The sequence below is a fragment of the Taudactylus pleione genome, unplaced genomic scaffold (assembly GCF_031769625.1).
Source record: "Taudactylus pleione unplaced genomic scaffold, aTauple2 ptg000198l, whole genome shotgun sequence".
NCBI classification, from domain to species: Eukaryota; Metazoa; Chordata; class Amphibia; order Anura; family Myobatrachidae; genus Taudactylus; species Taudactylus pleione.
This window is the reverse complement of record NW_028284600.1, coordinates 8,405,067-8,477,155: the sequence shown is the minus strand read 5'-3', so window position 1 is coordinate 8,477,155 and position 72,089 is coordinate 8,405,067.

The window sequence follows — 72,089 nt, the reverse complement described above, 5'->3', positions numbered from 1 at the left end:
TAGTACTAGTAGTCCCCTCCCTTGTAGTGCCCCCAGTAGTAGTCCCCAGTAGTGGTCTCCCCCTTGCAGTGCTGCCAGTAGTGGTCACCCCTTATAGTGGCCCCAGTAGTAGTCCTCCTCCCCTTGTAGTGCCCCCAGTAGTGGTCTCCCCTCTTGTAGGGCCCCCAGTAGTGGTCTCCCCTCTTGTAGGGCCCAAAGTAGTGGTATCTCCTCTTGTAGGGCCCCCAGTAGTGGTCTCCCCTCTTGTAGGGCCCCCAGTAGTGGTCTCCCCTCTTGTAGGGCCCCCAGTAGTGGTCTCCCCTCTTGTAGTGCCCCCAGTAGTGGTCTCCCCTCTTGTAGGGCCTCCAGTAGTGGTCTCCCCTCTTGTAGGGCCCCCAGTAGTGGTCTCCCCTCTTGTAGGGCCCCCAGTAGTGGTCTCCCCTCTTGTAGGGCCCCCAGTAGTGGTCTCCCACCTTGTAGTGCCCCTAATAGTCACACGTAATAAAAAAAAAAAAAATAAACACTTACCTGAATCCCCGCGCCCGCCGCTGCCATCCACTCCTCCGTCTGTCCTCCCAGGCCGGCCCGCTCTGCATTATGGGAGAGACGTCATGACGTCTCTCCCATTACCCACTGCAGGACCCGGAAGATGGAGCGGCTCCGGCAGTGGGCACAGCAGCAGTCAGTGAGAGTCTGACAGACTCTCATTGGCCGCTACTTAAAACAAACACACAGCTACCGGCGTCAGCAGCTGTGTGTTTGTCAGTCACTGTGTAGCGCTGACCGAACTCCGTCCGGTCAGTGCTACACGCGCGGTGCAGTCTGTGTCACAGAGACTATGTGAACACGTTATCAGAGACTGGAATAATGAATTGGCTAGATTTTTAACAATACATTGGAATTGGACCATCATAACCTAATGAATGAGCTGCGTCTTTGAGAATTGGACTTAATTATATTCAGCTGAGGTTAATTATATCATAGCCAATAACAACAGAGCATACTTATCCTTCCACTTCTGGTAAATTCCATTTACATAGCAACTTTCCTAATCAGTGCTTTACCCTCTGGGTAGTTACAGCTTGGTTAACGCGAAAGCCGAGACAGAAGCTCGTCTGCAAACAAACTAGGACTCATTAGCTTAAGAGTGGGACTCATTAGTGTAAGAGAGGGTTTTCGTCTGAGCATGTGAAAGTGTGGTGACTTTGAGAATTGGACTGATGTAGTTTAAAACTGTAACTGTTGTCATAATTTCACTGAGCTTGTACTTATTTGAAACAACTATATGGTCTATTCACTAACCTTTGGCGTGAGATAAAGTGGAGAGGGATAAAGTAGCAACTAATCAGCTCCTAACTGTCATTTTTCAAACATAGGGCTGTATATAATTAGCAGAGAAAATGGCTGTTTTTTGACACAAAAAAAAACAGCGACGTTTTCACCAAAAAATAGCCAGAAAACAGCAAACAGGTGAAAAAAAGCTGGAGAAAAGTTTTCTCCATCCCAGACCAGGAGAAAAAAAATGCAAAGTCCCTATTTTTGGCTAAAAATGTGGGGATTTCTTTCAGAACCCTTTGGACACCCTCCTAATGATAAATTACCGGAAAAAAAGTTTGCCAGTGGCGTACTGTGGCGAAAAAAGAGCATGCAAATTTTGGGCGACAAAAAAAATTTTTGAATATGGTTTTAACGTATTGGGTATGACTTTTTGGGGGGCGGTATGAACGCGTCAAGTGTTTTAAACATCACACAAGTGTTTTTTTTAACGGTTTTTAAATTGTGTTTTTACACCATGAAAATATACTTGCACCCATTTTAGCGTACCCCCAATTTACGTGGAACAGTAATTTCCTGGGAAAAAAATAGCTTTCTATCATTTTCAACTAATTTTTTCTTTTTCCACCCAAACATTGCGCGGTCGTTTTTCGCCAAAGTACACAACTTACGAAAAAAAATTGGGTAATTTATCATTAGGGAGATTGTCCAAAGGGTTCTGAAAGAAATCCCCACATTTTTAGCCAAAAATAGGGATTTAGCATGTTTTTTCTCCTGGTCTGGGATGGAGAAAACTTTTCTCCTGTTTTTTTTCTCCATTTTTGTTTTCGCCTGTTTTTTGGTGAAAATTTGGCCTTTTTTTTTGGGATGACAGGTAGGAGCTGATTGGATGGTACTTTATCTCCCCCTACTATCACTCTCTAATACCGCGTATCCACCAGACAATATAACGTTATCGTTCATTCGTTCATTATAGAGAGTTGACAGAATGCACTTGTGGGATTTTGTATTAGAAGAATAGTCTTGACTGCTTTCTCTAATTTCCATTCTTGTGGGACTTGTAATCTTATATGAGCATCAGTTTGTGTAGCTATGAACTGAAGTTTGTCAGCTATTATTGAAGCATGTCAATGTCTTTGTTACTGAACAAGGTTCTTAAGGTACCATGTGCATTAAAGGGATATTGGTGAACTCTTATTCCGCTAAGCCCAAAATAGATGTCTTGCTCCCAAATAGTTATTTAAATAGTCCCAACAAGAACACACACTTTAGAAAAAAAGGATCAACTATTAATTTCCCTTTTGGCTACAAGCTGCCTCTACACGTGTTCTCCCCTCTGGTTGGCTTCTCATGTGCACAGACACAATTGCTTCCTTGGGGAACATAGACAGGAACATATTTTCAGCCACTCAATTATTTACATACACAAATGTAGTGTTGCTCCTAGCTCTTTCATATAAAGCAGCTTGTGTTTTAGATTCAATGGTTCTTCAAAAGGAATATTTCATCCCGCACATTGAGGGCCTACTCTCCCAGACATCCCTGGAAACTCCAGAATCAGGTGGTCATCCTGGACTCCCAAGCAAGTAGGCAATGCTCCTGCAATCAGCCGCAGTGTCTAAAGAAGGCAGAGCAGGGTGCTGGATATCGCAAATTAAGTCACGCTTCCCCACACCTTTGCCACTTGGATGTCCCCTCTAGGAAGGTAGGTTTAAGATCGACCACTCACTTGCTTATACTCCTGTGACTTTTTGCCTGCTTTAGTCACTAAGATCAAGGCTCTGAAAGGGGCACTCATCTGATAAATTGCTATGATTTTTTTATTTTATTTACATAGCATCAACATATTTGCAGTGCTGTACAATCAGAACTTTCTACAGACACATCAGTCCCTGCCCTAGAGGAGTTTAGGGTTTCTAATTTCCCTTCTACCAGCATGGAAGCCAGGCAGGGAATATAGAAGGTTTCAGCATGTTTAAGTAGGATAGGAAAGGGGGAAAGATTAGTCTACATGTAAAATCTTCATCAAAACCAAATGTGCAGGTAGATATCGCTGAGAAAAGTGACAGTGCACAGACCTTATGGTTAGCTATATATGGCAACAAAGAGCCTGATTCAGCTTGGATCGCAGTTGCTAAATTGTGTGCAATTCTGCAGGCAGGTCTTAGGCGAATATATATGCAAATGCTGCATTCGCAATGCCGTCGCACGGCTAACATACACACGCCCCCTGCCTACGCTCACATTTATTATACCGCCCATACCAGGCCAAACATCGGACACATCGAAGGACATCGAACCCACACCCAGCATTGCGGCAAATCAGACCTTACTCACAAATTGCTAACTTTCCAGGTCACGTGGATAGCTCAGGCTAATTTATGCATGCCCATGCAACGGCGTTGAAATTCACAGGCACGCCTGCGTTTCCCTGGCCAACTCCCCCAAACGCGCTCTGCCTGTCAATCAATCTGCTAATGCCCTGCGTGGAGTCCGTGAGTTCGCAACGGCGAGTTTGTGTATGCGCACTACGATGCATACTTTTGCGCAGTATGCAAAAATCGACCGATTGCATACACATTACCAACTGCGGTCCGAGCTAAATCAGGCCCAAAGACAGAATGCTGATTTGTGCTTGTTGACTTGTAGGTCCCCAAACATAACAGGTAGTGACAAAATTCAATTCATAACGTAAATACCTTGGACAGCAAAGCAGAGTCCACCTCTGCATCGTGGCAAGCGGGTGAAGGACCAGTACATAAGCTGTATTACACTTAGTACTCTCTAATATAAGGGGCATTTTGGAAATATTAATCATAACATGATACTATTGTTTTAATAAAACAGACAACGTGGGGAAATTGATTAGAATAGATGAACAAATAGGTTATTTTCTTCTGTGGATGGCACCATGGATGTGGTCAACCCCTCCAATTGTCCTTTTTAGAAGTTTTGATAAATCTTCCAAAGGCTTGATAAAACATTCTGCCCAGATGTTCTCTTCCCATGTGTGTTGAGGTTCCGTTGATTAGTCAAAGTAAGTTTAGGCTTACTCAGATGGCCGATGGCGGCAATCATCACAACCGATGGTCGAAATGCTGTTCCGATGCTGCATCACTCAGATCTGCGATGCTGGCAGGAGGCATCTTTTGTCCTCAGATGTCTTATGCTGCATTAGTATAATTTAGCATCCAAAGACGCAGCAGCAATGCTATTAGCGTCCATCTCTAAATCTCCCCCTTATTTCACTAGTTTGGCTAAAGAGGAACAAAAAAATTATTTCTTAGATAGGACAAAGGGAAAATACAGCAAGACTGGCGAAAGGCAATTTTGAATAACGGTTTAAAATAAAACCCCCAAAAAATTACAAACCAGGCCTGACATTGGAGGTGGGCAAAATAATTAGTGAAATTCATATCACCTCCAGAAATATGCGTAATGCGTAATCTTTATGTTTCAGGGCAGTGACGTTATGTGCCAATTCACTACTGGCCCACCTACAGTTTTACACCTGGTAGTACAAAGCACTGTAGAGTTCTGTACATTCCAGCCTATGGTATAAAATAGAAACCTTATAATGTGTTAGGTTATGTCATGGGGAGATGTAGTTCATATTTCGGCTGTCAGGATGCCGGTGCTCAGAATGCCGGGGCCGTAGTCCCGACACCAGTCAGAATCCCGGCACCAGCATCCCGACCGCCGGCACTCTGATCGTAAGTATTGGGGTTAGGGGGAGAGTTAGGGTTAAGCACTAGGGGTAGGGTTAGGATTAGGCTGCTGGGAGGGAGGTTTGGGGTTAGGCTGCATACCCAACCCATACCATGCATACCCAGCCCATCTCATGGTACCATGCAGCATGACATAGGAATATAGCTCAAGCTGTGGGCTGGCATCACATATTTGGGACCTCCTTCTATATTGGATGGGTGGCTTATAACACAGCAGCCGGTGACATCACATCTACTAGTGTAGAAATTCCATGTATGCTCAAGATAGCGGAAGCCCCATTATGAAGGTGATAATACTCCTTAACATCCAACACATGTAATTCAATTTGAATACTACCTTTGATGAACTCATGGTCGTATTTGCATTATCTCACTTTTGAGGGGGAGGGTTGTATCAAGCCTTGGAGAGAGATAAAATGAAGAAGTTGCCTAAAGCAACCAATCAGCTTCTGTCATTTCAAAGACTGTGCTAGTTAAACGACAGCTAAAGCTGATTGGTTGCTTTGGTCAACATCTCCATTTTATCTCTCTCCAAGGCTTGATACATCTCCCCCAGTAGAATTTCCTCCATTTGTTTTCGCCCTCCTTAGTCTTCTGGCTGTGAAAACCAAAGTTGCTCATTGCTGTTGACTGCCCCACGGTGCTTTGGCAACAGAAACAGCCCTTTTCCATCATCCTGTCATATCCATCTGGATAAATAATGAAGAAGTCAGTGCAGGAGTTCACTTACTGTTAGTTAAATTCCAGCGGCATAATGAATGAATATTTGTTTATAATTTCTGTACACGGCCCCAGTGTCAGCTGCCTGCTCTTATTTGCATAGGTAGATTGAGCTGTTCTGAGGTTAATGAGCACGCACGGATAATAAATGAGTTTTATCAGCAGCTCTGCTGTTCTCTAAATGTTTGATAAATTCGGCATGGATTATGCCAGCATTATCAGGTTTTAGTGCTTACACTCGTCACGTTAAGTCTACCCCAAAAGCTTCCTGATCCTTCTCTGCCTGACAGGTTTTACAATTCATACCGTGATACCAGCGGCAGGGATCGGCATTCAGGGGAAGGTTGTCTCAGCAGCAGATGCTGGGTAATTAAACATACGGTTTGCTCCTTTTGAGCGGCTTTGCAGAGTGCCGCAGATGCAGTTTGTTTAGTTTTGGTTGGAAGCAGAGTCTCCAAACGAGGAGAAATAAACTAAATATAAACAGTATATGTTGAGGCGAGAGATTGGCCTGGATTTGTAAGATCGTGTTTTGGGCCGTATCAGAATAAAGAGTATAAAATGGTTGCGTTTTATTTTTTCTCTACACTTTTCTGTGCACTTTATCAAATTGAGGTGTAATCTATGTCTTGTTAATGTGGTGAAGCAAGAAGCTTTAAAAAAAAAAGGGAAATTCAGAATATACTTTATATATATATATATATATATATATATATATATATATATATATATATATATATATATTAGATATGTGCGTGGACCCCGTGTTTTGGTTTTGGATCTAGATTCATCTTCATGTTTTCATTTTGGTTTTGCAAAACCACCCTCAAGTGTTTTGGTTTTGGATTCGGATAAAAATCGATTAAAAATGAATAAAATCAGATTAAAAACAGCTAAAATGTCCAAATCCAAAATCTGAGTTTGTTTTTTAAATCCGAGTTCTGAATCGGCAATAGATCCAAACCGGGACTCGGTTCGAACTGGGACACAAAAGTGAATCCTAACCTTGACCCGGTTCTACTCGGAACCCCTAAATTCGGGTGTGTTCGAATTTCAGAAATCCAGACCCGCACATCTCTAAAATATATATATATATATATATATATATATATATTATTCATATGCATGTATTCTGGCACCACATGTCAATATTAATCAGTATCCTTGTCAGGATTGCATACATTGGGCTGTGAATCAGTAAGGATCGCAATTGCAAAGCTGTACACAGGCATATACTGTAGTGTGGTAGTGTGTAGTGCACGCAGGCATGTACTGTAGTTTGTAGTGCCCGCAGGCATGTACTGTAGTGTGTAGAGCACGCAGGCATATACTGTAGTGTGTAGAGCACGCAGGCATATACTGTAGTTTGTAGTGCACGCAGGCATATACTGTAGTGTGTAGTGCACGCAGGCATATACTGTAGTGTGTAGTGCACGCAGGCATGTACTGTAGTGTGTAGTGCACGCAGGCATGTACTGTAGTGTGTAGTGTACGCAGGCATGTACTGTAGTGTGTAGTGCACGCAGGCATGTACTGTAGTGTGTAGAGCACGCAGGCATGTACTGTAGTGTGTAGTGCACGCAGGCATGTACTGTAGTGTGTAGTGCACGCAGGCATGTACTGTAGTGTGTAGTGCACGCAGTCATGTACTGTAGTGTGTAGTGCACGCAGGCATGTACTGTAGTGTGTAGTGCACGCAGGCATGTACTGTAGTGTGTAGTGCACGCAGGCATGTACTGTAGTGTGTAGAGCACGCAGGCATGTACTGTAGTGTGTAGTGCACGCAGGCATGTACTGTAGTGTGTAGTGCACGCAGGCATGTACTGTAGTGTGTAGTGCACGCAGTCATGTACTGTAGTGTGTAGTGCACGCAGGCATGTACTGTAGTGTGTAGTGCACGCAGTCATGTACTGTAGTGTGTAGTGCACGCAGGCATATACTGTAGTGTGTAGTGCACGCAGGCATGTACTGTAGTGTGTAGTGCACGCAGGCATGTACTGTAGTGTGTAGGGCACGCAGGCATATACTGTAGTGTGTAGTGCACGCAGGCATGTACTGTAGTGTGTAGGGCACGCAGGCATGTACTGTAGTGTGTAGTGCACGCAGGCATGTACTGTAGTGTGTAGTGCACGCAGGCATATACTGTAGTTTGTAGTGCACGCAGGCATATACTGTAGTGTGTAGTGCACGCAGGCATATACTGTAGTGTGTAGTGCACGCAGGCATATACTGTAGTGTGTGTAGTGCACGCAGGCATATACTGTAGTGTGTGTAGTGCACGCAGGCATATACTGTAGTTTGTATGACACCCCTGCTGCATTTGTGATCCCAACACTGCGATGGAGGTCGCAGGCTGGGATCACCATCATGACCATCGACCACCGAAGGTCGCAATGGTGATCCCAGCCTGCGACCTCCGGACAGCTGAGTAAGCCTCAGCTCACTCAGGTTGGCCAGCTTGCGAGCCCAGAAGGCTGCATATGTCAAGTTAATGTTAGACCTGCTGTGTGTATATATATATTTTATATATATATATATATATATTTATATTAACGGGTATGTATATATGTCATTTGCTGTTATTTTATTTAACCTCTGTTACATTAGAGATGATCAACATCTAACAAATGTAATTTTCCTACAAGCTGCAGAACGAGTCGGCCTGTACTGGGGGCGCTAACAGTGGGAGCACAGGGCTCATCGTGTCAGACCAGAGCAGGATCTCCCTTGCAGAAGCTGCCTGCTCCTTCCAATCTGCAGTGGAAACTCCCGTCCGTTCCGGCAAATCATGTTAGTGATTATATGGGTAATGAAAAGCAAGCTCTTTTTGTCTGTGCAGCTGATTAATCTGCTCTCTATTTAGCCCTGATTTATGGGGCTCAGCAGTTGAGGTGAATGCTGCCCCATCAGTTGTGCAGCCTATTAGCAGCACTCTGACCGTGCAATGCCTAGGAGGCTCAAACACTGCCACAGCAAGCCTACAGCTTTCCCGCCTCACTCCCTCCAATCTGTTTTGCTTGCCGGAGTGACCTTTTATACAGTAAAACACATTAGTTGAATAGTAGCGTCTCATTAAAGGAGTGAATTAACCAGTGAGTCCCTTTAACGAAATGACAGCCAGAGGAACGAGTGCCAATGGCCACAGGCATTTGGAAATTTAACTCATGAATCAGATGTGTTAATACGCTCTGCAGCCTGAAGCTGTGAGAGCTCCTCTGTCCCTTTCTCTATTCCCGCTCTCTGCTAGAGAGTACAGCAGGAAAAAAGAAAAAAAAAAAAAGCGCATTACTTTCTTCCTGATGGGGGAGTAGGAGAGAACGCGGAATAATAAAGCTTGAATTTTTCAATGCAGTTAAAAATGAATCTGACAGATTACTGACAATAGCAGTTCGAGCTGAGACACAGGGAGCAGCAGCACTATTAACCATATCATATATCATACAATGTAATTAAATCAAGCCGCGGAGTGAAATGGGTTTTTTTCGCTGAGTGAAATGGCCTCTGAAAGAGCCCTATTAAATGAACTGGAGAGCTGAAATTAAATAATTCACAGTGAGGGATTTTGCATTTATACAAAAATTGTGTGCTTAATTGTCTGTGCTACATTACGAACTTGGCCCTGTGTTAACAATACACCCTGAACATATTACTCGGAGCCGAACGGAACTGCTTAACACAAATGTAGCACAGAAAAAGCTTATTTTAAAGGGAATTGAAGCCAAAGAGAACTGCGCAAGTGTCCGTGGCCCCTTTCGTGACGCCTCGACCTATAAACGTAGCCAAACAATAAACAGGCAGACGTGCTATCCGCATTCATCGGGGATAGGGTTGGATTGGACGCCCAATATATCCAGCTAAGTTACTATATATATATATATATATATATAAACAATAATCTCAGAGGGCTCTAGATCAGTATTGAATATTATATTTTTGGTTGCACACAATGTTTAGTCCATAACATCACAGTGTGGGTTTGCTTAATTCTCTTGATACCGTCAATCAACTCCAGAAGGATGAGGTTGATTGCTTCATCTGTAATTATACCCACTCACCAAAAAATAATTCACCCAGATAATGAGGCCAAATGGCCAAATATTATAAAACTTCCAGTGTAACAATAATTGTTCTTACATAAAATGATGTCAAGCTTAATGTCACTTTGCAGATTATTGAAATTTGTGATTCTTTGGACTTGACACTTGTTTAAAACGTAGCCATTAGCTTCAGAATAAAACCCTACGCGTTTCATCCCCTTGGGGACTTCACCAGGGGTAATCAAATAGGATCACAATCACTTCATATGTGGTCACACTGGATCTTGTAAAAATGCCTCACAGATCAATGGAGAATAGATCCTTTATACAGGCCTTAGCCAATAAAATCACAACTGATTCATATGCAAAGTAAAAGTCTCAGAAAATAATGAAGGGCCTCCAATTCAGTGTAGATTAGATCTTATGTGCAAGCTTTAGCATATAGCTGGTCCAGTTCACTAGTACACCATGGGGAAATTACACAGCTCAGCTCTTGCAGATATATATATATATATATATATATATATATAAATATATATATACAGTGTATATATATATATATATATATATACATTTTTTCTTTTTTATTTTTATATATATATATATATAAAAAATAAAGTTATATATATGTCTCAAAAATAAAAAAGTATAGATATATAATGCAACTAGCTTTATCTAGAATTAATGTATAAAGTCTGCATGAGAAGGGAACAAAACTTTACTGTCTTGTCAAATTCTGACAAAATGGAATGAAATAGATAGAAAGCAATGATGCCCTGGAGTACTTACAGTCTATATACTTATACCAGGTACATATTACAGTATCACTATACTAACATGTTAGAATTAAATAATCAATATGTATGGAATTATCATGTTAGTTATTTGCTCCAGAAATTACAAATATTGTGATTACTTGACTTTTTATATATCTGCTGCAGACACAGGGTCAGATTGGTCTATAAAGACATATCCACAGAGTAATTTTCTCAAATTGTGTCCTACTGTAAATAGAATGCATCTCAGGAAATAGTGTGATATACTGTAGAAAAATATACTAATTTCTGTGTTATGCTGCCTCTAGGACCATCTGGAGATCCCAGATCAAATCCTAGTCCCATCTGAACTTAGACAAGACATGTGTGCCAGGTACCAAAACTTGGTATGGCTTAATGATGCCTAACAGAATCTGTGTACTGTACAGTGTTGTTTGATGAAGCAAAAGCACTGGAGGAGAGAGCTGACCCTGAAGACACCTATCTGGAGGCAATCAGCGCTGGACCACTGAAGAACAAAGCCGATTGGAGAAGGTTGTGGGATGTCAAAGCCAGGACAGCAAGTCAATCAAATCTCACCACCAGACTTATGAACTTAATGCTGCAGCTCAGTCCAACAATAGAACCAACAGAAGAAGGAGCATGCAAAGAGGAGCAAAGGTAGCATGACCAAGACCAAGGCAAGAAGAGTAGAAGAAGAGTACAAGAAGAGGTGTACAGTATATGCTGGACTGCAGGAGACAGTGGAGGAGGCAGGATCAAGAGCTGAAGACCACAGAAGAGGAGAAAGCGCAGCAATCTGTAGCCACCGGCGGTGTACACCTACCAAATTTGAAATGATACAATCATGCTGGAATCCTCCGATACATACGTGACTGGATTCACAGCACAGACTTTCACACAAATTCGGTTATAGACCAATCTTTCTTACCGCATCAGCATTTACTCTCATTCCTACACAATCATAAACAAGAAATACTCCCTTCAATATCAGAAAATCCACTTTTAATGTCCTCTTGGACTGTTTGGCATTTTACCAGACATAAGAAGGGTCTCAATAGCCATCACTCATTATTTCTTCCCCTGGTTACAAATCTGGAATTTCAATATGGGCAGGCACCACAACCTTTTCTATCTTGGCAATCTGGTGGCATATCCCATGTCAGGGCATTGGTGGACACTACTGCTAAATCTCCTCACCAAGTACAGGTACTCGTGGACAAATATGAGATACCTTGTTCTCATACTCTAGCTTATATCAAGCTTAACATTACGCTAGCTCAGTTGGTAAACATCTGTACACACAAGATTGGTCCAATCCCCTAGACATTACACCAGCAAGGTCTTCGTCTGGTAGGAAAACTATTTCAATATTTTATCAATTAATACATGACCCCCTAGATTTGACAAAATTAAAGACTGGTATATTTTCCTGGACACAAATTTTTCCACAAATAACAATTGACCTTCTCTTAAGACATTCACATATTCCATGCGAACATTATCTGCGTCCATGTATAGGGAAATGTTCTATAATATATTCCATAAGGGATATCTTCCTCCGCATCGCAGATTCCTGATAGAGACTTCTGACTATGATGCCTGCCCTAAATGTAATAGTTCAAATGCTACGTTCATGCATTACATGTGGGACTGCCCCCTAATAACCTTTTTTTGGAGACAGGTTAGGAGGTTCGCATTAACCTACCTTCTTAACTATTTACCCTTGACTGCAGAATGGGCAGTTTTGGGGTTTGTGCCTTCTACAATACAAATGTTGCAGGGAAGTAAAAAATTGATTCTTATCATTTCTGCTGTTGCTCGTAAATGTATTCTACACCACTGGATTCATAAAGAACCTCCTTCTATACATTTATTTAAATCCAAATTATTTAATGTATTTCAAATGGACTGGTTGTAGGCTTCATTACATAAGAGGAATGTACTGAAACATTTTTTCATATTTAGGAGGGGTTCATTGATTCCTTGTCAGAGGATATAAGGACTCAACTACATAAATGTTTTCACTCCACTCAGTGGTATGAAACTAGACTTTTGTTAGATGATGCCCCAATTCATTTGCCAAGGTCCGCCTATGCGGTCCAATTTGGGAGAGTTGCCGACCATGCCTTTTGATTTTGATATAATTTATTTAACCTGTTTACTATTTCAAATGCATACATTGCTGGTTTTTGTTTTAATTGCCAGATACTTTATTTTTTTTCATTATATATTTTATTATTTTGAGTATTTGACAATTATTGTATTTTTTATGCACATTATATTGGTTATTGTACGATTTCTGTATTATTTTTATTTGCTCCTTTCTGAATAAAAAAAAGTAAAAAAAAAAAAAAGAAGAGGACAAAGCCTTAGGAAAGATGAAGGCTTTTAAGTAAAAGAGCTCTCATTTTCTCTCCGCCGCCCGGATGAAGATGTTGTGGGTCAATGGTATCAGAGGAGATGCATTCATATCCAGTGGAGAAGGCCCAGGTCATTAGAGCAGTAAGGGCCTTTGGGCCTATAGCACAGGTTTATATTTGTTTTTTTATTGGAATGGAGCCCATGAGCCACAAGGATCCTTTTGAGGTACAACTGCCTCTAGAGTAGCACTAGGCCTGCTTCAACCACTGCTCCACCAACATAATTCCCGCTGTGCAATGGGCATTGCCTACAGTGCATTTAAAGTAGGGATGTGCAGGCTCGGATAGGTTCGAGTTTGCACGCCGAGTTCGGATTTTTCCCTCCAAAAAAACGGAACTCAGAAAGAGGCTAAACTTCATCTTGCATGGACAAACATCATCATTCCTGGACTTTTGTCCAGGAATGATGATGTTTGTCCATGCAAGATGACGTTTAGCCTCATTCTGAGTTCCGTTTTTTTGGAGGGAAAAATCCGAACTCGGCGTGCAGACTCAAACCTATCCGAACCTGCACATCCCTAATTTAAAGGCATTATGTCTGGAGCACTGTAGAAGGTTTAGCCACAGTCTGTACAGATTGGGTAATAGGCCCAACTGCCTCTAGACACCAGAGATGTGATCTCTGGTCTTAGATGTCTCAGCATAAGGGCAACACCCAATGCCTCTGTTTCCCACCAAAATGCAGTTTTTCTCCACTAAAATGATCCCCATAGAAATCCATGGCTAGCTGAAAGGATAGTGTTCTTTTAAGTCCAAATATGTTTACTTGGCACTAGTAGTATCTTCATACTCCCCTGCATATAGTTTCCTCAGCAGTCAGGTCCCCATCAAAGTTAGACTGTTGATGTGACTTCCTGTTTTGCACTGTACCTGCTTGGTATACTGCATTGTATTGTCCTGCACTGTTGTTCCATTGCCTGCTGTTGCTAGTGTTAATAAATAATTATGGTAGTGCACTACACCTAGCCATAGTTTGTGTTGTGTTGCAATAACTGACAATCTGTTGGGCCATTGCACTTGTTATTGGCTTCACTGGGTGGAACACGCTACCTGATAGATAGAATAGTGCAGATATTGTGCTAGACAGCACATTAACAAAGCCTTCCTGCACTCTGTGCCCCCTGAGTGAATGACGTCATGCTGAGGGGCCGTGCTGGCAGCCTCAGGAATGACAACACTGACTGGAGCATCCTCAGGAAGCTTTGTGGGGCCTATAAGAGCTGCTGCGTGCACGTCTGGAGCGTCCAACGGACGGTCCGGGTGGCACTGCAGCAGTGCTTTGTTCCAGGCACTCTGCTAGCCAGATGCAGGGGCTGTGGGTGAGCACACCCTAGTTATGGCCCTGGAGGGAAGGCTGTGTGCCTTTGCAGGTGCATGCGGAAGAGCAGCAAGCTCCAATCAAGGGGACCAGTTGGTTCTATGGAGAATAGCTCTGTGTTTGACAGTCTGGGCCTTTGCTCCCTAAGTAGGTCGGTTTGCCTCCACTGGCACCAGTTGTGCAAGAAAGGTATCCGTGGGGAAACTCTTCCCTGTTACAGACACCTTAAGGTGCCTACACACCTATGTGCTCACAGTCCCACGATGGCCAGATCGGGTAAAATATCGCCATGTGTGTAGGCACCATCAGTCCCTTGCTGTAGGCCTGAATAAAACCAGGGGTAAAACCAACATGGAATGTTTGCTCTGTATTCTTCCAGTTCCATATACACAGAACACTCCCATATGGGGAATGTGTTCAGTCCTTCACCATTTTAATTTGTGTTGCCGATGAGTGTCCGGCTGCTGTAAGCAGAACGTGCCATCAGTGGCTTTCTCCACAGGCCGGTCATCTGGACCTGGTAAGGCATCACCTGCTACAGTGTATAATACTGTATGCACCAATTGTATGCACCACTGACTAAAGATAGATACTAAGACAAAATTGGTATATTCAGTGTAGTACACATACTGGGACTATTGTAGAGTTGAGTGCAAATCAGCTGCAATTGCTCACACTCTCCGTGCATGAAACTAAATGCATATATCCACCTGTATGCTGAGCTGTACACATCTCTATGGCTGGATAGACCCTCTCTGGATGCCTGGTTCCATGGCAGTCATCATTATCAGTGCCTCCTTACACCAGCACTATCCTTAGTGCAAATAATACATCTGAAAATAGGCGTAATTGCCCATATGCACAATTCTGCATAACCCGCAATTCCATTGAGACGCCCTCACTGAACTTAACCTACATGAAAAGGCCCTGTTATCACCTAGCTATGCCACTTTAGTTACAAGTGCAAATGACTTGCGTACAATTCTCGCCCATAGGTGCGTGCGCTCAGCTCTGGAATAGGCCCAGTGCAAAAATATGCAAGATACTTTGGCAAACCGACCTGCATTAGACTGTTTGTCGGCCCCATTGTGAGTCAGGGACCAAAACTTGGTTGGGCTTAAATAGGTGACATGTTTTATGTAGAATGTTGCATAAAATTGTGATGTGTCGTATATAGAAATCAATGCAAAATCAAAATTGGTATATTAAATGAACCACACGCTATGATTTAAATATAAAATGTAATACATTTAACACAAGAGAATTGTCCTGTAATGCAAAGAAAAAAATAAAGAATAAGAAATGTTATGATTTGTTAAGTTTTGTATTGGCTCCAGTTACGCCTGTGGGCCTAGTAATGGACCCGCTACATCTGTAAGGAGGGAACATTCCGATTGTTTAACAAAACATGACCAATTTTGTGGATGTATCTTAAAGGGGTTGTCAGTCTTGGGGCAACACCATACCTATGGTTTCACCATAGGACCTATGTAAGGGTGCAAATGTATGAACCTGCCTGAAGAAAGCCATGGTGCTATGCAGCTTGGACACAATTGTACATTCAGGTCTGTGTCATAACATGCATCATTGTGCATATATAGTATAGTACTATTGGATGCTGCTTGAATATTTGCTTGTCTGCAATTGCTCCCCAGTGAAAATAATGAGAGCAACTGTCCAATGGGGACATCCATAAGCCCAGGTCTTACTTTTAGCTCCACAACAAGTCTAACTGCCCCTCCACCCTACAGCCTATCCAAACCGAAAGTTCATCCTTATCAACAGCCTAGTCTTATCCTTCTCTATAGCCTAATCCTCCGTGTATCAACCTGACAGTCTAACTTCTGTTCAGACCTAAACCAAACCTTCTATACAGCATGACCTGGAAATTCTACATACTGTCTAGCCCTCACAGTCTGGCCATACCCTGCGGGATCCTAACTTCTCACTCCTGCAACTTATGGTGGCTGTGAACAGAAAAAACCAATGGAAATGTTTCCTGGGTAAAATATAAACCTTGTGAGAGAGAAAATTGGGTGAGAAAGGTGGAGAAGGGTTGTGCAGAACTGCACTGATGAGAAGACAGATTCCATCACAGAAGTGAAGCGATCAGTGCATAGTTGCTGCAAGCAGCGCCAACAGAAACCGTACTATGTTCTTGGGTGCTTTGACAGCCTGGAATAAGGAACAGATTTCAGGGCTATGGTGCCTGATTAATACAGTGATAGCTTTTTTTGGGCGAGGGGGTGGAGGGCACAGGTGAAGCTTATAAATGACTTAAGCAAGCCTCCCCAGGCCATTCTTTTTTTTTGTGTGTTGTTATTTGCTAGCCCAACTCTATCAATATTTGGCCCGTTGGCTCTGGGTTCAGCGCGCTGGGCCGCGGCATGAGGTGCCTATAGAGTTCTAAACAGGTCTCTGTGTGATTGGTGGCTGTGTCACTGTGAATATTTTTCAATGTCACACTTTGAGCCGATGCTGTCAGACAGTGGGAGCCGCCTGCTCTGCCCCTGCACACCATGATCGCAGTATTAATGGCAGCTGTTCCCAGAGGCTCCTGTGATGAATATTGTTTAGTTATCGCTGCCGTGTTCCTGCTGCAGGACATCATTACCTCACTGGAACCAGGGCTATGAGTTTTCAATTCCATTTTATTTAACTCCTAAGCTGCCTGTGCCGAGCAATACAATGGGAGGCGAGTGGCATTCATTCATTTTTGGGGGGGATTCAGTAGCATTTAATTAACCTCACATATTTGCGTCCTACTCCTACAGCACCAGGCTTCTTGTCCGTGATCAATAATGCTTCATCTATACTATTTTTGGTGTATGAAGTTGTAAAGTTAGGTCAGTCACTCACAATCCTATGTATTCCTGCGTTAGTTTGACACATTGTGCCAGCATTAACTGTTTGTATAAAATATATGTCAACCGTTACATTTATGGGGATATTTACCATATCCTGCATTTTTAATGCGGTTGCAATGTGATAATATCGCCCAAAATCACAAAGTGAAAATAAATATTATCATTTGCATTTATCATTCTTAAGGCGGTCCGGAGCTTCTGAGATAGCGCTGTCTTGGGGAAGAGTTAGAAGCAGCCACTGTCACTTTGCTTATCTGATACTGATCCAGTGAGCGTCATGCACATGTGTGATTGTCGGGCTGTGCATGCACCAGCAGGGGCAGTTAAAGACAGGAGGGGGCTGGGTGCAGGCTCTGTGAGGGCCCCCGCCTCTCTTTGGCACAGGGCTAGATTCACCAACGTCAGAAATGTGGTCAAACCACATTTCTCATATGCACCAAGCCCCAGAATGCGATACATTCCGGGGCTTGGAAGCGGTGGGCAATGTCATCTTTAGATGGCGTTGCTCAATAGAAGCCTATGGGCCTATGGGCTTCTATTCGCTACACTCCCTGGGAGATTTCCAATCAGATACCTCCTAGTACCCCCCGCTGCTCGTGCGTCCCTCTGCACATGTTCGGAAAGGCGCCAGAGGGACTTATGGGTCATAAATTCGGAAGTCCCTCTCTCGCAAAGGACAGCTGTCCTGGGCATTTTTCTTCAAGCATGCCAGCGTAATTAAGGCAGGCATGTATGCGATGAGTGCCAGGAATGTATCGCATGCAAATTGCGATGTGTCATAAATTGTACTGGCCAACTCTCCCTCATTGTCAGGGACACTCCCTGAAATAGTAGCAAATCTCCTTGTATTCCCTGAAGAGTCTACCAATCACCTTGATTGCACCTTACCCCCCCTTATAAAACTGTTATATATATATATAAAAAAACCAGAGATATATACTTTCAAATGGAATCATTAGTATAATTTCCTCTCATTTGTTATAAGGCACAATGATCCTTATGGCTACATGCATTTTTTTAAAAATATCAGTGTGTTTTCATCAACAAGTAGATCTTACTAACTGCTCTGGAGCTCATTTATATGTTGTTGTCAGTCAGTATTATCGCACGCCTCTCAGATGTAGCAGTACACATCCACTATACTGCCACGCTCATAGGTATTGCTTTCACAATCTGCCTGACATGCTTTTTCAAAAGTAGGCAAGTATGTGATAAATCCTGCCCCCAGAGTCTATTGTGCACATGCAGGTGTCCGGGAACAGGAGAGGTAGGGCATACAAAAAGGAAGAGGGATAAGAAAGGGACATGTAGCAATCCAATACAATGCAATATTTCTCTTTCCAGATCACAGGTGGACACCTGGCAGAGGGTAAAGTAATCAGGGGTGCTAAGAGGGGAGGAAGCGAGAACTCCTTGCTGATGTATGCTGGACTGAGGATGGACTAGGGAGGCTGCTGCCGCTGAGCACCAGCGGTCTCCTCTCACTCCCTGTAAGTCATATTTGCCTACTCTCCCGGGAGTCGCGTGATGCTCCTGATTTTTCGGGTAACCCTCGCACCCCTGAAAGAATAGGCATATCTGCCGCATCCCGCCCACTTCCTAGTGAAGTGGGCAGGATGGGGAGCTTTTCTGAGAAATTTGCGGGTCCGCAGGGAGGGGCGGGGCTAAATTACTCAAATTGCACCATTTATCCCCACCCCCTCCTCAGGGACCCACGAATCGCAGGCATTTCCTGTAAAGAGGGCAGGGCCTAATGCCGGCTGTAGCCTGGCCCCGCCCCCTGAACCTGAGAGCAGCAGCTCCTCTCCAGCTGCTCCCAGACAGGATTCCTTAAAAGTTGGTAAGTATGCTGTAAGTGTTCCAGGGGGGGCGATCGCACTGCTCCCAGTGGGCATAGTGCTTTAAAAAAAATTGGGAGGGGACGTAGCTATGCCTCTCCTTTTTGTCCACACTCCCGATACCTGGGCCCATCACTACATTCAACTGGCCTGAAAATCCTCCTGGCCCTGTCTTTTCACTGCTCATTATTATTTCATCTACTTATCTACTTGCATATGACCAAACAATGCTACTAAAGGCCCCCATACACGGCACGATATTGTACCTGATATCGTGTTGCACGCTCCCGCGAGGTCGTAAATTGCGTCCCCAGATCTTCCTGCAAAACCATCTGATCTGGGATGCGATGTACAATCCCATTGGCATATCGTGCGGTCTGCGGGGACAGCATGATCCATCTTCCGACGGATCGGCAGTCGACCTACATGGTGCATCGCACCGTGTATGGGCACCTTAAGTATCTATATAGCTGTGAGCAAGACCTAGATTATGATTGTTTGTTCTTTTTAGCTATTACAGAAACACTTTTTGGGTTGTTCCAAAAAAGTCGATTAAACATGTTGCCTTATTTTCTTTTTAATATGTATGTGTGCAATGTCAGACTGGCCCTAGGGGATACCAGGGAAATCAGGACACGCTGGTGCTATATAAGTAACTGTTAATAAGTAAATAAATTTACATTGCATTTAGGTGCATAATACAGTATGTAATAAACCACAGCAACCAATCGCGCACTTAGGGCCATATTCAATTGCAGGCGAAAAGCCGTTCTGGGTAAAAAGTTTCTGCCGGTGACATCATTTTGCCTGTTGGAAACTTTCCGCCGTATTCAATTGCAAAGACTTTTCGCGCACGCCGAAAGTCAATGCATTCGGACAAGCGAAAAAGGTTTGCCTCTGAAAGCAGGCGGAAAAAGTGCAGAATTGAGGTTCTGGGGTGCAACGTTGCGGGAACCCCCGTGCAGGATTAAGACAGTCCCCCAAAGGTAAACTGTATAAAAATAAAAAATAAAACACTTAAGAACACCCCAAAAAAGTACTTTCGTTTTGGGGGCGAAAAAGTTAAAAGTTGGGGAACAAACTTAAAAACTAGCGAAATAGACTCCAAGGGGGTCCCCAAGTATGTCCCAGGTGTTTTTTACATTGCAGGTGCTTGCAGCAGGTGGATTTTTCACGACTTTTAAAACTTTACTTTAGCAACTTTAAAATATGCTACCCCCATTTTCAGGTACCCCAAATTTTCTGGGACTAGTTGTTTTCACCAAAAATAACTTTAAATGCAATTCTTCACCCCTTATGCAAATACGCTAAATAGCACCAATAGAGACCATTTAAGTACCCCAAATACCTTCAGCAGGGCAATTCGGGGGTATCCATAGTGATCCCCCATATCAGTGCATCTTTTGGGGGGTCTCAGGCTGATTTCCCCATTTTTGAGAGGACTTTCCGACTGTTCAAGTTTCGCCAGGTGCCGTTTTCACGTCCTTTGGAATTAACTAGGGCGAAAAGTGGTCGTGCGGGGAAAGGGTTTTCTCCAAAAACACGAGATGTAGGCGGAAAGTCCATCAGGTCAAAAATCCAGGACTTTTTGCCTGCAATTGAATACGGGCCTTAGAGGTAAATTTACTAAAGGGAGAGTTTTTAGAAATGGAGATGTTGCCCATAGCAATCAATCAGATTCTGCTTATCATTTATCTAGCACCTTCTAGAAGATAATAGCTAGATTCTGATAGGTTGCTATGGGCAACATCTCCACTTCTAAAAACCTGCACCTTAAGGTGGCCATACATCAGGAACCGGATTTTGCGATCCGGCGACGCGATGGGAAGTGCCGGCATTTCCGGGTGGAAACGCCGACCTCCCACCATCGATGTTCTGCGATCCTTCGCCGGATCGCAGACATTTCCCATGTTAAATGTCGGAGATTTGACTATCGCGTTCATTTTTTGATCGCGACCGTCAAATCGGGAAAATCCAACATGTTGGATTTTTGCGATCCCGCGATGCCAGGTTGCCGCATCGTGGGATCGCGGCAATCCATTGCTGATGGATGGGCCCCATTAGTAACTAAATATACCCCTAATACTCATTTGCACACATTACATTTAGGTGCAATAATAGCACCAAACCAGAGCAATTAGCCAGTTATTAGATATTTATGTTAGGTGTGAGCTGGACAATGGACCTGATTCAGACCCGGATGCTAAGGTGCGTTCGCTCGCTCTGACCGATTTTCTCCTGTCTGCGCATGCGTATAATTCGCAGTGCGCGTGCGCAAGCCAGTCTTTGCGATCGGATTTTGGTTGCCACTATCAGGTCGCTGCTTTGTGGGTGGTAACAGGGGAAGGTGCTTGTAAACAGGGGAGTGGTGTTGCGGACGCAGGCGTGTCAGGCCGCCAAAACGCTGTTTAATGGGCGTGCATAATTAGCAAAGTTGCGTCATTGTACACGTCACCTGCATGTATTTCAGCCAGCACTGATCGCAGTGCTTGCGGCGGGGAAAGGCAACCTCAAGGGCTACGAGCTGCTCCGATGGCTTTCAATGTTACCGATTAATCAAACAATCCCAGGACATGACGTGTGTTGCGAGGGGAAAGGGGGCGTCTTTATACACTAGTGAGCGCTCAGTGCCGTAGCTCGATGAGACATAGAGGGCGTTCTTACGCCACGCAGTGCGATTGAGGAATTTGAATATCCGGCCCCTTTTCACCAGCGAGCGATCGCATCTTGCGAGCAGGTCTGAATGAGCTCCAATGACAGTAAGGGATATATTGCACAGGGGGCTGGGGGTTTGGAGCTGACTGCACGGGGGGCTGGGGGGGGGAGGGTTGGAGCTGACTGCACAGGGCTGAGGTGACATGGGCTGGGGAATGACGCTGATGCACACTGGGGCCGGGGGAATGGGGCTGAGAGACACACTGGGGCCGGGGGGATTTGGGGCTGAGAGACGCACACTGGGGCCGGGAGAATGGGGCTGAGAGACGCACACTGGGGCTGGGGGAATGGGGTTGAGGGACGCACATTGGGGCCGGGGGAATTGGGCTGAGGGAAGCACATTGGGGCTGGGGGAATTGGGCTGAGAGATGCACACTGGGGCTGGGGGAATTGGGCTGAGAGATGCACTAGGGCAGAGAAACGCACACTGGGGCCGGAGGAATGGGGCTGAGAGATGCACACTGGGGCCGGGGGAATGGGGCTGAGGGACGCACATTGGGGCCGGGGGAATTGGGCTGAGAGACACACACGGGGGACGGGGAAAATGGACTGAGAGATGAACAATGGGGCTGGGGGAATGGGGCTGAGAGATGCACACTGGGGCTGGGGGCATGGGGCTGAGAGATGCACACTGGGGACGGGGAAAAGGGACTGAGAGACGCACACTGGGGCTGGAGGAATGGGGCTGAGAGATGCACACTGGGTTTGGGGGAATGGGGCTGAGAGATGCACACTGGGGCCGGGGGAAAGGGGCTGAGAGATGCACACTGCGGCAGGGAGACGCACACTATGGCCAGGGGAATGGGGCTGAGGGAAGCACATTGGGGCTGGGGGAATTGGGCTGAGAGATGCACTAGGGCAGAGAAATGCACACTGGGGCCGGAGGAATGGGGCTGAGAGATGCACACTGGGGCCGGGGGAATGGGGCTGAGTGACGCACATTGGGGCCGGGGGAATTGGGCTGAGAGACACACACTGGGGACGGGGAAAATGGACTGAGAGATGAACAATGGGGCTGGGGGAATGGGGCTGAGAGATGCACACTGGGGCTGAGGGAATGGGGCTGAGAGATGCACACTGGGGCTGGGGGAATGGGGCTGAGAGATGCACACTGGGGACGGGGAAAAGGGACTGAGAGATGCACACTGGGGCCGGGGGAATGGGGCTGAGAGACGCACACTGGGGCCGGGGGAATGGGGCTGAGAGACGCACACTGGGGCCGGGGGAATGGGGCTGAGGGACGCACATTGGGGCCGGGGGAATTGGGCTGAGGAATGCACATTGGGGCCGGTGGAATTGGGCTGAGAGATGCACTAGGGCAGAGAAACGCACACTGGGGCCGGGGGAATGGGGCTGAGAGATGCACACTGGGGCCGGGGGAATGGGGCTGAGAGATGCACACTGGGGCCGGGGGAATGGGGCTTAGGGACGCACATTGGGGCCGGGGGAATTGGGCTGAGAGATGCACTAGGGCAGGGAAACGCACACTGGGGCCGGGGGAATGGGGCTGAGAGACACACACTGGGGATGGGGAAAAGGGACTGAGAGACACACACTGGGGCTGGGGGAGTGGGGCTGAGAGATGCACGCTGGGGGAATGGGGCTGAGAGATGCACACTGGGGCAGGGAGATGCACACTATGGCCAGGGGAATGGGGTTGAGAGATGCACACTATGGCCAGGAGAATGGGGCTGAGAGATGCACACTGGGGCCGGGGAAAATGGACTGAGAGATGAACAATGGGGCTGGGGGAATGGGGCTGAGAGATGCACACTGGGGCTGGGGGCATGGGGCTGAGAGATGCACACTGGGGACGGGGAAAAGGGACTGAGAGATGCACACTGGGGCCGGGGGAATGGGGCTGAGAGACGCACACTGGGGCCGGGGGAATGGGGCTGAGAGACGCACACTGGGGCCGGGGGAATGGGGCTGAGGGACGCACATTGGGGCCGGGGGAATTGGGCTGAGGGATGCACATTGGGGCCGGTGGAATTGGGCTGAGAGATGCACTAGGGCAGAGAAACGCACACTGGGGCCGGGGGAATGGGGCTGAGAGATGCACACTGGGGCCGGGGGAATGGGGCTGAGAGACGCACACTGGGGCCGGGGGAATGGGGCTTAGGGACGCACATTGGGGCCGGGGGAATTGGGCTGAGAGATGCACTAGGGCAGGGAAACGCACACTGGGGCCGGGGGAATGGGGCTGAGAGACACACACTGGGGATGGGGAAAAGGGACTGAGAGACACACACTGGGGCTGGGGGAGTGGGGCTGAGAGATGCACGCTGGGGGAATGGGGCTGAGAGATGCACACTGGGGCAGGGAGATGCACACTATGGCCAGGGGAATGGGGTTGAGAGATGCACACTATGGCCAGGAGAATGGGGCTGAGAGATGCACACTGGGGCCGGGGAAAATGGACTGAGAGATGAACAATGGGGCTGGGGGAATGGGGCTGAGAGATGCACACTGGGGCTGGGGGCATGGGGCTGAGAGATGCACACTGGGGACGGGGAAAAGGGACTGAGAGACGCACACTGGGGCTGGAGGAATGGGGCTGAGAGATGCACACTGGGGCTGGGGGAATGGGGCTGAGAGATGCACACTGGGGCCGGGGGAAAGGGGCTGAGAGATGCACACTGGGGCAGGGAGACGCACACTATGGCCAGGGGAATGGGGCTGAGGGAAGCACATTGGGGCTGGGGGAATTGGGCTGAGAGATGCACTAGGGCAGAGAAATGCACACTGGGGCCGGAGGAATGGGGCTGAGAGATGCACACTGGGGCCGGGGGAATGGGGCTGAGTGACGCACATTGGGGCCGGGGGAATTGGGCTGAGAGACACACACTGGGGACGGGGAAAATGGACTGAGAGATGAACAATGGGGCTGGGGGAATGGGGCTGAGAGATGCACACTGGGGCTGGGGGAATGGGGCTGAGAGATGCACACTGGGGCTGGGGGAATGGGGCTGAGAGATGCACACTGGGGACGGGGAAAAGGGACTGAGAGATGCACACTGGGGCCGGGGGAATGGGGCTGAGAGACGCACACTGGGGCCGGGGGAATGGGGCTGAGAGACGCACACTGGGGCCGGGGGAATGGGGCTGAGGGACGCACATTGGGGCCGGGGGAATTGGGCTGAGGGATGCACATTGGGGCCGGTGGAATTGGGCTGAGAGATGCACTAGGGCAGAGAAACGCACACTGGGGCCGGGGGAATGGGGCTGAGAGATGCACACTGGGGCCGGGGGAATGGGGCTGAGAGACGCACACTGGGGCCGGGGGAATGGGGCTTAGGGACGCACATTGGGGCCGGGGGAATTGGGCTGAGAGATGCACTAGGGCAGGGAAACGCACACTGGGGCCGGGGGAATGGGGCTGAGAGACACACACTGGGGATGGGGAAAAGGGACTGAGAGACACACACTGGGGCTGGGGGAGTGGGGCTGAGAGATGCACACTGGGGCTGGGGGAATGGGGCTGAGAGATGCACACTGGGGCAGGGAGATGCACACTATGGCCAGGGGAATGGGGTTGAGAGACGCACACTATGGCCAGGAGAATGGGGCTGAGAGATGCACACTGGGGCCGGGGGAATGGGGCTGAGGGACGCACATTGGGTCCGGGGGAATTGGGCTGAGAGATGCACACTGGGGCTGAGAAACGCACACTGGGGCTGAGAGAAAGAGGGTCTGAAGGGGGATGGAGCTGACTGCACAGGGGACTGGGGGGGGAGATTGGATCTGACTGCACAGGGGGCTCTGTTGGAGCTGATTGCACAGGGGGCTGGGGGGAAGGTTGGAGCTGACTGCACAGGATTGGGGTGACATGGGCAGGGGAATGACGCTGATGCACACTGGGGCTGGGAGAATTGGGCAGAGAAACGCACACTGGGGCCAGGGGAATGGGACTGAGAGATGTACACTGGGGCTGGGGGAATGGGGCTGAGAGACCTACACTGGGGCCGGGGGAATGGGGCTGAGAGATGCACATTGGGGCCGGGGGAATGGGGCTGAGAGACGTACACTGGGGCCAGGGAAATGAGGCTGAGATGCACACTGGGGCTGGGGGAATGGGGCCGAGAGACGCACACTGGGGCTGGGGGAATGGGGCTGAGAGACGCACACTGGGGCCGGGGGAATGGGGCTGAGGGATGCACATTGGGGCCGGGGGAATTGGGCTGAGAGATGCACTAGGGCAGAGAAATGCACACTGGGGCCGGGGAAATGGGGCTGAGACACACACTGGGGATGGGGAAAAGGGACTGAGAGATGCACACTGGGGCTGGGGGAATGGGGCTGAGAGATGCACACTGGGGCTGAGGGATGGGGCTGAGAGATGCACACTGGGGCAGGGAGACGCACACTATGGCCAGGGGAATGGGGCTGAGAGACGCACACTATGGCCAGGAGAATGGGGCTGAGAGATGCACACTGGGGCTGAGAGATGCACACTGGGGCCGGGGGAATGGGGCAGGGAGACGCACACTGGGGCCGGGGGAAAGGGGCTGAGAGACACACGCTGGGGGAATGGGGCTGAGAGACGCACACAGGGGCTGGGGGAATGGGGCTGAGGGACGCATATTGTGGCCGGGGGAATTGGGCTGAGAGATGCTCACTGGGGCTGAGAGAAAGAGGGTCTGAAGGGGGTTGGAGCTGACTGCACAGGGGACTGGGGGGGATGTTGGATCTGACTGCACAGGGGGCTGGGTTGGAGCTGATTGCACAGGGGGCTGGGGGGGTATGGAGCTGACTGAAAGGGGGGCTGGGGGGGAAGGTTGGAGCTGACTGCACAGGGCTGGGGTGACATGGGCAGGGGAATGACCCTGATGCACACTGGGGCTGGGAGAATGGGGCAGAGACACACACTAGGGCCGGGGGAATGGGGCTGAGAGATGCACTAGGGCAGAGAAATGCACACTGGGGCCGGAGGAATGGGGCTGAGAGATGCACACTGGGGCCGGGGGAATGGGGCTGAGTGACGCACATTGGGGCCGGGGGAATTGGGCTGAGACACACACTGGGGACGGGGAAAAGGGACTGAGAGATGCACACTGGGGCTGGGGGAATGGGGCTGAGAGATGCACACTGGGGCTGAGGGATGGGGCTGAGAGATGCACACTGGGGCAGGGAGACGCACACTATGGCCAGGGGAATGGGGCTGAGAGACGCACACTATGGCCAGGAGAATGGGGCTGAGAGATGCACACTGGGGCTGAGAGATGCACACTGGGGCTGGGGGAATGGGGCAGGGAGACGCACACTGGGGCCGGGGGAAAGGGGCTGAGAGACACACGCTGGGGGAATGGGGCTGAGAGACGCACACAGGGGCTGGGGGAATGGGGCTGAGGGACGCATATTGGGGCCGGGGGAATTGGGCTGAGAGATGCTCACTGGGGCTGAGAGAAAGAGGGTCTGAAGGGGGTTGGAGCTGACTGCACAGGGGACTGGGGGGGATGTTGGATCTGACTGCACAGGGGGCTGGGTTGGAGCTGATTGCACAGGGGGCTGGGGGGGTATGGAGCTGACTGAAAGGGGGGCTGGGGGGGAAGGTTGGAGCTGACTGCACAGGGCTGGGGTGACATGGGCAGGGGAATGACCCTGATGCACACTGGGGCTGGGAGAATGGGGCAGAGACACACACTAGGGCCGGGGGAATGGGGCTGAGAGATGCACTAGGGCAGAGAAATGCACACTGGGGCCGGAGGAATGGGGCTAAGAGATGCACACTGGGGCCGGGGGAATGGGGCTGAGTGACGCACATTGGGGCCGGGGGAATTGGGCTGAGAGACACACACTGGGGACGGGGAAAATGGACTGAGAGATGAACAATGGGGCTGGGGGAATGGGGCTGAGAGATGCACACTGGGGCTGGGGGAATGGGGCTGAGAGATGCACACTGGGGCTGGGGGAATGGGGCTGAGAGATGCACACTGGGGACGGGGAAAAGGGACTGAGAGATGCACACTGGGGCCGGGGGAATGGGGCTGAGAGACGCACACTGGGGCCGGGGGAATGGGGCTGAGAGACGCACACTGGGGCCGGGGGAATGGGGCTGAGGGACGCACATTGGGGCCGGGGGAATGGGGCTGAGGGATGCACATTGGGGCCGGTGGAATTGGGCTGAGAGATGCACTAGGGCAGAGAAACGCACACTGGGGCCGGGGGAATGGGGCTGAGAGATGCACACTGGGGCCGGGGGAATGGGGCTGAGAGACGCACACTGGGGCCGGGGGAATGGGGCTTAGGGACGCACATTGGGGCCGGGGGAATTGGGCTGAGAGATGCACTAGGGCAGGGAAACGCACACTGGGGCCGGGGGAATGGGGCTGAGAGACACACACTGGGGATGGGGAAAAGGGACTGAGAGACACACACTGGGGCTGGGGGAGTGGGGCTGAGAGATGCACACTGGGGCTGGGGGAATGGGGCTGAGAGATGCACACTGGGGCAGGGAGATGCACACTTTGGCCAGGGGAATGGGGTTGAGAGACGCACACTATGGCCAGGAGAATGGGGCTGAGAGATGCACACTGGGGCCGGGGGAATGGGGCTGAGGGACGCACATTGGGGCCGGGGGAATTGGACTGAGAGATGCACACTGGGGCTGAGAAACGCACACTGGGGCTGAGAGAAAGAGGGTCTGAAGGGGGATGGAGCTGACTGCACAGGGTACTGGGGGGGAGATTGGATCTGACTGCACAGGGGGCTCTGTTGGAGCTGATTGCACAGGGGGCTGGGGGGAAGGTTGGAGCTGACTGCACAGGATTGGGGTGACATGGGCAGGGGAATGACGCTGATGCACACTGGGGCTGGGAGAATTGGGCAGAGAAACGCACACTGGGGTCAGGGGAATGGGACTGAGAGATGTACACTGGGGCTGGGGGAATGGGGCTGAGAGACCTACACTGGGGCCGGGGGAATGGGGCTGAGAGATGCACATTGGGGCCGGGGGAATGGGGCTGAGAGACGTACACTGGGGCTGGGGGAATGGGGCTGAGAGACGCACACTGGGGCCGGGGGAATGGGGCTGAGGGATGCACATTGGGGCCGGGGGATTTGGGCTGAGAGATGCACTAGGGCAGAGAAATGCACACTGGGGTCGGGGAAATGGGGCTGAGACACACACTGGGGACGGGGAAAAGGGACTGAGAGATGCACACTGGGGCTGGGGGAATGGGGCTGAGAGATGCACACTGGGGCTGAGGGATGGGGCTGAGAGATGCACACTGGGGCAGGGAGACGCACACTATGGCCAGGGGAATGGGGCTGAGAGACGCACACTATGGCCAGGAGAATGGGGCTGAGAGATGCACACTGGGGCTGAGAGATGCACACTGGGGCCGGGGGAATGGGGCAGGGAGACGCACACTGGGGCCGGGGGAAAGGGGCTGAGAGACACACGCTGGGGGAATGGGGCTGAGAGACGCACACAGGGGCTGGGGGAATGGGGCTGAGGGACGCATATTGGGGCCGGGGGAATTGGGCTGAGAGATGCTCACTGGGGCTGAGAGAAAGAGGGTCTGAAGGGGGTTGGAGCTGACTGCACAGGGGACTGGGGGGGATGTTGGATCTGACTGCACAGGGGGCTGGGTTGGAGCTGATTGCACAGGGGGCTGGGGGGGTATGGAGCTGACTGAAAGGGGGGCTGGGGGGGAAGGTTGGAGCTGACTGCACAGGGCTGGGGTGACATGGGCAGGGGAATGACCCTGATGCACACTGGGGCTGGGAGAATGGGGCAGAGACACACACTAGGGCCGGGGGAATGGGGCTGAGAGATGCACTAGGGCAGAGAAATGCACACTGGGGCCGGAGGAATGGGGCTGAGAGATGCACACTGGGGCCGGGGGAATGGGGCTGAGTGACGCACATTGGGGCCGGGGGAATTGGGCTGAGACACACACTGGGGACGGGGAAAAGGGACTGAGAGATGCACACTGGGGCTGGGGGAATGGGGCTGAGAGATGCACACTGGGGCTGAGGGATGGGGCTGAGAGATGCACACTGGGGCAGGGAGACGCACACTATGGCCAGGGGAATGGGGCTGAGAGACGCACACTATGGCCAGGAGAATGGGGCTGAGAGATGCACACTGGGGCTGAGAGATGCACACTGGGGCCGGGGGAATGGGGCAGGGAGACGCACACTGGGGCCGGGGGAAAGGGGCTGAGAGACACACGCTGGGGGAATGGGGCTGAGAGACGCACACAGGGGCTGGGGGAATGGGGCTGAGGGACGCATATTGGGGCCGGGGGAATTGGGCTGAGAGATGCTCACTGGGGCTGAGAGAAAGAGGGTCTGAAGGGGGTTGGAGCTGACTGCACAGGGGACTGGGGGGGATGTTGGATCTGACTGCACAGGGGGCTGGGTTGGAGCTGATTGCACAGGGGGCTGGGGGGGTATGGAGCTGACTGAAAGGGGGGCTGGGGGGGAAGGTTGGAGCTGATTGCACAGGGCTGGGGTGACATGGGCAGGGGAATGACCCTGATGCACACTGGGGCTGGGAGAATGGGGCAGAGACACACACTAGGGCCGGGGGAATGGGGCTGAGAGATGCACTAGGGCAGAGAAATGCACACTGGGGCCGGAGGAATGGGGCTAAGAGATGCACACTGGGGCCGGGGGAATGGGGCTGAGTGACGCACATTGGGGCCGGGGGAATTGGGCTGAGAGACACACACTGGGGACGGGGATAATGGACTGAGAGATGAACAATGGGGCTGGGGGAATGGGGCTGAGAGATGCACACTGGGGCTGGGGGAATGGGGCTGAGAGATGCACACTGGGGCTGGGGGAATGGGGCTGAGAGATGCACACTGGGGACGGGGAAAAGGGACTGAGAGATGCACACTGGGGCCGGGGGAATGGGGCTGAGAGACGCACACTGGGGCCGGGGGAATGGGGCTGAGAGACGCACACTGGGGCCGGGGGAATGGGGCTGAGGGACGCACATTGGGGCCGGGGGAATTGGGCTGAGGGATGCACATTGGGGCCGGTGGAATTGGGCTGAGAGATGCACTAGGGCAGAGAAACGCACACTGGGGCCGGGGGAATGGGGCTGAGAGATGCACACTGGGGCCGGGGGAATGGGGCTGAGAGACGCACACTGGGGCCGGGGGAATGGGGCTTAGGGACGCACATTGGGGCCGGGGGAATTGGGCTGAGAGATGCACTAGGGCAGGGAAACGCACACTGGGGCCGGGGGAATGGGGCTGAGAGACACACACTGGGGATGGGGAAAAGGGACTGAGAGACACACACTGGGGCTGGGGGAGTGGGGCTGAGAGATGCACACTGGGGCTGGGGGAATGGGGCTGAGAGATGCACACTGGGGCAGGGAGATGCACACTATTGCCAGGGGAATGGGGTTGAGAGACGCACACTATGGCCAGGAGAATGGGGCTGAGAGATGCACACTGGGGCCGGGGGAATGGGGCTGAGGGACGCACATTGGGTCCGGGGGAATTGGGCTGAGAGATGCACACTGGGGCTGAGAAACGCACACTGGGGCTGAGAGAAAGAGGGTCTGAAGGGGGATGGAGCTGACTGCACAGGGGACTGGGGGGGAGATTGGATCTGACTGCACAGGGGGCTCTGTTGGAGCTGATTGCACAGGGGGCTGGGGGGAAGGTTGGAGCTGACTGCACAGGATTGGGGTGACATGGGCAGGGGAATGACGCTGATGCACACTGGGGCTGGGAGAATTGGGCAGAGAAACGCACACTGGGGCCAGGGGAATGGGACTGAGAGATGTACACTGGGGCTGGGGGAATGGGGCTGAGAGACCTACACTGGGGCCGGGGGAATGGGGCTGAGAGATGCACATTGGGGCCGGGGGAATGGGGCTGAGAGACGTACACTGGGGCTGGGGGAATGGGGCTGAGAGATGCACACTGGGACCGGGGGAATGGGGCTGAGGGATGCACATTGGGGCCGGGGGAATTGGGCTGAGAGATGCACTAGGGCAGAGAAATGCACACTGGGTTCGGGGAAATGGGGCTGAGACACACACTGGGGATGGGGAAAAGGGACTGAGAGATGCACACTGGGGCTGGGGGAATGGGGCTGAGAGATGCACACTGGGGCTGAGGGATGGGGCTGAGAGATGCACACTGGGGCAGGGAGACGCACACTATGGCCAAGGGAATGGGGCTGAGAGACGCACACTATGGCCAGGAGAATGGGGCTGAGAGATGCACACTGGGGCTGAGAGATGCACACTGGGGCCGGGGGAATGGGGCAGGGAGACGCACACTGGGGCCGGGGGAAAGGGGCTGAGAGACACATGCTGGGGGAATGGGGCTGAGAGACGCACACAGGGGCTGGGGGAATGGGGCTGAGGGACGCACATTGGGGCCGGGGGAATTGGGCTGAGAGATTCTCACTGGGGCTGGGAGAAAGAGGGTCTGAAGGGGGTTGGAGCTGACTGCACAGGGGACTGGGGGGGATGTTGGATCTGACTGCACAGGGGGCTGGGTTGGAGCTGATTGCACAGGGGGCTGGGGGGTATGGAGCTGACTGAAAGGGGGGCTGGGGGGGAAGGTTGGAGCTGACTGCACAGGGCTGGGGTGACATGGGCAGGGGAATGACCCTGATGCACACTGGGGCTGGGAGAATGGGGCAGAGATGCACACTAGGGCTGGGGGAATGGGGCTGAGAGATGCGCACTGGGGCCGGGGGAATGGGGCTGAGGGACGCACACTGAGGCCGGGGGGATGGGGCTAAGAGATGCACACTGGGGCTGGGGGAATGGGGCTGAGAGACGCGCTCTGGGGCCGGGGGAATGGGGCTGAGGGACGCACACTGAGGCTGGGGGAATGGGGCAGGGAGACGCACACTGGGGCCAGGGGAATGGAGCTGAGCGACGCACACTGGGGCCGGGGAAATGGGGCTGAGAGACACACACTGGGGCTGGGGGAATGGGGCTGAGAGATGCACACTGGGGCAGAGAGACGCACACTGGGGCCAGGGGAATGGGGCTGAGAGATGCACAATGGGGCTGGGGGAATGAGGCTGAGAGCCACAGGTGGGTCTGAGGATGGAAAGATGCAGGGGCTTCTGGGGACGGAGAGGCTCAGGAGGTCCTTGGGAAGGTGAGGCCCAGGGGCTCCTGGTGAGAGACATGGAGGCCTGGGGATAAAGAGACACAAAGAGCCTGGAGATCCACAGTGGGGGCCTAGGGATCAGAGGCGTAGGGAGGGCAGTTCCAGTGGAGCGCAAGCTCCAGGGGCCGAATTTGTCCGCAGGCACCACGCGCTGTGTACCCGTCAGCTGTCTAAGCTGACAGCCTGCCGGGTGCCAGAATTGCCCTGTTAGCTCAGGTCTCTGAAGTGATCGGAGGCTAAGGAAGCCTCCAATCGCTTCAGAGGCCAGCGTTCCCAGTGAAGCAGTGCGCGGGTGACGTCATGACGTCACCCGCACACTGAGGAGCCTGTGCGGCCGAGCCTGATGGATCTAGTTAGATCCAGTCAGGACGACAGCAGCAATGACACCCAGGACAATGGCTGTGATGGATGAGTTAAGTGCTGGGAGGGGGAAAGGGAACAGAACTACAAGGGCAGAACTACAGGGGGGGGGGGACAGGACTACAGGGGGGGACAGAACTACAGGGGCAGAACTACAGGGGGGGACAGAACTACAGGGGCAGAACTGCAGGGGGAAACAGAACTACAGGGGGGGAACAGGACTACAGGGGCAGAACTACAGGGGGGTACAGAACTACAGGGGCAGAAGTACGGGGGGGACAGAACTACAGGGGGGGAAACAGAACTACAGGGGAAGAACTACAGGGGGGGACAGAACTACAGGGGGGGGACAGAACTACAGGGGCAGAACTACACGGGGGTGGACAGAACAATAGGGGCACTACTTTAAGGGGCACAACTACTGGAGGGACTGAATATGGGCACCACTACAGGGGGCAATGCACATGGGTACCACTACAGGGGGCACTGCATATGGGCACCACAACAGGGGGCATTGCTCATGGGCACTACTACTGGGGGCACAGCATGGAGGGGCCACTACTTTAAGGGGCAGAAATACAGGGGCACTACTTTAAGGGGCACAACTACAGGGGGCAATGCATATGGGCACCACTACAGGGGGCATTGCATATAGGCACCACAACAGGGGGCATTGCATATGGGCACCACAACAGGGGGCATTGCATATGGGCACCACTGCAGGGGACACTACATAATGGCACCACTACAGGGAGTTGCCCTATTCTTTACTTTTACTTCTCTTTAATCCCATATGGACCTGTCTCCTCCCTGGAACACTTGAGCAGGGGGGGTGGGCACCATAGCACGCATGTGCTCCGGGCGCCCTGGCTACACGCTACTCCCCTGCTAGGGATGGAGACATTGGGGAGTCTGGAGTAACACAGGGGAGCCTGGAGAGACACAGAAGTTTGATCAGGGAAATTCACATTTTTCCTGCACAAAAGCTTCTGTTACTACAGTATATGTTATCTGGTTATGATGATGACATGGGTTATATTATATTTCTACATAAACTGGCATCTTCCAGACAATGTAACCTCCTACATGAATAGTGAATACCGGCTGAAGACACTGCCCAGTGAAGCTCAAATTCCTCAGAGGTTCCCGTTGCAGAGAAACCGCCATATAGGTAAGAATAGACTTTCAACTGACTGGGGCCCCAAAAACCCTCTGACACCAAGGTGACAGGAGCCGGGTGCTGCACTGTAGCATTAAGTGTAGCACTCGGCTCCTGACAGTGTGAGGGAGCCGGCACTGCACAGTGCTCACCCGTACTACTGGCACCCCCGACAACACCGTACCACTGGGGTTTGGGCGGCTAGGCCATATCCCATCCCAAGTGACCATGCCCCCTGTCCATGAGGCCATGCCCCCTTTTCAGCAGCACGCGGCTACGCAGCACACACATTACTCCCCACGCAGGGTAACACTGGGGATGGACGCCACTGGTGTGTATGTGATACAATTTTTTTTTTACAAGAAACAGTAGCACAATATCTGACGTGCTAAAATTGGGACCACCCATTACCAGATCTCTAGCATCGCCAATGCCACCGTGCACCACTTTGGCATGAGGCGCAGATGTGTATTCTCTCTTAGGTAAGGTCAAGGTCAGCATTGCTTTGCTGTTGGACTCCGCTCCCATTCTGTAGGTCAGCATTGCATTAGATGTTATATCAGTCTTTTAGGTAACATAGAAGGGAGTTAAACAAGGGACTGTTCCCAATCTTACCCAACAAGGCCTGATATAGAGCTAAGGAATTAGTTGCCCCTGGAAATAAACACTTCCATGGAGAATGACATTGGACCCAGGCCTTTGGGGGCTCATGTGTATATTATAAGTAGTTTAAATTCCCCTACTTTGCAATATAATGGTTCCTTGGGGTGCAGGGAGCTGTACCACTCACCCTGTGTTGTCATGCTTGCATGTATAGACTTATGGGATACTTACATTTCACAATAGGATATGCAACATCTCACATAACAGTCATGAGATGCTCAATGCTTACTGTAACTTACTAGCCACATTGTATGAAGTGTTAGATTATTACTCTGCATTCTACAACAAGGGTTGCTGGGAGGAAACTCTGGCTTTGATGTGGCAGATCCTTCATCCCATCCAGATTCTGAACACAGGGGCCTCGTGGTTTGACAGCCAGGACCGTTGTGACAGCCAGGACCGGTGTGACAGCCAGGACCGGTGTGACAGCCAGGACTGGTGTAACAACCAGGACTCATAGAAAGCTATTGCCCGAGCAGTCACCTGATTCACTTGCCCCATTATAATAACCTATAATCTCTCTTGGATAGGCAGACGAGGCTGAAGCACCACTGCTGTGGTGGGCCCCCAAGGGAGGTCAGCGCCTAGGTACTTTGTACCCAACCACCCCCATTACCATGCAGGCCAGGGTAGCAATGCTCAGAGGGCAGCATAGAAATGGTTTATTCTTTCATTTCTTTAAATTCTTCCTTTTTACATTTTCCTTTTACCTTCAGTAACCATTTTTTTTTCTTTTCCCAGTGAATAGTTAAATAGGGCAATGGGTGAGGGGAACCCAATTATTAATTTAGGATATGCTCGCTTACGTAAATGAATTGAGGTTCCAAGATGACTGCTGTTGATCTACAGGTCCCAATGAGAGAGAGAAGAGCTCTAGCCGATCGGCTGTATCTGTCAGCAGGGAACACACTTTTACAACAGTACTTGTGATGCAACTTTCCTTACAATTACACTGATGAGAAAGCCCGATGAACACACAGATTCATGCATACAGACCATTACAATCTAGAGCATATACGCTTCCAGGTTTGACCAACATTGTGCCTGATTCAGAGATGTGCGCTATTCCAATGTTTATGGATTTGAGCGATGCGCATGCGTGGTGATTGAATTGCGATTACAGTTGCAATGAGGGTTCAATCGCAAGTGATTGACATGTAGCAAACATTTTGTGGGAGGTAACGGGCAGTTACAGCTAAAAGAAAGGCGTGTTCTGGCCATTTTCTGGGCTTGTTACCGGCAGTGACTGCAATTCTGTATGCAGAGAACATTGGGCCCGATTCAGAGCCACTCGCAAGTGCTGTGCACTCGCAAGCAGCCTGATGGTTGCCCACTGCGCACACGCCACGCCCGGCGTGCGCATGCGCGAGCCCCACTGATCAACTGAAGTTCAGTCGCTACGGGGCTCGCAACAAGACGGGGTGGCTGTCGATGTTTATTGACAGCTCGCCCCGTTTTGTGGGCGGGTAGGGGGGTTGGCTGGACAAACGCAGGCGTTCCCTTAGGAACGCCTTCCATTTGTAGGAGGGCTGACTGACATCACTACTGGTTGCTACTGGTTGCTATGGGCAGCACCTCCAATTCTATAAACCTGCACTGTAGTAAACCATACCTCCCAACTTTGTAAATGTGGGATATTTGGCGTGCTGAAGGTGTGTGCACATAAAAAGGGGTGGAGACTCATGTAAAGGGGTGGAGCTTCAGGAAAATGGGTGGAGCCTTGCAGGAACCCCCATTCATGTCGTTGTAGGGGCGTGCCCAGCACTCTGAGATGCTTGAATGCCCCCAGGCTCCCCCCTACACTGTGAATAGATGCCATGCGCAGTGATGTGTGCTCCCCTCAACTCCCTCCCACCACCACCACCACTGGACACTGCCGCCGCAGGTGGAACAATCCCAGAAAAACGGGGCTAGTTGGGAGCTAGGGTAAATATACCCCAAGGAGTCAGTGTTTGTCTGACCAGCATCTGATGCTGCGTATGCGTACACAGTTGTGGATAGCTACGAAGGCTCCAGGGGGCGTCTTAATACAAGTTTCTGCGGCTGTGGCTTTAGCTTATTTTCACATCCACAGCTGCGAAAAATGCAGCTGTGGCAGCATTAGCTTACAACTCTGAATTGAGCCCATTGTACCAACATGTTGCCGAAATATTAGGACGAACATAAAAACAAATCAGCAAACGCCACCTGTTTTGTTTTGCGATAAAACATGATCGTAGGTGTGTCTCTTGCAATATCTGAACAACACGTATGACGATTGAATTGGTGTGTACCCAGCTTTACACTTACAGCAAATTATGCAAATTATGGAAAGAGACCTTAGCACTTGGGCTGAGAACAGGACCGGCCCATACCTGCCAGCATTAGAACTGATATATGTGGTTACAATTTGAACTATGATCTCCCATCCTACTAAACAATTACACAACGCTGTTTTATGAGGTCTATCTGAGAAATGACCCTGCTTCTACTGAATTTGTGTAAAACATAATGCAGAATTACAACCAGGCTGATTGTTCTCGTGATAAAATCAGTTCAATTCTTTTATGCCCCAAACAGACATGACAAAGCCAACAGGAAATAGTTTCGTTCTCTATGGTCACAAAACAGTGAGTGCACAGCTGCCTCCAACCAAACCCTGCATTTGAATAAGAGCAGGTTGCGGTCGGTGACCCCCTGTGGTCGGCGTATTCCCAGGACATCTCTCGGCTCTGTTTGACTGACCCAAATCTTTTTGCTCTAGTTTGATCTGCGTTTCGCATCTTCCTGCAGCTCCCAAACTCTGATAGAAAGAGAGAGAGAGTGAGAGAGAGAGAGATCATCATGATAAGCCGGCTGCAACCTCAATAAAACCCTCACAAAGGCTGAGAAACAAATAGAAATTAGAGTAAACAGCAGCAATACTGGCTGAATTGAAACAAGAAGTTAATATCTCCCCCACCGACTGACTCTGTCATTACCCTGAATCATATGCACCCGTCTGTAAATAATGTTTATCGCCTGAAAATCTCTACTTCCCACCAAGGCTTTATGCCTTATTTCTGTAAAGATTGCATGAATAATTAACACCTTCCATGCCAGGGAAAAGCCTATGATATACGAGAAGGTGGAAAATGCTGGTAATACAGCTGAGGCTAGTTTGATATAGATGTAGTGAAGCCACTCACACATATAACACATTTTCTGGATAATTACATTTTTCTTTATTGTATCAGCGAGTGGCTCTCACCCGCAGTCCTCCCGGACCAGTCAGGAACCTCGTTTCATAAAGAACCATTTCACGATTTTACGGGCGCATTTACCTTTAGACAGCGCTTTTAGTGGGGCAATGACGTTATAAATATTCCCGTGTTCTCTGCTTTTAGTATAGGATGGTGTCGAGCAATCAGTTTTCCAAAAACAAATGATCAAGTTATTGTTCTGCTCTCTGCTTTATACATTTAGGATTGCTGTGTATGCCGGCCCTCTGTATATCTTACTGGGATATAACAAATATTGGACTTCTTGTTCTACTCAAGACAGTGACAACCTGCAATATGTTTTAGAGGTACGACCTTTTTTGAGCTTTTGGTTTTATTAAATATATATTGTATAGAGTCTACTTATAATAACGACTCCTGTATTTTTATCTTTTATTATTTCGGAGTTTGTGCCTGTTTCCAGGGTCTTTTGCTACAGCCGTGTCTTATGCTATTACCATGGCCGATCTCATTAATACTGAGACGCCAAACCCGCAGCGTCTTGCAGCTGTGCAGTTCCGTCTCGGCGTATCTTTAGATGCACCATCAAAACTTGCGCCAGTCCTATGGCAGGTGCAGTTTCCACACCCGAGTATGGCCTCTGTGTCTTTGGACGTAGCCGTTTACCGTGACCCGCCCACATCTGTCTAGCCATCCCCCTGTTACCTCCCAGGAATGACCACTGAATTCCACAGAGCGTGCGTCCGATTCTGCTCTGCGTCTCTGAGCATTAGTGATAGCTGCGCACAACTTCGATGGTGGGTGGATTGCACATGCACAGGACCAATACTCGGGGCCATAGAGAGCTGTGCTGGGCCCAGGGGCGTATCTAAAATGGGTGCAGGGTGTGGGGGACAGGGGGGTCCACACCACACACCCTGCAACCATATTTTTAATACTTACTTCTCCGGAGTCCCATGTCAGAGCTATCAACTCTGGAAAAATCGCTTGAAAACTGGCCTCTGCTGCCATTTTGCTGCACGCCACTTTCCTGGTGATCACACTAGTGCCCAGAGTCGACTGCTCGGCTGCCCCGGAGAGAGAGGAGGGGGCCCCGGATGGACACTGCACATCGGCCCCCTCCTTTCTTAATACGCCCCTGGCTAGGCTCAAGTAATTTTGTCGGGCGCGACATAATGTATGACATGGCCACACTTCCATACAAAAAAAAATAACAAAAAAATTGTTATGTCTCCACAGGGTGGCGCTGTGCACCCCTCAGCCAGGGGCAAATCCAGGAAGGAGGGTGTAATTGCTCCCCACTTCCCCCGAACAAGGCCAGAAGAGACTGATGATGATGATGATCAGCGGCGGCAGCCTCTCTGGCCCAATTGTGTGTGCCCCTGACAGGCAAGGGAGAGTGGGCGGATGGCCCCTCCATCAAGCTCGGGCCCAGGTAATTAGTATCCACCAGTTATAGGGCTGTTGCAACTTTTGACGCACCAAAAAGAAATTGCATAGCACCAAGATGCTGCAAGAGGGTGTCTCAATATTAATAAAATCAGCCGTGGCATTAGCATAAGACGCGGCTGCGGCAAAGGACTCGGCCGAGTCTGCGCACGACTCAGAATCAGTTACACTGGTTGCTATTTTTGCAGATTAGTGGCATGTAACAACCCTTTAACAAAACTACAATGATCATAACTTTTATGTTCCAGCAATTGAACCATAAAATTTGAGACATCTGCAAAATTTTATCCCCCAAAAATCGTTACCAGCAACAAGGCTATCCTTAATGGTGTGTGTAAATGTAAGCGGCACACTTTTGTTGATGGCATCTATTTACGAATTCCAATTCAATGAATTTCATTTCCTGACTGATCAGTTTAGAGAGGACGCCGTTGAAGCCCATTTGCGTTTTACAAGACAAATCTTGCGCTACTGTCACCATTTTAGATTTTCCAAGACAAAACTGAGAGACTGAATTGCCTGAGCAGACAAATGTATAGTCATTAATTCAAACTACAAAAGCTAGTGTACTGCACACAATGGTGATTCTGAGTCTGATGCCAGAGGGTCTGCGGACGCGTCTGGTGGGTTTCAGCATACTGCGCATGCGGCATAGAAATAAATGGGTGACTGCGCACGTCCAGATCAGGCATATGCACAAGAATGGAGATCCCAAATGCAGATGGATAGATTGGATCACTCTTGCCGTGAAATAGGCGTCTCTGAGCGGTAATTGGGCAGCGACCATGCGCATGCATGTAACTGTCCTGTCCAGTGGGAGTGTCATGGGCGTATCGTGGGCGTGTAAGCCTGTTTCAAGTGAATCTTTTGCACCCAGCATGGAGCGGGTGCATGGCGGCTGCAGACGGGAACACAAGGGCAGGATGGCATTCCGCAGAGCCAGGATAGTCCACATACTTAGATAAATTCTCTCATTAACATAAGTCAGTAAGCGAACTGCTGTGTCCGGACGGAAAAGAGGCTTCAGACGCATCCGACTAAGAATCCAATGAGAATACTTTGTTCTTTTGAAATTCTACAACACAACAATGTTAAATCATACTTGCCAACTATCCCGCAATGGCCGGGAGGTTCCCGAAAATCATGTGGCACTCTTAGCTACACGCAAGAGAGGGCAAGTCTCCCAGACTGGACACCACCCCTGCTCCCGCAACACCCACTTACCTGGCAAAACGTGGGGCGATGACGCGTTTCACACTGAGTAGAGTCAGGGCTGGATTAAGGTCTGTGGGGGCCCCTGGGCAACAAACATGTGGGGGCCCATATTAAATGTGACGAACTTGGGGTATGCACAGTGGGGATCTCAGCAGTGTTAGTGCCCACAGTAGTGGTGCCCTTTATGCAATTCTCCCATTAATAGTGCCCCAAGTAGTCATGCCCCCTGTAGTTATGCCCCAAGTTGTCATGCCCCCTGTAGTTTTGCCCAAGTAGTCATGCCCCCTATAGTTATGCCCCAAGTAGTAATGCCCCAAGTAGTAATGCCCCCTGTAGTTATGCCCCCTGTAGTTATGCCCCCTGTATAAATACCCCCAGTAGTAATACCACTGTAGTTGTTCCCCCAATAGTAATGTCCACCAGTAGTCATGCCCCCTATGTGTGTCCAATAGTAATACCCCTGTAGTTGTGCCCCCTGTGGTAGTGGCTCCAGTAGTAATACCCCCTGTAGTAATGCCCCTGTATTAGTGCCCCTAATAGTAATGCTCCCTCTGTAGTAGTGCCCCAGTAGTAATGCCCTGCCTTCAAGTAGCAGAGCCCCAATAGTAATGCCCCCAGAAGTGGTGCCCCAAATATTAATGCCCCCAGGTGTAATGCCCTCCCCCCACCAAGTAATGCCCCCCCTCCCCAAGTAATGCCCCCAGTACAAAATGCCGCTTGCACTACAAAATAAAAAAAGAGCTATTACTTACCTTAGGCCCCACTCCCGCTGCCACTGCTGTCCACGTCCAAGCCACCCGGATGCTCCTCTGCACCATGGGAGAGACGTCATGAGTCATGACGTCTCTCCCATAGTGCACTGCGTGAGCCAGAGCCCGGAGCTCACGAGTGAGCTCCAGTCTCTCTCCGGCTGCCGCTGCGGGGAGGGAGCCAGGCGCCCGCTGATTACAATCTCAGCGGGCGTCTGGCAAATGGTGCCTCCCTGCGGCGTCGGGATTGGGTTGGCTGGAGGAGGCGGAACTGGTTCCATCTCCTCCGGTTCACTTTAACCCCGATGGGTGTGGGGGGCCTTCGGGTGTGGGGGCCCAGGGACAATCGCCCTTGTCACCCCAGCCCTGAGTAGAGTCATTGTAGCCCACCCCCTTCTTTTCAATGCTGGAAATATTGACATTGTATAACGATCACGCCTCCACACCCCAGCACAGCCCACCACTGCCACTGCAGTACTGACCTAGCTACCCACCAAGTATGTGTTAAATGTGTCAGAAAAGAACTCGCTGGCACCAAACACTTACCCACCGTGAGTAACCTGCCCCTAAATCTAACTCTCTAAATTGTTAGACCTGCAACAAACCCGTATCTGCTGATGATATCATTTATTAAATCCAAGGCCCTAAGTACCCTGCAAACCAATCACATGGCACACACATGCTTGCACCGGTATGCAGTCGGGAAGCCGGCGGACCTAATCCCAACAGCCAGCTTCCCGTCTGCTTTATCCCGGTGAGGGTTAAATGACAGGCGTCTAAATCTAGACGCCTGTCATTTTACTGATGCTGGGAGACCGGCGCCCAGCATCCCAATCAAAGCGATGCCGGGCACCGTGCGCGTACAGCCGTGGGGGAGGGTTAGGGCTCCCGGGGGTGGACTTAGGGTTATGCACCCCCCCCGGGAGGTTAGGGTTAGGCTAGGGGGAGGGAGGGTTAGGGTTAGGCACCCCTAAGGAGGGTTAGGGTTAGGGGAGGAAATTAGGTTAGTGAATACTTACCTTAGGGACAATCGGGATTTTCACCTATGTCGGGCAGCCGCTGTCGGGATTCCAATCGCCGGACTTGCGTCTGGCGGTAAATCATATCGATTCTGCTTGCACCTGCCATGTACCTGCCCATCTGACCCATGTCTAATCCCATTGGTGTTAGATATATCCACACTTCACCATGACCCATGCTATTGCAGGTAATAATTATCCACCTAGGCCATTGACCAAGAAAACTGATAGAGAGCCTCTTGTGTGTGCCCTAAGTATGAAGCAGCGAAAGAATAAAACAACCACAATGATTATACTGAATGGGATGAACACAAGTTTTAGTGCTGGTCACACATGATCCAAAAGACCACATCCATTTCCAATTTAACCACACACATAAGGGACCAAATTGAACCGGGTGAATCTGCTCAGCGCCCATTCATCAGATTATTATAGTGTTGTTTTGGGCTGCAGCGTGAGGACAACTATCAGATATCTTCGCAGACATCCAAGAGTGTGTGGCCAATTTAAGTGACAGATACAGTATATAACGTGTTTATCTTCTGTGGAATACCGCTGCATCCTGCAGTATGTGTGCATGGCATAGGCTTCCATTTCCTAAGTGCAGTAATAGTTCCTGCCTGCACCAGCTCTGGATATGTATATTCCTCCCCAGGCTGATTTGTGGCACCTCTCATCTCTGCATTATGAGAGCGCTCGCAAGGTTGTGAAATAAAATGTCGCTTAGGATAATGTAATTGGCCTTAAGGTACAGGAGTTGAATTATATGCTGGTGATTTATAATCTGGAAATTAAGGACTCACTCGTTTTCTAATTTAATTCCATCTTTAAAGGGAAAACGCTCAGAATTAAATTGGTAAGTGCCGCCGCTAATTCAAATGCAGATGTAATTTGGATTCGAGAAGGCGCTTGGGGTGATTAACGAGTCCCCGATGGGCTGTTCTGATCCTTATCTGCTAAACCCCACAAATTCTCTAGCAGTTGTGACAATAACGCTGGCAGGGAGAGGGAAGGCTGAGCAGTATATATTCTCAGTAGCATTGTCAATCCCGCCTCAGCCTTTCCTCCTGACAAGGAATGGGGCATTATTTCAAATCTATGGCATAGCAGAGACAAATATAAGGCTTCTTGGGCAATGCTTTGTCACTCATAATGAGATGTTTTAATTGTTTACTGTAAACCAGGATGTGCCCCTTAGTGCATGGGCGAAAGGGGTCTCTAAGTTAAATGCATATTTCATAATTAAGTGCATGAATTTTATGGAACAAATTAATGAAGTTGGAGCAGTGGTTAGGTGCAATGGTTCACCTGAAACAGAATGGTCCATTGCTGGTTTATAATATCCGCTATTTTTACATATAAAGATATACAGCAAATACTGATGGTCCAAGTTGTGGAGCATAGCTGGATCTTCCATTAGGCAACCTAAGCTCCTGCCTATGGCGCTGTGGGCACTAAGAGGTCCATATCACCCTTAACTCACTTGTATATTTTTTGTTTGATCAACTAGGGAAGGGGAGGGAAGTGGGTGATTGGGGGATATTTCAATCCAGTATACAGTATTACCCAAGGCCCAATTGGGTCTTTATGAGGCGAGGTGGGGGTGTGTTCTGTGCTGTAGCGGCATCTAATTGTTTGGGAGCTGGTCACATCATATCGTAGGTCAAAGTTTTCTTCCAGAAATAGACCAGACTGTTATAGGTGTTGCCCAGAAAGTGAATAACTTAAGGTAAAGAAACCACAGTACAGTATTTCACTCTCCTTTGTAAGTATGCATGTTTTCTTCTACTGTATGTTAGTTATACTGGAGATTCTTCAAAAAAATTATGGAGATTCATTTGTTGAAAAGTGTATATATTCATAAGGTACATAGTGTACTGTACTAAACAGAAACTGGACAGGTCTGTTGGCTTGAAATGCAGTATGATTTCTCCAGGACTTCTCCCGTGCTTCCCCTCTACTCTGGAACTCACTCCCTCATTCTATCAGACTTTCTACCAGCCTCTACACTTCAAACCAGCCCTCTCACTATTTCATACAAGCCTTATAACTCTCTACTCAGCACCTTTGACCATCCACCTACCCCCTCTCTCAGTTCACCCTCCTTATTACACCCTTCCCTCCTAGCATGTAAGCACTTACAGGCAGGGGTGTATCGAGGGGTCTGAGCACCCCTGGCAAAAGTAAGGGACTGGTGCCCCCCTCCATTGTTGGCTGTTAGTAAACAGACAGCGTGGTGGCTGTACGGGCGCCGATCACCCCCCCTTCTCTCGTCGTCCAGCGCTAATGCTGCTGACTGAGAGATCAGCAGCAGCCACAGACTTTTGACAGACAGAACTGACCCCGGGTGGCACTGCTGGGTGACACCGGTGAGTCCCATCCTGGCCAATAGGAAGATACACCCCACCTCTGCTTATAGTCAGGGATCTCTTCCTTCATTCTCTCCTTCTAACACTATGACTGTCTCCAGTGTGTCAATGTTCCCATGCCTCCATGTCCCCTACCAGTTTATGTGATCCAGTCTGTCTACCCTGGATAAAGGCTCATTGAATGTTGTTTGCTCTCTACCCTATCCTATCATCTACTCCCCTACGCATTCTCTGTCTTTGGTTTTTCATTGTGCTTATGGGTATCCTAGGTATTTATGTAATATTTATGTAGTTGTGTCCATATCACTGTATGGCACTGTGGACACCTTGTGGTGCTCTTTAACTAAAATGTAATAATAATAATAATAATAATAATAATAACAATGTGATGTCATGGTTGTATCCTAAATGAAATCATTATAGGCATTATATATTATATCATTATGAAGAAGTGTCTTCAGTAGTTTTCATTTAAAAAAAAAAAAAGTCACACTTGTTTTTATGGTGAGGAGTGTGTCACCCCTTTATCTGAAGTACATTCAGGTGGTCGTGCTTCAAGGTATAACTGACTAAATACTGTACAGCTACATTAATGAATCAATGGAATTATTAATTGCACCCCATATTAATTGCGCCCCATATTAATTGCGCCCCATATTAAGTTTGACTTAGGTTAGCGGAATATGTGTTCTATAAGATTGAGAATAGTATTAATTATTGAATTTACAGCCTCAGGCAATTTGTTATTGTTACATATAACTGAAGTTTATATCAATGGCAATTTTTTAACAGAGCAGGTATACAGTGACTGACCTTCTGTCAGTCTTTCATCTCAGCCAAGCAAAGGGCCAATAGTTGTTTCATACTAAAGGTTGGAACCGGATTAACAACTAGGTGGTTGGGGTGATTGTGCAGTACCCCGCACACTCTGGTTGGGGGCTGAGCAACACATACCTACTATTGTGAACTGGGGGCATTACAGTTTGTGGTGCTGGGTGTATTCACACAGTATACATTTTTAATAATATCACTAGCACGTCTTATGGACAATTATATTGGTAGGGGCCCCCCTTCCCCCCCCCAAGGTGCAGACACACGAGTAAAAAAAAAAATACACTTACCTGAATCCACGCTCCGGCTCCGGCCACTGCTCCCGCCGCCGCTCGTCAGTCCTCCCGGGTTGGCGCGCTCTGCATTATGGGAGAGACGTCATGACATCATGACGTCTCTCCCATTACCCACTGCAAGAGCCGGAAGGCGGAGCTCATGAGTGAGCTCCAGCCCAGCTCTTGCAGTGGGCGCTGCAGCAGTCAATGAGAGTCTGTCTGACTCTCATTGGCTGCTGGTTAACACACACATCGCTGCCGCGCTGGCGGCGATGCGGGTGTAAACTGCACAGCCTGAGCCCGCTTCCCACCCTCCTCCTGGTGCTACTGGGTAAGCACTCAGGGGGAGAGAAGGGGCTCGGCTGTGCAGCACAGGACCGGCGCCTGGTGCAGGGAAGCCTAGCGCCGGTCCTGTGTAAATATGTAGCGCTGAACGCATACACTGCGGACGGCGCTACACTGCCTAACTAGGGTGGGCTGGTACCGTGGCAGGTGGCGCCCCCCCCATGCAGCTGTCCCTATGGTGCCGAGGGCACACGCCCTGCTCGACCCCCCTTACTTACGCCACTGGGTACATCCCCCCTGTCTTCGGGTATATACCGCGATGCATTACCGCGGTATGTACCAAGAATATCACAAAGCACAGCTCTCCCGTTTAGAGCTGTCCTTTGTGATGGCTCCAGACAGAGGGACTACCAGGTTTAACACCCAAAAGTCCCTCTGGCGTCCTTCTGCGCGCAGAAGGACGCCGGCTGCATTCGGGGGGTGATGGGAGGGATCCGCTAGGATTCCTCCCAAGGGGGAACATCCCAAAAAGAAGCCCATAGGCTTCTATTGGGTAATGCCATCTTCAGGTGGCATTACCCTCGGGACGAATAACTGGAATGCATCGCACCACACCTAAAGGCTGGCATCTCTAGACGCTACTAAAAGCCGACGTATCAGGTGCCTCTGACAGCGGTGGTTTAGATGTTTTAGCGTAGGGGCAACAAAGTTACCAAAGCAGTGTCGAGCAAAAATAGTTACATTTAAAAAACAAAAAAGGACTGGTTGTGCCTCGTGGAGGGGTCCCATTTTTTGGGGGGGTCCTGACTTTCCAAGGGACTTTCTAAGGAATTCCAGACCTGGGCTGACCAGTTTGGGGCTGGTTAACATTATGGCAGGGGAACAGCAGGCTGTGGGTCTCCCTGCTTGCGTTATCCCCCCGGGTGGTACAGCCTGGTTCTGGTTATGGGAAAATAGGGAGAACCCCATGCCATTTTCCCCCTTATTTTCCAAGAGCAGTCCAGGCTCAGAGGTCCAGAGCTGGTTTTTGATTTGGGGTGACCTCACACATTTTTTCCTTTAATGTAACTAAAATATTTCTTCTACCCACTGCCGGCTCTCAGAAGCATTTCAGATGTTGAGTTTTAGAAGTGTCTGAGACGCCAACCGTCAGGTGTGGCGGTGTTTATATTTTGGTATATTGTATAATGACTGTCGACATTTTAACTGTGTCTACATTTTGGTTGTTGACATTATGGGGTGATTCAAATGTTTTATACGCCTAAACTAATGGGCACCGAAGGAGCAATTCAATTGTTGCTCCATTCGGGCCCGCATAGCTGCGGTTAGACACATTTCTGCCCGCAGCCTCCTGAGGAGGCAAGATGAAATGTGCAATAAGTCGGTTGTTTGGGCACCCTGATGCCCAAAGCAGAACTCTATATGCAGCTAAACCCTGCAGTTTTGCGAGGGCACAAGCGGCACAGACACCCAAAACGTAGCAACATTTGAATTGCTCCGTTGGGCGCCCATTGCGTTTGGGTGCCGAAAAAAACAATTGAATTGCCCCCAATGACTGCTGACATTTTAATTGTGCCTACATTTTGATTGTCTACATTTTGGTTGTCAACATTTTAACTGTGCCTGCAGTTTGACAGAATGGGATTGTAATGCCGCAGGTTCAAATCCCCACAATGTGAGCCCGAAAGGATGAAATGCCTCCCCCTAGTGCCTAACTATAACCTCCCCCCAGGGGTGCCTAAACCTAATTCCCCCTCCCTGCTCCCTAACCTTATCCCTCCCTTCCCCTAGCCTAGCCCTAACCCTCCCGGGGGGTTGCTTAGGCCTAAGTCCCCTCGGGAGCCCCCTAACCAAACCCTCCCCCCCACGGCTAAGAAGAAGTGCGCCCGGACTTACCTCGTTCGGGTCCACATCGTTCTGTATTCCAGCGTCAGTATCTCGATGCCTATCATACATCCCTAGCTGGCATTCTGGTGTCGGGATTGTGACCAGCGGCCACTTAACTACCTCCCCATTTTGACTATCTAGAATTACGTTGTTGATATTATGACTGCCAACATTTTGACCATCAAAACGTTTTCAACATCGACATTTTGACTGTCTGCGTTTTAACCGTCGATTATATGATCCTGTTGACCTTATGTCGATGTTGACCTTTTGGTTTTCAACAGTTTGACCATGTCGACATTCTACCAATCGACATTTTGATTGTCTAAGTTTTGCCTGTCTAAAATGTGACTACATCCTGCTGCGATAACCTTACACTGCAGACAATTGTGATAGATATGTAAGTTTCCAAGTGTAAAATTTACATGACTTTTGGCCTTTGCGAAGGAAACCATTTACAGTACATCACACACATACCACTGGGTGGCTGGGTAGGTACAAAATCTTAGATGATGACCCTTAAACTTTTTTAAATGGAAAGCATTATTCGGGTAATGTTAGCCCCTTGTCTATCCAAAGCACATTCTGAAAATAAACTGTTCAGAAACATTAGTGTGAGTTTCCTTAATAGCAATTCTCAGTACAGGACAGGCAACTTGCAATCCTTCATTATTACGAGCATTAAAGATGCTCTATAAATCTGTTTCAAACACAGCACTTACGTAGTTATGTATTCATCTTAAAAGCTTGCCGGCCAGTTGTTCTTAAACACTGAACTTTGGAGTTCTGGTTCATGGATTTCCAAATTGCTGACATTTCTAATGGGAACCTAGTCCAATTAAAGGCTGTCAATTAGCTGCGAGCATGTTAATTACATAATGATTGTCGGTTTGCTTTGCTTTTCAATCACTGCTTCAAAATACATTTGCAACAAACAATTGTAACGTCAATTCGCAACATTCCATCCCATTCAGGTAAGAACTCCTGAGCCGAGTCAGACTGTTGTGCTTATACACTAATACTAATGGGTCCTGCAGTGGAAATGGTGGAACACTGGAGCAACAATGACTGATGCCTAATGGGTAAGTGAAATTTATACCCCTTTTACACCTAAAACCCGGGTTATTGAAGGGTTAACCCGGGCAGCTCCCTGATGTAAAAGGGGAGAGGGTTGGATCGCCGGGTCGAGTGACCCAGCAATCCAACCCAGGTAAATAGCAGGGTTTAACATGGGCGTAGCCCACAAAACTCTGCTGTGAGAACAGCGCACTCTGGGTCACGATGACCTGGAGTGCGCTGCAAGGCCGATTGGTCCGACTTCAGTGGCGCTTGGAGATGACGTCATCTCCAAGCGAACACTTACACGCCGGAAAAGCCGGGTCTATGCAGACTAGGGATGTGCAGGCTCGGATAGGTTCGAGTTTGCACGTTGAGTTCGGATTTTTCCCTCCAAAAAAACGGAACTCAGAAAGAGGCAAAACGTCATCTTACATGGACGAACATCATCATTCCTGGACTTTTTTGGACGAACATCATCATTCCTGGACAAAAGTCCAGGAATGATGATGCTCGTCCATGTAAGATGACGTTTTGCCTCTTTCTGAGTTCCGTTTTTTTGGAGGGAAAAATCCGAACTCAACGTGCAAACTCGAACCTATCCGAGCCTGCACATCCCTAATGCAGACCCAACTCCGGCAAAATTCCGGGTCTGATCCGGATAGATACCCTGGCCCTGATTCAGAAACGGACGCTCTGACAGAGCGCTCGCTCTGAATCAGGGCGTCTTTTTTTTTTAATGGAGCGGCCTCCTGTTTTTTTCGAGAAAATTTTAGTTACTTTGTACGCAAATGAAAAAGTAGGGAACATCTTTCTAGCAGGAAAACATGTCAGGACACAGTGCAGAACTTCTGGCACATCCCTCCCAGCGAATGCACTTGGAGGGGTTTAAATAGCATAATTTGGCCAATAAAGATATTAATTAATTAACTTGAATAATTTAAGAAAGTCAGTTTTCAGGTGAATTTCTCTAAAAAGCTCAATTATGGGTTTTATGTGTAAATGTGGGACAGGTATATGGAGGTGTAAATGATGTGGGACAGGTATGGAGGTGTAGATGATGTGGGACAGGTATGTGGAGGTGTAAATGATATGGGACAGGAATATGGAGGTGTAAATTATATGGGACATGTATGTGGAGGTGTAAATGATATGGAACAGGTATGTGGAGGTGTAAATGATGTGGGACAGGTATGTGGAGGTGTATATGATGTGGGACAGGTATGTGGAGGTGTATATGATATGGGACAGGTATGTGGAGGTGTAAATGATGTGGGACAGGTATGTGGAGGTGTATATGATGTGGGACAGGTATGTGGAGGTGTAAATGATGTGGACAGGTATGTGGAGGTGTAACTGATGTGGACAGGTATGTGGAGGTGTATATGATGTACGGACAGGTATGTGGAGGTGTATATGATGTACGGACAGGTATGTGGAGTTGTAAATGATGTGGACAGGTATGTGGAGGTGTAAATGATGTGGGACAGGTATGTGGAGGTGTAAATGATGTGGGACAGGAATGTGGAGGTGGTAATGATGTGGGAAAAGTATGTGGAGGTGTAAATGATGTGGGACAGGTATGTGGATGTGTAAATGACGTGGGACAGGTATGTGGATGTGTAAATGATGTGGGGCAGGAATGTAGAGATGTAAATGATGTGGGACAGATATGTAGAGGTATTAAAGTTGTGAGGCAGGAATGTAAAGGTGTAAATGAGGTGGGACAGGTATGTGGAGGTGTAAATGATGTGGGACAGGTATGTAGAGGTGTAAATGATGTGGGAAAGGTATGTGGAGGTGTAAATTAGGTGGGACAGGTATGTGGAGGTGTTAATGATGTGGAGGCAGGAATGTAAAGGTGTAAGTGATGTGGGACAGTTATGTGGAGGTGTAAATGATGTGGGACAGGTATGTGGAGGTGTAAATAATGTGGGGCAGGAATGTAAAGGTGTAAGTGATGTGGGACAGGTATGTAGAGGTGTAAATGATGTGGGACAGGTATGTGGAGGTGTAAATGATGTGGGACAGGTACTGTATGTGGAGATTTAAATGATGCGGGACAGGTATGGGGAGGTATAAATGATGTGGGACAGGTATGTGGGAATGTAAATAATGTGGGACAGGTATGTGGAGGTGTAAATGATGTGGGACAGGTATGTGGAGGTGTAAATAATGTGGGACAGGTATGTGGAGGTGTAAAGAATGTGGGACAGGTATGTGGAGTTGTAGATGATATGGAACATGTACATGGAGGTGTAAATTATGTGGGACAGGTATGAGGAGGTGTAAATGATGTGGGACAAGTATGTGGAGTTGTAAATGATGTGGGACAGGTATGTGGAGGTGTAAATGATGTGGGACAGGTATGTGGAGGTGTAAAGGATGTGGGACAGGTATGTGGAGGTGTAAATGACATGGGATAGATATGTGGAGGTATAAGTGATGTGGGACAGGTATGTGGAGGTGTAAGTGATGTGGGACAGGAATGTGGAGGTGTAAATGACGTTGGACAGGTATGTAAAGGTGTAAATGATGTGGGGCAGGAATGTAGAGGTGTAAATGATGTGGGGCAGGAATGTAGAGGTGTAAATGATGTGGGACAGGTAAGTAGAGGTGTAAAAGTTGTGAGGCAGGAATGTAAAGCTGTAAATGATGTGGGACAGGTATGTGGAGGTGTAAATGATGTGGGACAGGTATGTGGAGGTGTAAATGATGTGGGACAGGTATGTGGAGGTGTTAATGATGTGGGGCAGGAATGTAAAGGTGTAAGTGATGTGGGACAGGTATGTGGAGGTGTAAATGATGTTGGACAGGTATGTAAAGGTTTAAATGATGTGGGGCAGGAATGTAGAGGTGTAAATGATGTGGGGCAGGAATGTAGAGGTGTAAATGATGTGGGACAGGTATGTGGAGGTGTAAATGACGTTGGACAGGTATGTAAAGGTATAAATGATGTGGGGCAGGAATGTAGAGGTGTAAATGATGTGGGACAGGAATTTAGAGATGTAAATGATGTGGGACAGGTATGTAGAAGTGTAAAAGTTGTGAAGCAGGAATGTAGAGGTGTAAATCATGTGGGACAGGTATGTGGAGGTGTAAATGATGTGGGGCAGGAATGTAAAGGTGTAAATGATGTGGGACAGGTATGTAGAGGTGTAAATGATGTGGGGCAGGAATGTAAATGTGTAAATGATGTGGGGCAGGAATGTAGAGGTGTAAATGATGTAGGACAGGCAGGGGCATTTCTAGAGAGGAGGGGGCCCGTGTACAGTCTCCGACACAGGCCCCCTCCTCTCCGCCCGGCGGCCAGCAGCGCATTGAGCTGTGCGCGGCCAGCGCCGGAGTTATAGACTCTGGGCACTAGAGTGTGCCCAGAGTCTATAATGTATACACAGATCACCAGGAAAATGGCCGTGGCGGCGATTTTCCCTGTAGTGTGCATGTGCAAATGACGTGAAAAAGGCCACCGCGGCCATTTTCCAGTCGTTTTACAGCGCCGCACCCCTAGTGCCGACGTGGGACTCCGGAGAGGTAAGTAATATTATGGGTGCAGGGTGTGCAGTGCGGGCCCCCCCTGGACCCAGGGGCCCATGTTCCCCGCACACCCTGCACCCATTATAGATACGCCCCTAAGGACAGGTATGTAAAGGTGTAAATGATGTAGGACAGGAATGTAGAGGTGTAAATGATATAGGAGTGGTATGTTGAGGTGTAAATGATTTGGGGCAGGAATGTAGAGGTGTAAATGATGTAGGACTGGTATATGGAGGTGTAAATGACTTGGGACAGGTATGTGTAAATAATGTGGGTCAGGAAGGGGAGGTGTAAATGATGTGGGGCAGGTACTGTATGTGGAGATTTAAATGATGCGGTACAGGTATGGGGAGGTGTAAATGATGTTGGACAGGTATGTGGGAATGTAAATAATGTGGAACATGTACATGGAGGTGTAAATTATGTGGGACAGGTATGAGGAGGTGTAAATTATGTGGGACAGGTATGAGGAGGTGTAAATTATGTGGGACAAGTATGTGGAGTTGTAAATGATGTGGGACAGGTATGTGGAGGTGTAAATGATGTGGGACAGGTATGTGGAGGTGTAAAGGATGTGGGACAGGTATGTGGAGGTGTTATTGATGTGGGACAGGTATATGGAGGTGTAAATGACATGGGATAGATATGTGGAGGTATAAGTGATGTGGGACAGGTATGTGGAGGTGTAAGTGATGTGGGACAGGAATGTGGAGGTGTAAATGACGTTGGACAGGTATGTAAAGGTGTAAATGATGTGGGGCAGGAATGTAGAGGTGTAAATGATGTGGGGCAGGAATGTAGAGGTGTAAATGATGTGGGACAGGTAAGTAGAGGTGTAAAAGTTGTGAGGCAGGAATGTAAAGCTGTAAATGATGTGGGACAGGTATGTGGAGGTGTAAATGATGTGGGACAGGTATGTGGAGGTGTAAATGATGTGGGACCGGTATGTGGAGGTGTTAATGATGTGGGGCAGGAATGTAAAGGTGTAAGTGATGTGGGACAGGTATGTGGAGGTGTAAGTGATGTGGGACAGGTATGTGGAGGTGTAAATGATGTGGGGCAGGAATGTAAAGGTGTAAGTGATGTGGGACAGGTATGTGGAGGTGTAAATGACGTTGGACAGGTATGTAAAGGTTTAAATGATGTGGGGCAGGAATGTAGAGGTGTAAATGATGTGGGACAGGAATGTAGAGATGTAAATGATGTGGGCCAGGTATGTAGAGGTGTAAACGTTGTGAGGCAGGAATGTAGAGGTATTTGGAGGTGTAAATGACGTTGGACAGGTAGGTAAAGGTGTAAATGATGTGGGGCTGGAATGTAGAGGTGTAAATGATGTGGGACAGGAATGTAGAGATGTAAATGATGTGGGCCAGGTATGTAGAGGTGTAAACGTTGTGAGGCAGGAATGTAGAGGTGTAAATCATGTGGGACAGGTATGTGGAGGTGTAAATGATGTGGGGCAGGAATGTAAAGGTGTAAATGATGTGGGACAGGTATGTAAAGGTTTAAATGATGTGGGGCAGGAATGTTGAGGTGTAAATTATGTGGGGCAGGAATGTAGAGGTGTAAATGATGTGGGACAGGTATTTTTAGGTGTTAATGACGTTGGACAGGTATGTAAAGGTGTAAATGATGTGGGGCAGGAATGTAGAGGTGTAAATGATGTGGGACAGGAATGTAGAGATGTAAATGATGTGGGCCAGATATGTAGAGGTGTAAAAGTTGTGAGGCAGGAATGTAGAGGTGTAAATCATGTGGGGCAGGAATGTAGAGGTGTAAATGATGTAGGACAGGCAGGGGCATTTCTAGAGAGGAGGGGGCCCGTGTACAGTCTCCGACACAGGCCCCCTCCTCTCCGCCCGGCGGCCAGCAGCGCATTGAGCTGTGCGCGGCCAGCGCCGGAGTTACAGACTCTGGGCACTAGAGTGTGCCCAGAGTCTATAATGTATACACAGATCACCAGGAAAATGGCCGTGGCGGCGATTTTCCCTGTAGTGCGCATGCGCAAATGACGTGAAAAAGGCCGCATGCGGCCATTTTCTAGTCGTTTTACAGCGCCGTCCCCTAGTGCCGACGTGGGACTCCGGAGAGGTAAGTAATATTATGGGTGCAGGGTTTGCGGTGCGGGCCCCCCCTGGACCCAGGGGCCCATGTTCCCCGCACACCCTGCACCCATTATAGATACGCCCCTAAGGACAGGTATGTAAAGGTGTAAATGATGTAGGACAGGAATGTAGAGGTGTAAATGATGTAGGAGTGGTATGTGGAGGTGTAAATGATTTGGGGCAGGAATGTAGAGGTGTAAATGATGTAGGACTGGTATATGGAGGTGTAAATGACTTGGGACAGGTATGTGTAAATAATGTGGGTCAGGAAGGGGAGGTGTAAATGATGTGGGGCAGGTACATTTTTGAATGATTCTGATTAACAAGAGCTGTTATATTCACAGACAGATGAGACAATACAGATCCCTCTTGATCTTTTCTCCATGTAATTCATCTGTTTTGAATCCCTATTTTTTTTGTGTCACTGCTTTCTTGTACAGCACTGTGGAATGTGCCAGTGCCTTAAAATGCCGCAAATACCTCTATACGCAGCAGTTTAGTTCACTAATAATGTTCCTCTCTTATTTTTTGTTTCTACTTTAATAGATTATCACCCATTCTAAAACGAACCCACAGCCTGGGGCGAAATGAAATGCTAGTCTCCGCAGCGGACAAAACACCCAGCTCTCTCCCGCCCACCTTCCCTTTTCAGTTTACTTATTAACAAAACGTGTAATTGCAGGAAAATAGCAGGTTCTAAAAATCGGTCAGAGGAAAATGACTGTAATTTTTTACAGATTGAAAATGAATCTGACTCGAAAATACCATTAAATTACCAAGTTGCTTAAAATTTAAAGGGTAATTCCTATATAATGCTTTTATTTAATAGCCCAATTTACAAAACGCGGAAAATGAATGTAGCTTTTCTCAGGACAGAGCCCGGCAGTAAGTGTACCAACTCATTTTTGCTCACTTGAATTGAATTATTAATAAGCGAGAACGGGGCCATATGTTCCCCAAAGAGCCTGATACATTTATTTCAAATAAAACTGCAGTGTTTGGTGGCTTAGAAAAGGTTTAAATGCATTCTCAGAAATTACTTCTGTATATACTGACTTAATAGAGTATAAATCAGCTGTTGTAATTAGGGACACAGCTGTTAACTTAAAGCTGGTTGTTCTCTCCATTAGGTCTGTATATATCAGACTTCTGCTTTGCGCCAACATCATTTTTTTTTTGTCTCTGCAGAAGTAAAGTGAACTACTCTTAAAGTGGAACTAAATAAAAAATATATATATACTTTGGGTATGCTGTGGTAGAAGGTGAATTGTACTATTTTATTTATTCTTTTAATGTCACATTGGTTCTGTATACTGAAATATTTTTTTATAAGTTTCTCAGTGCACACTGCTACATTTCTCTGAGAATCTGGCCCACATACCCAGTTGCTGACTTGAATGAATCAATAAATTGCCATGTACTACAAAACTTTTTCGTTGTTAACTCCTGTCTGCTTGTACATGATTTTAACAGTCATTGGGATTATTTACAAGGTAAAACAATGATTCTTTAGAAAGGAGTCCCGAATGCGAATAGGGATCCTTTCAGATGCCTCCACCCCTGTCCGGCTCGTTCCGCCAGGGGTTTTGTGTTGTTGCGTGAAGTCCAGATCAGGCACAGTAGCACTGCAGAGTCAGACTACAGAAGTAGCAGTGAAGGGCATAGTGGATAAAGCTGATTTTCAGAACAGCTGTCTCCACACTGGAGCAATGTTGAATTGCTCCGGTGATCTTGTATCCACCACCGTTACTCGCAGCGAGATGGATACTTGAGTATCGGGGACCGCCTGGCTCTTGATAATTAACATAATGAATAGGCCCCATAGTAAAACAATAGAACATCCTACAGTAGCTTATCTCAATTTAGTTAACCCTCAGGAACTACTTTTCAGCTATAGTTCCAGAGATACGGTAAAGCTGGGTACACAACAGACGATGTGTACCCAGCATGACGTCGTGGGTGATGGGACCCGGCATGCGGCAAGTGCATACACATGATGGGGGAGGGTTAGGTTTAGGGACCCCCAGGGGGACTTAGGGTTAGGCAACCCCCAGGAGGGTTAGGGTAGGGAAAGGGGGGGTTAGGGTTAGGCACCCCCCCGGGAGGTTTAGGTTTTGGGTGCCGGGAGGGGGGGTTAGGGTTAGGCACTAGGGGGGGGGGAGTTTAGGGTTAGGCATCACTAAGGGAGGTTTAGGTTAGGGAGAGGGGAGGGTTAGTGTGCTTACCAGCCCCAGTCGGGATTTGGTTGCTTCTGTCTTTCGGTGTCGGCATATGATCCGGCGGGTATTCAGCAGCCGGCATTACCGATTCCCTTCTATATACTGTAGATGTGTTAATAGTGGAGGGGTACAAGCCACTAGATGGCACTGAAGGAAATAATAAAGTATTAGAAATTGAACGGATTAAATATCTAAACTTGAAACTATGGACCTCATTCAGAGTCGGTCGTTGCGGCCGCACGGTCGTAAGGTAAAAGGGGCCGGATATGCAAATGAAGTGCTCGCAAGTTGCATCGTTAAGATGGGATCGTTAGCTGGACGAGTGAGGGGAGGATGCGGCCGTAAAACTAAAAATACGCCCCCTTCTCGTTCCCATTACATGTCATCTCCGGGTATATAAGGATTAATCGAGACCATCGGGAACCATCGGAGCTGGTCGTAGAGCTTAAGGTTGACCATACCCTCTCTTAAGCACTACGATCAAGCCAGTGTAAAAACCTCCCATGTCACATGTGCCATGACACTACTTAGTTAATTATGCTCTCCCATAAAACGCCGTTTGCATAGTCAGGCACGCCTGCGTTCGGATCTCCACTCCCCCGTTCACAAGCACCTTCCCCTGTTACCACCCACAAACGCCTCATCCTGTCACTCAAACTAACGACCTGGCCAAGTTGAAGGAGAGAGAAATTTCTGATAGTAATAGCTAGTTTGCGCACGCGCATTGCGAATTTTACGCATGCGCAGTTTAGCGAACATCGGTGGCGTACGACCGTGCGGCCGTAACGATCGACTCTGAATGAGGTCCTATATCTTCAGGTCAATTCAATAAGATGCAAGTTTGCAAAGTGAACTGGAAGCATTAAATGTTTAATAAAAAAGACGCATTGCAGTGATGTCACACATTTTTCGCTACAAAAACAAATTGGCAGAAGTGCATTACAAAGTGGGTAAATCATTCTGAACCTCCCAAAAGTGGCAACTTAGATAGCAGGACAGTATAGAAGGCTATTAGTGCTCATAAACAAAGTGTTGGAGTTTCTTAAAAGGTATCAAATGGTTGTTTTTTTTAAAAACATTTGATGAATGGTGGAATTATAGCCAGCAACTGTTTTTTCAGTAACTTATAGTATTTACAGAATGATAGGGGTAAATTAAAATGTGTTTCATGTGATTTTTTTTAAATGCTTTGTAGTTTGGAAAACGTTGGAAAAATAAAACACATTCGCTCTCATCTGCAAGTTCCAAAAAACCCTTTCCCATTCATTTTCTCGCAGGGCCCAACTTGATCCTAATTGAACTGACCCTTGACTTTGTGATACTTGTTTTTTGTTTATCTTAGCTATGTACAACTAACTCAACAAATGATGTTTGCAGCACTGTGAGAAGTAACAATCCAACAAGGTTTATTAATCAAGGAAGCCCCAAAATTGCAGTGAGTTTTTATGTCACCGCAATAAAAAAAAATCAGTTATCACTACAATTTATCCCCAAAAAGTATCGCAAATGCAGATGAGTAATCCGTCCAGTTCTTATAGCAGCTTCCACCACACCTCTCATCAAGTATTTCTTCTGATTTCTTTCATTTTTACTCTTAGACTGAGTAAAAACTAGTATTACACCAATTTTGACTCAATACAACACATCACGCTCTATGTGGCAAAGAAATTATAGAAAAATGAGGTCATGTCTGTAGTTTTAAGAATTAAGAATAATACAAAAAATAAAAAGCGCCAGCACTATTGTTGAGTACCACCAGGAAAAATGAACTGGGCCTTCCATATTGGTCCACAGCTGTCAGGGTTAATTTACCATGTCATGGGCCAGTCGCAGAGTATTTGGGCATGCTCGAACTGATGTGCCAGCTCACACATGCCCTGCTGGTGCGAAACCCCAGATTTTGGCATTCAGTTATTTTTTACTAATAAACATAAATAAATAAATAAATAAATGAATGCGCCCTGCCCTTATGTGTCTGTCCGTCAATAAAACCTTGGGCATGTGATTCATTCCCTTGCCCTTATCCCCACCACACCCATTGGCCTTGTTGACTGTTGTATTGTTTAAGTAATAAGTGAATAGTGCAGTACAGACCTAGTGGGTATATTTACTAAAGTGCAGGTTTTTAGAAGTGTAGATGTTGCCCATAGCAACCAATCAGATTATACTTAACACTTACCTAGCACCTTCTAGAAGATAAAAGCTAGATTCTGATTGGTTGCTATGGGCAACAACTTCACTTCTAAAAACCCGCACATGTAATGTCACCCATTCTCCATTCTCTTCAATGGCAGACTGTAAAATGGATAATCTGTTTCAAGATTGGCTTGTTGAACTTCAAAGCCATGAATTACCAGGGTTCTAGGTACTTGAAGCAGCTTCTGGTTCCCTATACTCCTACTTGCTTCGATCCGCAGGTAAAGGACTACTAACAGTACCTAAAATCTTGTGCACTTCATATGGGGCCTGAGCTTTTAGCTCTTACTCTCTGGAACTCGCTGACTCACACAGTCCAAGAGGTCTCCTCTCAACAAATCTTCAAAAACAAGCTCGAGACCTGGTTACTTGAGCATTAATGCACCTCCACTCTAATGATACCAAGGCTTAGTTCAGTCATCTACAATCCATTAATCTTCAATGTGTTTAATTTTGTTGTGTTTTTACTCTGCAAATGTAACGTTTTTTGAGTCTCTGTATAAATAAAATTATATGTCTAGTGTGATCTGAAAAAAGACTTATTGTCCTTTGACAAATTTATAACCCTTTGTACAATTTTAGATGTATTCTGTAAATGACTGTGTATAATTAGAAACAAATAAGTGTGCTTTGTTTGTCAGTATCAGATAATTAATCAATGGACTGTAATATTATATGTTGTTTCATATTGGTCTCCATTGATATTCCATGTTTAGGCTTTCAAGCCACTATGATCCTCTACAGGGACGGACTGAGGCTCTAAATCAGCCCTGACAATCCCCTCTGTGCGCGCGCTCACATTAAAGGGGGTGTGGCCTCGTTTCACGGGGGCGTGGTTACATCTCATGCTGGCATGCTGGGAGTCACAGGGGCCTGGTCTCATGGCACGCCCACGTCATTCAGTGTCTCGGCCGAGCAGAGTGCCAGGCTCTCAGACTGGACTGGCCCATCAGGCCTTCCTTCGGCCCTTCTGGCATTTGCCATAAGTGCCAGATAGCCAGTCCGACCCTAATCCCACATCTATATTACTACTAGGATTCCCATGGTGTATTTGCATATCCATTTAGGTGTACAAAGAAGGGCAACTAAAATGGTGCATGTAAAAATAATCGCAAAAGATAGAAATCAGGCGCTTATAAATGTAATAATGTCAATTAATGACTCTCTCTATGAAGAGTTGCTCCTACAGAGTATATCTGTTACACCCCAGCTTTGAATATTAGTTAAAAATAAATTTTACATAACATAACATAACTTTGTAGTATAATTTTTTCTGAATAGTAAAGTACATATTTATATATATATATATATATATATATATATATATACACACACGTCAATTAGGAGTCTATACCAAAGTGTTCTCTTGTGTTATTGTGTAAATTTCTGCAAAGGAATTTTAGATATATATGTTTTATGTTATTAAATATTGCATTTCTGTCAAATTCAAAATCGCTCCTTGTTATGTAAAAATAACTTTCATCTAAAATGGTGCATGGCCTACATCACAAACCTTATCAGGATATACTAAAAGATCTTAATATGTATAGTTTGAAGCAGAGAAGGGAAAGGGGGACATGATAGAAACTTTCAAATATATCATGGGTTTTAACAAGGTGCATGAGGGAGACATTCGTCAAAAGCAGTACTAGAACATGAGGGCATGTACTGACACTGGAGGGAGGGAGGTTCAAAGGAAATGTGAGGAAAAATTACTTCACGTAAAGGGTAGTAGATACGTGGAATAGCCTCCCATCAGGGGTGGTAGGGCAGTAGAGCAATTTAATCATGCTTGGGATAGGCATAAGAATATCCTTACAAAGAACTGAGGATCACATAGGGTTGAGGTTACCAAAAGGTAAAAAAGGGCAGACTAGATGGGCCAAGTGGTTCTTATCTGCGGTCAAATTCTATGTTTGTATATTTACAGTCCTATCAGAATGCTGAATACACATTCTGCAGTTAATTTTCTTCCCTTCTCCTCCTCTAGCTGCCCAATTCCAGCATGTCTGGTATGCATATTAGGGGAGGAGGCAGATTCAGCAGCATTTTAGTAGTTTTAAGAAACAAATGCCCCTGTGTTTTGCCAATTTCTCAATATACTCAAACATGCAGTCATTCAGATAATGCATGAATGACAGATCCATATTGTACCAATTGCATACTCACAATGGAAGCACTATAGTTACTGCTCTATATATTCCTACAAGGATACATAGTGTGAACCTGCATTCGGATCAATGTTTCCATGCAAATTTCCAACACAGCGTGTTCAGTAATCCTCTAGGAGCTAGATTTGCATGCATTGAAACGGCAAACTGAATAAAAGTTACTTATACAATGGGATGTTTGTATTGGTGCTGACTGTACAGCTGCGTTACCTCTTTCCTTAGGAGTCACAGGCCAAGCTATTTGTATTTTATCTGATTTCAGACACTTTTCTATAGACTCTCTCATTATCTTAAAGGGACCACTTTATTTCATTATACTGGCAATCGTTTGCAATTTTTCTCTTAAAATGTTATGGCGGTTGTGTAGTGAAAACTATGGAAACAGCAGTTTTCTGCCATTCTACAAATAGCAGTGAGATGTACAATAATACAATTTGCTGTGTGACTAAGAAGCAAAATGCAGCCATTTTACCCATAAAACCATATATCACTTCAGCGGGATTAGTCGGACTGTCCAACTGTAACTGCTCTATAGAACTGCATACACTCTTTGCTGCAGCAGAAACACTTTGGAGGTGGATTTGCTAATCTTTGTTCTTTAAATTAGTTTCTCTGGGTTAATTGTCACTTTCATTTGTCACTTTGTGTATGTACAGATGATTTATAAGTGAAAAAGTTTTACTAATCTAATGAAAGTCACATTAGTTCACCACACATTTGCATTATTGTCAGCATTTGTCTGGTAGATGTCCTGTGTTGTATAGGTTTTATACTGTGGAACATTGAATATAACATTTGTTTATAGGATGTGGACAGAAGGGACCAGTGGGTTAACACAAAGTATCTCTTTCACAAAACTTGTAAACCAATGTACAAGTACGCAGGATGTCGCAACTGGCAGACGATATTGCCCTCTAGTGTCAATGAGTGAGAAATCCTAGAGTGAGCATGAATATGAAGTCTAGAAAAGTATGGAGTGATGGGCGTCACCATGGTATTTTTGATTGCCCTCTAAAGTTTAGGACAACTTTGCACTGAAGCTACTGATCACATCATGTAGTGTCATCATGGCATGTTCACACAACTCAAATAGTAATTTAAGCCGTGACTGGCAAAAATGCCTCATCATTCATCATTCCGCTACTACACATCCTAGCTGACTGATATAGTGTGTAATCTCCCTGAATCCCTGGAGGGTCTAAGAAACTCCCTGAGGCCGGGTCAGGTGAGAACAACCCAGTGATGATGTCACTGAGTTGTATCCCTCATTCACTCAGTGATGACGTCACTCTCTACTCACTGCCGAAGGGAACACTGTGGAGAATAAGGAAAATGTGTTCTACCAGAAAATGGCCGCCTCCCTCCATCGCAGTTATTGCTGCATGGCATGCTTGCCAAGAGTTTTCGCTTCATTTAACACCTTCACCCTCCCCATACGGATTCCCGGCAATTATCTCCCCATCCTGACCACCTCAATAGGAAGTGGGTGGGATGCGGAATGTCCGGACACTCTCCCGGGGCTCTGTCTGTTACATACACTGCATGTGCTCTTCTTTACAGGGTATGAGCAGGAGTGATATTAATATATCTCATAGATAGATTTTCTGGGGTGGGTGGTATACATCAATGATACAAATATTAGTAGTGCTATGAATTCCATTTTAGACTTGGATGGCAGCAATATTTTCATGTCTACCTCTATAGTCGCATTATACTCTATATGTAGGCAACTCTCCCTTTCTCTGGTGTAAATGTGCGTCTTATAGTGCCCACACTCACTGCAATCTGCTGCTCAGTCCAATTGTGAAACATCCGCATCTGTGAGCATTTTGGTCACACACATATCAGATTGCACAGATTTGGTTGCATGGATACGTATTGTGCTGGCCACAGTCATAAAGGAAAAGAATGAGGACCTGAAGTTTCTCTATGCTGTATGAAAATCATTGTATTCATTTCTTATTGTCTCCTACTTATATTATTATGAATAAAAGTTTAATAGGAATATGAATATTCTGATCTTACCAATATTTCCATAGATGCTTATTACATTAAGGTTATTGTAATTATCTCATTAGTATTTTGAATATATATTAACTTAAATAAAATAAACCAAGTGAATTTTTATTATCACCCTGATCAGTATCCATAACTGATACCCCATGTGTATTTCAATGGGTACTCTCGTGCATAATAAATCCCTAATTAAATATTCTAAGGATAATATTTGTGATTATTTTCCAATACTCAGGAATAGACTAAGAGGGACACAGACACAGTGGATGTATGATTTTAATCACAGCATTCATACTTTATTCACTTTTATTTTTCTAAAATTTTAACTATATTTTGCCCGAGATCAATTTGTGAATGATTTCCATGTTTTAAATAGTAGAATAAAGGTTATGTTTTAGAGATATCACAATGCAGTATATTTAATCATAAACATAAAATATAGAGAAACTTCAGGAGTGCACCTTTTGGAGTGCACCTATTGGGGATGACTGCCTCACTTTAGGACCTCGTTTATTAACATGTTTTATCACCTAAACAAGTGATACATTTCACTGTGTATGATAAATGGTGCTCCAGCCAATCAGCTCCCAACTGTCAACACAGTGAAATATATCACTCGTTTTAGTGATAAAACTCGTTAATAAATGGGGGCCTATATTTTCCATTCTCAGCTATCTACATATTTTACATCGCTCACAGTTTGGGCGGCCACACACTGTGCAATCAGATTGTCCAATAAGATCTTCAGACGCTTGTTCTCAGCTTACAATTCTCACTCACACAATTTTAAGCTAAAACTTTCCATTCAGTTCAGTTCCCCAAAAATGCTCACATTCCATTCCAAACTGTCAGTAATGGTAGAGAGGGAAGGGGTGCAGGAAGAGGGGCCAATGGGCAAGGATGGTTTTAAAGAGCAACTGAAGTCTTCATATGTGGAAAAGCAGCCATTTTGTTGGTGGGAGTGTGCTACTGATCACATGTGATCTAGTGTATTTTGATTAAAAGGGAAACGCATGAAAAAAACAAACTGTAAGGGTGTGTACAATGAATGCCATAGCAGTTACCTCATAAACTCTGTCATGGATGACATATTCTAGCACCGTTGTCATTGTTATGACTACACATAGTTTTTCTTTAGTGCAAACCATATTTATTTTGCCTACAACTATGTTTGTTTTCAACTCAAAGTGCAATAGTTCTTTTTACAGGCATTCGAAACAGTGTTCCCTCTATCTAAGGAAAAGTCTTCATTTAGAGAAAACCTCCAAGATAATATGTTACTGTATGTTGTGTACACACTGCACATAAACACAGTTAAACTGATTTTTTTTAAGTGCACAAAATGTTGTAGTTATTGGATTGTTACCTTGCTCTTCCCATATATTAGATTAATGTACAAAGCTTACCTTTTATTAAACTTTAATGCAGAAAAAAGGAGGGGGATAGAGATGCACACTCTAAGCACTAAGAATATAAAAATATATATAATAAACTATCAATTGCCATGGTTTCTATTGAGGTTCTTAGTACATGTTTGGCCAAAGATGTTTGCCCACCTACCACATCACGGTGACCTCATCCCTAATACTGACACATTATATAAATTTATCTAGGACTTAAGGCCCCCATACATCAGCAATTGATCGCAGCAATCGTACAATTTGCAATCGATTGTGTATAAAAATCTTTTTCCTTTTTCAGTCGATTGTGGCATCTCTGCAATCTGCAATCGATTCAAAAAGGGAAATATTTTTATACACAATTGTTTGCAAATTGCACGATTGCTGCAATCATTTGCTGATGTATGGGGGCCTTTACCTATAATAGTGCCCTTTACATGTGTGTACTGCAATGCACAGGACTCATACTAATTAAAATCACCTGGGGCAGGTAGGAGTGCTAGCAAAGGAAAAGGGGGAATTAGGATGTGCAGCCAAGCCCCCCCTTTTATTAAACTTTGTTAGAGGCAGCAGTTGCAAGCTTAACACCTGCAGGTTATAAATGGTTACTACCCAAAATACCACAGAAGATTAGGAGCTTCAAAATAAAGTCACATCAATTATCCAGATGATTAATTATTTTTTTTTACATGGTCCAAATCTTGTCAGCACAAGCCTATGTACTCACTAGAAGCCAGTGACATTACTAATGTACAGGTATTAAATTGATAGGCTGCATTCTGCGACACAAACAGATTGGCTCAGCTGATTTTTTCTTTTTGCACAGTTCAACACTATTTAAAGAATATTGTATTTCCATAAATGTACTAGCTATACACACTCTGTGGCAGACTCTCAGCCTTTCTGACAGCCAATATGGAGTCCTTGGTACCTGCTGCATGCAAGAAATTCAATCATATAGAGTTAGGGCAGGCTATTGTAAGTAGCAAAACTAGATTCCTGTAAACCGCACAACCAGGTGACCATGTTGTTCACAGGTTGTATCCCCTCCTTTCCCATCCCCCTGTTAGGATCTGCGGTTAGCAGATCATGTTGATTGCAGTTCCCAGTCTTAGTGCTACTGGGACACTGCATTTCTTCCTGTCTGTCTGTGTTCTAATCTCATGTGTTCATTAATTACTGTCTGTCTGTGTGCAGTATCAGCTGCACACTAGTTAATTGCCCTGTCTGTGTGCACAGGCCAGGTGCACACTAGTCTGTCATTAGGGAGGCTTGCAGGGCTTGCTCTGATTGGAACCTGTATCTGTTAAATTACAGCCAGCCCTTCACTCCATGCCGGTGATAAAGTATTCGTGTTTCTGGTTCTGGCTTAGTCTCCTGTCACCAAGTCGAGCTCCAGTTCACCTGTCTATTGTATTGTGTTATTCTGCATTTGTGTCATCCAGGTGGCATGGTTCACTGATCATCTACCTGCCGTTAGTGTCATCTTGGCGGCACGGTTCGCCTACCTGTCCTCTGCCGTTCGTGTCATCCAGGCAGCACGGACAGTACTCTATGTCCAGAGTACGCAGCCCAGCGTGCGCTGCTTGTGTCAACACGGCGGCACAGGCCGCATTACAGCATCAGCTGCTTGTGTCAACCCGGCGGCACAGGCTGCATTACAGCATCAGCTGCTTGTGTCAACCCGGTGGCACAGGCCGCATTACAGCATCAGCTGCTTGTGTCAACCCGGCGGCACAGGTCACACTCCAGCGTGTTCAGTGCGCTATCCGGCGTACCAATGCCAGTGACTTTATTATTGTACAGATCTTCATCTGCCACATCTTGCCAAGCTTATTCAGCCCTCAAGGCTGCTGCACAGCCTAAAGGCCGCACCATATCCTACGGCCCACTGGGCACAGCTAGCCAAGATATACCAGCCCTCAAGGCTGCCACACGGCCCAAAGGCCACTTCATATCCTACGGCCCATCGGCCACAGATAGCCAAGTAATTCCAGCTCTCAAAGCTGCTTCACGGCCGCATCTAGCCAAGAAATTCCAGCCTCCAAGGCTGTAGCGGGACTATACCCTAAAGGGTCAAAGGGTCACGTACGTGGCATAACACCCCCCCAAATTAAGTCTTTAGTTACAGAACATTACAAAATAATAACACACATAGGGGGATATTTATTAATTATCTGGTTTAGACCCAGCACCGTAGCTAGCGCCTCTGGCGCCCAGTTCAAGCCACGTCCCTCCGTATGATGTAATGTTTAGGGGGCGTGTCACTGGACCCGGCGACGGGAGCCAGTGATTACAGCAATGCCCGGGGCATCCTCAGGATGCTCTGGGGTGCTGTAAGGGCAGCGTTGTAACCGTCTGGAGCGTCCTAAGGACGCTCCAGGCGGCATTGCTGCAGAGATTCTGACAGCAGGGTGTCATCACAGGCACCCTGCTAGCCAGATGCAGTAGCTGTGGGTGAGCAGCGGTGCCGTCTACAGAGTGCTGCGCTCTGTGCGGCCGTACTGCTCACACACTCCTAGTTACGGCCCTGTTTAGACCCGATGATTATCATTTCTTATCGCGGCAATAAGAAATTAAAGATCGTTGGAATGTATCACAAAACACATCCAGGGACAGGAAATCCAATAAAAGCCCATCCCAGTGATGATGATGAGTACATGTAAAGTGGTCATTGATCTAATGCTTTCCTATGCGGTTGCCAGTGGCACTACTGCACTTGCGTGGTCTGCATCGTGAATGGCATTTGCCAGGGACGAATTCCTCTCCTGGTAATTTTTGCGGTACGTAGCCCATATGCTACACTGGTCCAGGCAAATGGGGCCAAGCTCTGGAATGACCACCCTGAAAATCACACCCAGTTGTAAGTAACTGATCTGCACTGGAAGGTGCAGACAGACGTCTCAGTTGCTCATTGTGATACGTAGACAAATCATTTACAGTGGCAGCTAAAAATGTAAAAAGGAGATCAGGGGAAGCCAAGTGCGAGTAGACATAATTCCACCCTGATCATGGTGTTGGATGCTTTTCACAATAATTTTGCATTGCAAAATATGTGTTTTTAAATTGCAGAAGTGACCAGACCCTGTTGTAACTTAGCTATGGAGCTGACACTTCCACTATGGAGTATTGAAACATCATAGATCTGTTTCTACACTGTTTCATCTTTTTTATAGATAGTATGAACCTATTTATCCTGCTAAACAGCAGTAGAAAAGGTCTTTAGAACTTTTATTAATAGACCACTTAGCTGTATTCTGTTAGTGTTAAGAGAAAAAAATGCCACTGTGTTTTGACAATGTTCTTAACATGCAGCCAATCCAATGATGTGTTATTGCCAGATCAATTTTGCAGCATGCCAATTGCCGCCTCACAGTGGGTGCACCCTCTCAGTTCATTAGGAATGGATGCCTTCACTGACATAATTGCCTTCTTATTGGTCCACCTCTCTGAGTGATTCGCCTCACCGCTTCACATGAAAGAGAAGCTGGATACATGGCCTTACCTAAGCTGGGTACACACGATACGATGTAACGATACGTCACGCGAGCCGTACACCGTACACTTTGCATGATCTGGTGTATGATGGAACAACGTATCGTTACACGCTTTATATACTGCACCACGTCATTCACTGCATCATCCTATCTATCCTGCAAAACAGCAGGTGGGACGATGCGATGAATGACGGATCGGGCGTACACACTCTACTATGTGTACGATATATCGTTATGATCTGTGTCGGAACAATATATTGTATTATACATCGTATAATGTGCATGCCGGGCCCGTCGTTCACGAGGGTCACCCACTCAGTGCCAAACGTTCACCCTGTGTCTCATTCACCCATAAGTTTGGCTAGCTATCACCTTGATTGGGCACAATGGGCAGGGGACTGTGCCATTACATTACTGTTTACAGTACTATGCAATATTTGCTATATAAACACATCAGATAAAATAATCAAATCTCAGGGCCGGTTTCTATTAATCTTGGAATTAAATGTAGAAAGTTAATAGGTCTTGAATTACACAAGGCTTCCAGATCACGCGTGAAGCCATTACTTTGTGTTTAATGCAAGTATAACATGTCTAACGAAGGAGCCAGACCATGTTACATGTCTGTCTTGCAATGAGGACTTACTTAATGGGCTCATTTGTTCATGGGCTATCTTTATAAACATGCTCGCTGACTGAGCAGATAATCTGTTTATTAAATGATCCATGCCTGCTTATTAGACTGCTAATAGTTTCTGCTGCTGGGCTCCGTCAATGTTTGTATATGTGTATTTTTCCTATACTGTTGTTCACCCAGACCCTTCCTCACAATATGCTGTCATTAGCTAGGTTAATTAAGCCTTTGGGATCCTGATGGAGTCTGACTTGCCTCTCTCTGCCCTAGTGTTTGTTACCATGTGCTGTCCCGGAGACCCACATTGTGTGGTTAATGCCAAACAATAGGGCAATCCTCTCAGACAACGCTGTTTGGCATTCTTGCTTTTTTTTTTTTTTTCAGGCTCGAAGTGTTTTTGAATAGGAAATAACCTCCCGCCTGCATGAAGAAAGTGTGGCCTTTTTATTGAGGGAAATTAAATAAATCTTTTTTATATTTTTAAGAAGAGAAGCAGCAGAGACATTTAATTACACTATTACCAGACACAACTGCGTAGAGCACACCCTCCATTGTGCTGTCCTTGTTAAGGACGCGGTTGGCAACAAGGATTTTCAGCGCCATATACCGCAAGCGCTCTCATCTTGAGGTGAAGTCCCACCTAGCAACGGCTGTACACTATACATGAGAATACTTATCGCCATGATGTAATTGCTTATAACACCCCACTGTCCATTTATTGTGCCTGCTTCATGTATGGAACCTGAATAGAGATAGGGTGAGTGCTTTTGCACTTCCAGAAATACGCGTTGCACAAGATATTAGGGAGACATAGAAAAGAGTATCACAACACAGAGGGTCATTCTGCAGTAATAGGGGTCGCTGAAGGTCAGGTACTTAACAGAAAACAATTCTGCAACAATTTGCAAATGGCAAAGTCTGTGTCAGACAGAATCCGTTGTGGCACGGTGATCAGCTTCAGCCTCTACAAGATAGAGAGATTCTGGAAATACAGTTTGACAGACACAAGGAGATAAATACGTAAAAGTGATCATAAAGTGGAGTTAAAGGATAACTTTTATTAAATACTTTGGGCCTGATATAGAAGTGCGCGCACATGCGGCTTTGTCTTTTCCCGCTTCTTCGTCTTTATGATAATGTCGCAACTTATCAGGGGTGTATCTAGGGATCCGAGCACCCCTGGCAAGGTAATGGACTGGCGCACCCCTCCCCCCATAATTTGAGGAAGTGCCCCCAGTAGTAGTCCCCTCTATGCAGTGCCCCCAGTAGTAGTCCCCTCTATGCAGTGCCTCCATTAGTAGTCCCCTCTATGCAGTGCCTCCAGTAGTAGTCCCCTCTATGCAGTGCCTCCAGTAGTAGTCCACCCTATGCAGTGCCCCCAGTAGTAGTTGCCCCTATGCATTTCCCCCAGTAGTAGTAGGCCCTATATAGTGCCCCCAGTAGTAGTCCCCCCTATGCATTGCCCAGGGGTGCCGAGAGGGGGGGGAGCGGGTACAGATTACCCGGGCTTCCTGAGGGGCCTGGCGGGAGCCCGGTGGGGGCCCGGGTTCGCCACCGCCCCCCCCCCCTCACAGCAGCCCAGTACACAGCGTGTGCTGAGCTGCAGTTGGAGCCACAGCAGTCTCTGCAGCAGCCACAGCAGTCTCCTATGCCTGTGCGGGGGAGCGATCACACTGATCGCGCCCCCCCCTGGCTTTGCGCTGGGCTGAGGGGGCTCAGAGCGCCCCCCTCCCCGGCGCTGCAAATCTTTTTTATTTATTTATTTTTTGGCAAGGGGGCGTGGCCACACCTCCCGAGATTAGGCCATGCCCCCTATTACCGGGGCCCGCCTTGGCTCTTGGTGGCCCTGGCATTGCCCCCAGTAGTAGTATTCCCTATACAGTGCCCCCAGTAGCGGCCATCCCCCCTTCATAACGTGGCCCCAGTTGCGACCCCCCTATACAGTGCCCCCAGTAGTGGCCATCCTCCCATAATGTGCCCCCAGTAGTGGCCCCCCTATACAGTGCCCCCTAGTAGCCACACTCCTCCCCTGTGCTGTGCCAGAAAAAAAAACGTACACACACACAGAAAAAAAAAAGCAACTTACCTGATCCCCGCTCCTGCAGATGTCCGCCGCTGTCCACTCCTCCGAGCCCGCTCTCGCTTTGCACTATGGGATGGGACGTCATGACGTCTCTCCCATCACCCACTGCGGGGGGAGCTGGAAGGCGGGGCTCATGAGTGAGCTCCAGCTGGCTCCCTCCATGGACGCAGCAGCCAATGAGAGTCTGTCTGACGGCTGTGTGTGTTTGTTACTGTGTAGGGCAGACCGCTCTCACTGCAGTCTGCCCTATACTTGTGGGGCCCGGGGGACTAGCGGGGCTAGTTCAAGCCCCTGGGGTAGTCCACACATTGGCTGCTGGTAGCACTGCCGGATGGCTCCCCCCCCCATTGGCCGGTGCCCCTGGCGAGTGCCATCCTGGCCAATGGGTAGATACGCCCCTGTGACCTATGACCTTCTTAATGAGACACACATTTGCCATTTAGCTAGTCTGTCTGTAGTAGTCTGCACAGTAGCTCTTCAGAGGCCGGGCTGCAGCACAGTCCAAAATTCAAATAGGGGAGCCACACCAACTGCCATTTCAAACGCTGCCAAACGTAAATGGCATGGGACTCACTGGCAGTTGGTGTGGTTACCCTATTTGAATTTTGGACTGTACTGCAGCCCCTCCACTGGAGCCGCCACTGGTCCGCACTATTAAAGCTTGCACCAGCTCTATGGCAGGTGCAATTTCTCTGTCTAAACATGGAGTCCTGCGTGCTCTGCAGCATCTTTAGACGCAGTCACTGTCAGCGACGTGCCCGCTTCTGCCTAACCACCCTCCTGTTACATCCCATGAATGCCCACTGAAATCAAGGGCTCTTGCATCCGAATTCATTCTGCATCTCCTGGCGGTAACTATCGGGACGCATGCGCAGTGCGACTTTGACGCTTGGGCGGTACTTCCAACATTGGACCACTGCGTGAATATAAGCA